Source organism: Coptis chinensis, chromosome 2, assembly GCF_015680905.1.
Source record: "Coptis chinensis isolate HL-2020 chromosome 2, ASM1568090v1, whole genome shotgun sequence".
NCBI lineage: Eukaryota > Viridiplantae > Streptophyta > Magnoliopsida > Ranunculales > Ranunculaceae > Coptis > Coptis chinensis.
In genome coordinates this window covers 56,817,712-56,868,960 of record NC_141457.1, presented here as the reverse complement: position 1 = coordinate 56,868,960, position 51,249 = coordinate 56,817,712, and the positions used below count along the sequence as shown (strand labels likewise).

At 38.0% G+C, this 51,249-nt stretch overlaps 1 protein-coding gene across 3 annotated transcripts; it reads left to right on the top strand.

Moving 5' to 3' along the window:
- Positions 1-726: 726 nt before the first annotated feature.
- Positions 727-32,282, top strand: LOC147516764 (uncharacterized). 3 transcript variants are annotated; one of them, XM_086589224.1, is made up of 24 exons: positions 727-866; positions 4,295-4,646; positions 5,491-5,645; positions 5,764-6,003; positions 6,188-6,297; positions 6,389-6,466; positions 6,551-6,657; positions 8,623-8,717; positions 8,807-8,922; positions 9,043-9,146; positions 10,117-10,194; positions 10,933-11,000; positions 11,442-11,531; positions 12,792-12,862; positions 18,796-18,876; positions 18,963-19,033; positions 24,603-24,699; positions 25,864-25,923; positions 26,774-26,828; positions 26,919-27,313; positions 27,414-29,441; positions 29,643-30,206; positions 30,639-30,697; positions 31,778-32,282. In XM_086589224.1, the coding sequence occupies exons 2-24, from the start codon at positions 4,318-4,320 to the stop codon at positions 31,974-31,976; spliced, it is 5,250 nt and encodes a 1,749-aa protein (XP_086445350.1). In that variant the 5' UTR covers positions 727-866; positions 4,295-4,317; the 3' UTR covers positions 31,977-32,282. The 3 variants fall into 3 exon arrangements, with proteins under 3 accessions (XP_086445350.1, XP_086445347.1, XP_086445348.1); XM_086589221.1 differs by having other exon boundaries at positions 10,933-11,011; positions 11,363-11,531; XM_086589222.1 differs by lacking the exon at positions 10,117-10,194 and having other exon boundaries at positions 10,933-11,011; positions 11,363-11,531.
- Positions 32,283-51,249: the final 18,967 nt, after the last annotated feature.

Below are 51,249 nucleotides of genomic sequence, written 5' to 3'. Positions count from 1 at the left end.
ATATCGCAATATATCTACAAATATCAATATTATTGTCGAAATATCACCGATATTTATAGTTGTAAATATCTCTAAGCATATAACGATATTTACTTATCTTTTGCTGAAATCTCGATATATATCACGATATATTGCGATATTTTGTATTATGGATTAGACTATTTATTTGATTTTCTCTAGTAAATGTAAGTTAATTCCACTAGGTAACTATTGTACCCATATATTTGAAAGCATGCGCCAGAAAATGTCTATATGAACTTCATAAAACTTTTATAAAACGTTTCCATGGGAATGAGTCCTGCATTTTCATAAAGTCATTTTCTTTTTCTTTATTATGGTTTTTTCATGTTGAAATTTGGGCCGGTTAAATTTATTTATAATAAAAGCCTAAAACGTACAAGTGAGTTCTCATCAAACTCTGGATGAGGATCGCAAAAAGTTTTACGAGCGTCCCATACTCCCAGGGTAAGGTTGACTATATCTGGACATTATTTACGGGCCCATATAATTGTGTGGACTGGACTCGGGCACCCAGTAGCCCACCGTATACAAACCCAGGGTGTAAAAAAATGAAAAATGAGATACTTCCAACTCCTTGAACCTATATAAACACACCCCGCTAGCAATTTTCTTTTTAGCATCTCTCTTTCTCTTTTTCTCTCTTCCAAATTTTCAAAATCTTCTTCTTCTTTTTCTCTCCACTATTTCATTCCCAAAAACCAAACTTCTCCTCCACTCCAATACCAAATTCAATTCGCTCTTCAGATCATCATCCCATATAATTACAAGTGATTGATTGTCAGAGGAAACACAGTGGTATAGAAATTATTTATTATTCTTGCTAACTGAATTGGAAAACTTAAGATGTAAGTTTTTTATTTCATTGTCTTGATATATATATTTCTAGTTTGTTATTGCATGTTGTTTTTGTTAATTTAATAATGTACTTTGTTTAAGCTGCATTATTTCGAATTGATTAAGATTATATTAAGGTTCTGTTGTCATAAGAGTATCACTGGACAGCAACTTAGGAATGTGGTAAGAGAAATGAAAAAGGAGTGGGAGACCTGCATTGGTTACTTTGTTGGACTATGTAGGAGATTGTTGTCAAGGGGGGTTGCATTAGTTATCGTACCACTGTATCTTTCCGATAGTTAAGAATACACTTATTGTCCACATTAATGTTTTATTCCAAACAAGTAGAACGCTATCGTTCCGAGTTGTATATGTCATTTTTGCATTATTATATTTCTCACAACATGCCATGTTTGAAATCTCTCTTTTCTTAAGGCTTTAAATTGCAAACGAGCTCCTTCTTCACTTTCTTGCACGTGGAATTATAAATTATCCGAGTTAAATTCATTTTGTCCTTGTTTGGTTTGTAATAGTTTCAGTTGGCTGTACTAAATTGTTATTATGATTTATGAGTGTTTGAGTCTTACACCCTATCAATTTTAAGATTAAGTATGCATGCTCAGTAAAAGTCTTGTTTCCACACATTTTTTTTAGATGATGTTATCCTTATTTATTTATTTTATGTTTCATTTTTCTTCTTCTTTCTTTGAGACTTATTGAAACTTGTCATTACTTTATTGTGACTTGTGACACCCTTGTCAAATCAAAGACTGCAAGTCAGTGTATTCAACACCTGGAGAAGATCGCGGAGCGATTATTGCAGTCTCAGCTGCGACTTACCTCTTTCCAATTCCTCCTAGATAGCTTGTTCAAATATGTCTTTGTTTTTTTCAAAGACTTCTATGTGAATGCATTTACTTAACTAGGAGCTCTTTATGGTTATACTTAAGCAGAAACTCCTGTTATGAGAATGAAAATACCCACATTCTGTTTGTATATCGAGTATTTTGTGTTTTACCTTTGTTAGAGTTCTAGAAGGACATCTCCCGAGTGGCAACTAGAGCCGAAGGCCGACACGAGTATTTAATAAATCTCCAGCATACGCTTTGAGATTGTGGTTGTCTTCATGATGTACAAGATCAAGATGTAAGAAATATGGAAGTCATGGTGCTAAATGGTTGATATCTCATTCTCCATACTTGCTATTTTTAAGTTAGAGATGCTTGATTCATGATAACCAAAGGTGTAGTGAACTTAATAGCACAAAAAGTGATAGGGGCAGGTGATCTGAAAAGGTGAAGGAACGAAAACATGTAACTATGGAATAAAAAAATGTAGAGAAGAGAGAAGAGAGCAAACTCAAGATTTTACGAGTAAAACCTCCCTAAAGATCTGAAAGTTCCACTATTAGAAGAACAATTTCTTGATGTGGGTGTTCATTTTTGTGGATGTTATTTTCCTTAACCTACTTTCAACACGAATTAAATCTTCACTTTTCCGATGAAGAAGACAAAGAAAAACAATTTTACAAATATTCTTGAACATCAGTTTGGCTACAGAAAAAAAACAAATTTTACTATTAAATGAGAGTCCCAAAGCCAACCATTCTGAAATTAATTTGGACCTCTTCTCCAAGCTGATATCATTCTGTCTCTTGGTGTCTCGAATTCAATCCGGCAGGACACCTCAATGGTGCAACTCACTTGTCATCCCGAAATCATTCCGCTTGTGAAGTTAGAAATGAAGCTGCAAGATGAAGCTAGAAATACCAAAAAGAAGTTTATTAAAAAGAAAAGAGAAATACCAAAAAGAAAAAAAAATGAAGTACAAAACATGGAGAAGGATTGTCCTTTATAAACGTTGTGTGGTGTTTAGAGGGATTAGAGCATGAAGAATATCCAGTGAGTTAGAAGACGTTGTTTAGATTGCTCAGTGAATGCAAATGGAAATGGGTATGGAGGGCTTATTAGGAACAGCAATGGAGAGACTGAGTTTGATCTATTGTGGTAGTACAAATGCTAGATCTGTTATACTGCAAGATTTTAATGGTATAGAAATTGCTATGGTAGCAGCAGCTGAGATGAACGTAAAAAAACTTATGGTGGAATCAGATTCCCAGAGAGCTGCACAAATTTTGCTGGGGGTAAGGATGACTGTCCTTGGTACTGCCTTCACATCCAAGTTTCTGTGAGAGCACTGATGATAAAATTTGAAAGCATAGAGTTCCCTCATGTTTTTGGAGGAGTAAGTAGAGCAGCTGACATACTTGCTAAGTTATGTATTTTGGGTGGAACTGTATTGTTGTTTAGCATGCCTCCACTTCAGGAAAGTCTTCATATAGTTAGAAGAGGATGCTAGAGGCAAATTGTACTTAAGGTTACCAAGTTAATATAGGTTGGAGTCTCCTAACTTCTAACTGTTTCAAAACAGAAAAAGAAAAGGGAAATAAGAAAAAAGAAGAAGAAGAAGAAGAAAAGGAACTGTGGGTACCCATTGGTGATATGCAAATTTTTCTTTTTCCTCCACATGCTACGAAATCACCTTTTTCTCTAGCACATAACTGAAAAAAAAAAATCCAAGACATGGCGAGAGAGAGCCTTTTTTTTTTTTTGGTTGGTAAGCCTGTTTTAAATGAGATCAGTAACTCTTTGATGCTGGCGGGGTTCGAGCCCCAGACCTCTGGTATCATCACTCAAAGGTTTTACCGACTTTGCTAGTCGGCACCTGCGAGAGAGAGCCTTTACCGGTGTTTACTTAAAAATCATCCAGGGCCCACCTTCTTTCATCTCGGAGTGAAGCACCTCATTGGCAGTTAAGCAACAATTATGTACTTGTATCTCCTTGACAGAGGTTTTTGGAAATGTGAAATAAGACCTAAGACTCATTTCAATATCATGGAGAGTTCTTTTCTGATTATTTCATACATGGAACCTAGTAAGCTAATGGGAAGATATTTGATAATGTTCTCCGGTCCATCCTTTTTGGGGTTGAGAGTAATTGTTTGTTTAGTACTTTAGTTGTATTGAGTGATAAACGTAGTATTGATTTGCCAATCTTTCAAACGCTTCTTTTGAATTTTTTTAACAACCTTCATTCTTCATAAAAGCCCAACATCTGTTGTAGAGTAATAAAATTTGTAGCTTGATATATAGATATCTCATATCTGGGATATGAATGTAATCTTCAAAAGCATATATACATGGCCTACGGACTTTAATATTCACATATAGTTTTATGGCTGGTGTGAAAGCTGCAATTTTCAATCTCTGCTTTGATACTTATTTGAAAATATTACTCGTTGATGTGGTGCTAACTGGAAATTAGTACATGCGTGGAAGTAGTTATGATTCGAACTGTTCAAAGCAGTCACATTCTTTTTACCTATTATCTTACGCCTTTCAAATAAAGATTGTGATTGGAGGCTGTTTCTGAGTTTCAGCTATATTTTGGAGTTGGGATCTTATGAAGTACATACCTCCCAGCAATCTGCCTCCATTCAGTATGACACCTCTAAAAGAGAAGGATGAAATTACAGATCCTGGAGCCACTGCTTCTTGTCCTGCTGAACCTGATATTGATATTGACCTCAGAGAAGTTTATTTCTTGATTATGCAGTTCCTATCAGATGGGCCGTGTCAGAGAACATGTGTGCAATTTTGGAGTGAACTTTTGGAATATCAACTTTTACCTCGAAGGTATCATGCTTGGTATTCAAGAAGTGGTGCAGAAAGTGGGGATGAAAAAAATAACGGCTTTTCCTTTCCACTGAGCTATAATCAATTGGTCGAGAGGTATATATTATGCTTAACTCCCATCTCTAGTTTCTTTGTGATTTTTGTATCTTAGTTTACCTAGTAGAAATACGATGATGATGGTTACTCTAGGTCTTTGTAGCATGATTTATGTTTATACTTCATCCATATTTGTTTATCATCTGATATTGGTGAGGTGATTCCTAAATCTTCATTTTCGTTATATGATTTCTGTCCTTGTACCAAATTACCAATCCAGAAGAAGAAAATTTTCATCAGACCTAATTCATTCCCTGTACGGCTGCACGTATTATGGATGTGGATCTTGGTCTGAATATATGCTTAATTGGTGTGGATATATTTAAGTTTACCGATAGATAAAGAAGGATATATGATTATATGGTAGTTGGTAGCTTAAGAGGGAATTCCGCATCGAAGTCATTTGTGTGTGTTGGAATAGTCATCGTTACGACGGCGAACAATTTCAATATAATAAATTGTGATTTGGAAAGTTTATCACCAAACAGATAAAAAAATGTCTCCAATTTGCAAATTATAAAAATATTGACTGTGTATTACACTCGGTGAAGCCTAAGGTACAAGTTTAAGATTTGCAGGAGCCATATAATTATTTTTCCTTTTAAGTGGTACCCATATATCTGATTGTTAGCAGAACTGATTTATTCTGATTCTGAGCCGCACAGTTTTTCCTTGGTGACAGAGTTCAGTATTGTTGTATATAATAGATTTTATGTGATTACCTCATATAGTTATATTAAAGTCAGATAAAATCGAGCCCGCTAGCTGATTCTAGTTAATATTTTGATGAATTTTCTATGAAAATTTACCAACTTGTACAGTGTATCTTGTGTTCTACTCTTAGGTATCCTCACATAGAAAAGAATCATTTGTTAAAGCTTCTGAAGCAATTGATACTCAGCTCAGTCTCACCATCGCGTGGTATGACTGGAGGATACATGCCAAATGCAGCTGATGTTCCTACCCTACTTGGATCTGATTCGTTTTCACTCCTAGAATGTATGTGACTTTTAGTTGTTTAACTTTTCTAGGATTCCATATTCTGTAGCATACATTCGTGTGATAATTGAATATGTTATTTGGCATGTAATTAACTTTCCAAGTTTCTGGTTTTCAGCTGAAAGGAAAAGAGAAGATACAGTACTTAAGCGTCCACCTGGTCACTTGCGTTGGCCGCATATGCAGGCTGATCAGGTGCATGGCTTAGGCCTGAGGGAATTAGGAGGTGGTTTTGCAAAACACCATCGTGCTCCATCCATTCGTGCTGCTTGTTATGCAGTAGCTAAACCTTCAACTATGGTCCAAAAGATACAACACATAAAGAAGCTAAGGGGACATAGGAATGCTGTCTATTGTGGTATGATTTTTTGACTCCATCATGAAGTCCAACACACTATGTTGTTAAACTAGAATAGGACATAACATGTTTACTAGAAATTGCCTTGACTTGGATTATAGAACACTACTCTCTCTCTACTAGATTTTTTTTAGCTGGAGATAGTTAATCTCATGCGGATCTTGTGGTTGTTTTACTCCTGTAGCCATATTTGATCAGTCAGGGAGACATGTAATTACTGGTTCAGATGATCGCCTTGTAAAAATTTGGTCGATGGAGACTGCATTTTGCTTAGCAAGCTGCCGTGGACATGAAGTGAGTAATTCTGGCCCATATCTTTTGCATGCCTTCAAAGGTTGTCTTTTTCGGTTTGTTGTTTCACTCATACCATTATATTCTACAAAAGGGCGACATTACGGACTTGGCTGTGAGTTCAAACAATTTTTTGGTGGCATCTGCCTCGAATGACTTTACTATTCGAGTGGTATGATTTTCTTTCTGGCTTAAATAATTAAACCACTTCTGTTTTGTACTGTGAAAAGTGATGATTCTTTCTTCTGTGCTACAGTGGCATTTGCCAGATGGAGCTCCAATTTCAGTTTTACGGGGACATATGGGATCTGTAACTGCCATTGCCTTTAGTCCCAGGCCTGGCTGTTCGCCACATCTTTTATCGTAATACCCATTCTTTGAGTAATTCTTTTATGATTGTCTGTTGCATCCACCAGTTGTGCATTGATAATACTAATAATTAAATGCCCGATTCATAGCACATGTCCTGATTGTTCTGATGATGTCCTCTATCTCTCTTGAGTGGACTTTTCTGGAAACTGTGTTGTACTGTTGTTGTTCAATTATGTTGTAACGCCCCACCACTCACCACATGTCGATATTGTCCCCACTTATGCCACCCAAAGGCCAAGGTCCAAAGCCTGCCCATACATGGTTGTGGGGTTTTAACTCAAAAGACCTTGACATTAGTAAGTGGGACGCAATCTAATATATCCAGAATCCAAGACGGCTTCCTATCAGATGAGGGTATTACGTATGTTCGTCTAACACAATTATGAAGAATTTTCTTCTTCCAACACTATTATGAAGAATTTTCTTTTACATGTCATTGTGTGTCTTTCTGTCAAATGCATTGTCAACCACTATGAAACTGAAGCTTATAAATTTTGCGTATTCAATTCTCTTTCAAAGATGTCTCGCAGAATTTATCTTCAATCCTTTTTTGAATGTAATTGAAAACTCTTTCGTTCTTTCAGGATGTTATACCTTCCTTGTCGTCTCTGCGTCAGTCATGGTTATATATTCGTCTCAATGTAATTTTGTCACATTTGCTATGAGCTGAGTTATAGCCCAATTCTTAATCAATGAGAAAGTTTGGTGTCCACTTATATACTTTAAACTGTATTAATTTGCGAATAAAATTTATAACTTGATAACCTGCATACTTGTGTAGTTGTGTCGCTTCCAATATTTTCTTTTATCCTTTTAGTAGTAATTTTACTTTATCTATTACTTATTTGCTAATATTAACGCTTTTTGATTCATAGAGAGGTTATGATGGTTTTCATATTAGTTATCTTATCTTACTTTTTATAAAATAAATGGGATGAGCTAGAGTGTCTTATGGTATGTCTCAAGGTGTGGTTTGCCCAGAATGCTCCTACATGCTAGATAAATATGCATCAGAGCAATGTCAGAGGCTATTTGGCCTTATTGTGATGACAATTCTAAATGTCGGCTTTACAAAGGGAAGCAACAATTTGTTTTAATGTGGTTACGTTTGTGCCACTTGGCAGATCTAATGTTTTAGTCCCACTCTTTGATTTACCAAAACTGGCTTTCCTCGCTCTAAATATTTGGACACAATACCATCAAAAGCAATGAAAACTGTGAATGCCCCCAACTTTTCTATCTGTGCATCTGATTGTAGGTTTGGTATCATCCAAAGGTCTCTGCCTCCATATTAGATGCTATAGCACGTGCAAAACTTTCATATGTCGAAGCACAATGATTTTGTTTTCTTCAAGGTCTTGACAAAAAATTTCAACTATACTTATGCTTAACTCAAACACGCATGGAGGCTTAAAAACACAGACATGCATGCGCACACACCCATCCATGAAGTTCAATTATCGAGTTAAAGCAGCTCTTAAATGGAGTACAATGTAACAGCCTAAGTAGAAGAGCTGCGTCTGTTTGATGAAATTGTTATTTTCATTTCTACTGCTACTGCTGTGGCTGTATGTGTGTGTGAACGCCTCCTTTGTGTATGAAGCTGATAATTTGGGTGGCACATCCTTGGATATGGATAGGTCACATCATGTTACATCAGTATATGTCTGTCCACATTATGGTGTATCTGTGTTTGTCTGAACTCTCATTTAGACATTTACATATGAAATTGGTTGTTTTTCCACACTTGTGTATGGATCTGCAGTTACAGTATACATATTTTCATTATGATGGAGTTATATACAGTACTGTGTATCTCTTGTCAAAATTCAAGTTCCCCAGGACAAGCTTTAAGACATCTTTCCAATTAACAGCCATCATCTACGGTAGAACCTATTCTTTACTTGATGATTTTGGCTTTGCGATTAATATTCTGCTGTCTGATTTCCCTTACAGATCATCAGATGATGGTACATGTCGCATTTGGGATGCTAGGCTCTCCCAGCCTAGTCTACGTATTTACCTTCCAAAGCCTTCAGATCCTATAGCTGGTTAGTTTATTTCCAGACACTGTCTTTGGACTAGTTAACTCTGCTTCGGGCAATAACAACTCACACTGAGAATTTGCAAATAATTACAGGGAAAAGCAATGGTCCCACCTCGAGTTCTGCTCCACTTAATCATCAGATATTGTGCTGCGCATATAATGCTAGTGGAACTGTTTTTGTCACTGGTAGCTCCGACACTTTTGCAAGGGTACAATTAGACACTTGTGCTGTAATTTGTCCTTATCTACAATCATTTCTGTGGTACAGGTTCAGAAATATGTATTGATTTTGCGAGCAACGTATGGTAAATGAAGTTGGTTTGTTGCAGGTTTGGAATGCTTGTAAATCCAGCAGTAATGACTCCGAGCAACACATTCATGAGATGGACGTGTTGTCTGGCCATGAAAATGACGTCAATTATGTGCAGTTCAGGTTAGTTTTCCTGATCGCCATAAGCTGGTGTGTAGGGGGATAGAACACAGGTTTCAACATGTCTGTACCAATTGATTATATTCGTTACTTGTTCACACCATTACTGAGTTTGCAATTTTTTTCAGAATATTTTGGTTTTCCAATCAGTCTAGACTCTAGATGCATTGTATTGGATATTTTGATGTATACTCGATATTTTGTGAAATCTGTATCTTAGTATTGAAAATGGAAAACTCGCCCAGTTTGAGAGCTCTTTCTATGGTTCACACTACCTTTTGTGTTAGAATGTGATGTGTTATTGAATGCAGAAGCAAATTTAATTCAACACCAATGAAAAATTAAGGCCAAGTTAAACCTTAATTTGATCGAAAAGGGTGGTTTTAGATATCCCTAATATCCACACACTCTAATCCAAAAATGAAAAATCAATATTCTCAATAATCAATCTCTTAATTTGTGTCCGTAGCCTTATTTGTACAAATCATTCCTTGGAGCACCGGGAATCCTAATTAGAAAGTAACTCAAACTAAACTCGATTACTGCAAAGCAGTGGGGAGTGAGTGGCGCTGCGGAGAGAGAGAGTTATTTATTGAGGGAAGGAGAAGAGGCGAAGAAGATGAGAGGGCGAGACAGACAGATAAACAGATGGTGGTCAAGTAACATTCTGGACTGCACCCCTCCCGAAAGGCCCAAGATCCGTTTGCTCCACTCACTCGACTAATCCTACGAATTAAACTAGGTTTCTGATATGCATTATTTCTTCAGATTGTGTTATGGAGTGTGCCAGTTTCTTTGTTATGTGGATGACGTGTATTCAATAATTTTTGTTAGTTTCCTAGATGCCACCAATCACCCCCCTCCCCATCACTTCTTCTAAATATTTCATTAAAATTTGAGTCTGATAACACCCCCCTCCCCCTCTTCCCTTGCATTTTTGCATGCTGATCCTTCTTGTTGCCTCGCTTTGCAGCGGTTGTGCTGTGGCGTCAAGATCTTCTACAATCGACAGTCTGAAAGAAGACGGTGCTTCAAAATTCAAAAATTCGTGGTCTGTCTGTAAGCTCTTAACTAAGTTGCTTGGGAACAATTGAGGGATCTCTGATGATTTTCTGGAGTCTTTTGCTAATATTGTTCTCATCACTTAATAGATATTCCAATCGTGGCTTGTTTAAATTCTAGATGGCCCTTTTTCACATACCACATCATCCATAAAGCTGATATAGGTATGTTCCTACGCCAGACATTAATCTTTATGGATGATGTGGTATGTATGAAAAGAAGGATTGTCTAATATGAAGATGGGCTTAGGATCAGCTGGACCATGGTCTTTTAAATTTAAACAATATGCTAATTTTGAGATTATTAGTCCCACGTTTGGAAGTTTAAGCCTTGCATAATAATATATAAGTTCCTAGGGCCGCTCTACTCATTGTCAATTGGTTTTGAGTTGGATGCTCCAAAGTTTAAGAATTCTAAATTGTTCTTGATTTTTCTTTTTTAAGTAATATTGTTGTTTAGTAGCTTTGTACCATGTGAAAAGGAAAACCAGATCTTGTTGTCTGACATTAGAATGATATATAAATCATACCTGGATAGCCTTGTAAATCTGATGCGTGAAACCTCTCAAAGTGTATCAACATGTTTCTTGCACATGGATTTTGTGTTTGACAAGTGATCTCATAGAAAATTGGGTGTATAGTGGCATAAGTGAGTAGCATCTGAAAATTTTCGACCTCAGTTCATATTAAATGAACTTAACAAATTTTCTTTGTTTGTATGTTTCCAGGTTTGCTCATGACAACATAGTTACATGTTCTCGTGATGGAAGTGCAATTATTTGGATTCCAAGATCACGTAGATCTCATGTAAACTCACCTATTTTCATGTGTTGTGGGTTTGATAGTTTTTTTTTTTTTTTTTAATCTTTTCTTGAGTGGGTGGCTATTAGGATTATTAGGGCTACTAGGGTCTAGGGTGTATTAAGGGTATGGGTCTGGGTCCTTGGAGATTAGTTTTCTGGTTAAAACTCTTTGGTATTGGTGTTATTTACATGATTATTAATCATTTATCTTTTATGACAAAAAAATGTTCTTTTCGAGATTGAACTTTATCATGCAGTTTCCACCAAGTAATTAAATTTTAATATTCTACTTATCATTCCTTTTGGGTAATTTAGTTGAACTAGATGGTCTTTCTTGGCCATTTGCTTGTTGTAGGTAAAAATTGGTCGCTGGACACGAGCATACCATCTCAAAGTACCTCCCCCACCAATGCCTCCTCAATCTTCCCGTGCAGGCCCTCGCCAAAGATTGCTTCCAGCCCCCCGTGGTGTTAATATGATTGTGTGGAGCCTAGATAACCGCTTTGTGCTGGCTGCCATAATGGGTATGTATTTACTGTTTCTCTTAATTTTATCTACATGGAAATTATTTTGGTCATACTATGAGATGTGAACTCATTCACTTTCTATCCTGCGTAATGAAATCCTTGAGATATGTTTTGACTTTTCATTTCTAGAAAGGAAAGTTTTGATTTATGGTCCTCATTTGATACAAGGAAAAGAAGAAGAGAAAATACGTTTCTAGATAATTAATATGGATATATACTATATAACTAACCGTATAAAGATTTCATGCTTGAGTTGTGTTCATGTGTGTTTGTTTACAACAATTTGTGCCTTTTGGTGCCATGAAGGATAAAATTGGAGGGATTTGAGTATCATAATTGTGAACACTGGGAAGGCTAACAGTCCACGATTACCTTATATCTGATAATGTGCGAAACATCTGTGGGCACTATAAGTTCCTGAATATACACAAGTCGCATGAGGAATAATTGGTTGCTAATCTAATCAGTACAGTGATCAGATTAAACTGTGAGGGTAGGAAGAGAGTCGAGGGAAATCCTAGTGTCTTCTTCGGATAGCGTTGCTATTTATATTTTGTAGTGAAAGATGCATCGGGAAATGACTGAGCTAGCGCCTAGTGCTAAGACAAGCTAGCTTGGTTTGAAATAATTTTCAGAGCCAAGGGAGTTGTGGGAGGTAATATAATTGCTTCGATTGCTTCCTTAAGTGACTTTCTACTAGATTTAGGTGTGTGCCACGTTAGGAAATCCTCACACTGCAAGGTGGTGCAATTTGCTTAAGGTTTAGCTGCTTGGCATCTGTGAATGGTAGGGCCTCTTACTCCCATACTAGTGCAATCCTAGATCCAGTAGACTAGGATTACTTGTTGATTAGCCTGTACTTTATAACAGCTGGAGTACTAATTGTAAAATCCAGTTTTGATGGTCTACTGAATAAAGAAAGTAAAGAAAAAACAAAAAGGCAGCATGTATGCCCCAAACAAATGTTTAAGATTCTTGCGGTTACTTTTTCACAAAACTCTGGAGATGTTGTAGACCCAAAGGTCTTTTTTTTTTTTTTTTTTTTTAATCTTTACTTTTTCCCTACTCAGCCACCAAATGTTTCTGTTACCCACTGAAAGAGTCTTCTTTAAAGGAGTGTTTTGGAGCAGAATTGGACTATGTGATTGTACATTTGTGCAAGAAAAGTAACATATATGCTGAACATCCTAATGATAAGAGCAGTTCTCTCTTTCACATTTCAACTCGTAATTCTTACTCTAAAAGGTCTTGATGCAGATCGGCGGATATGTGTTTGGAATGCGGTTGATGGCAGCTTAGTTCATTCTTTGACTGGTCATACTGAATCTGTAAGAGTTCTTACGTTCGAAATTTAATTGCTTGCAACCTTTTGAATGGCGTGGTCAGTGTTTGTGTAAATGGTAAACTTTTAAATTGGTAGGCTAGTTTTGATTTCACCAACTTAGTACTTCTCCTGGTTTTTTTGAGATGCTTAGATCTCAATAATATAGAGTCTGATGCAAGTTACGAAATGTTCAGGTATCGAGTTTTAGAGAATACTAGTGTTTTGTATGCCTTTTTTTACCCTATAGAAAACACATTTGAGATATGGTGATATCTTTCTCATAGTACCACTTTTGTGGCATCAGATATAAATCAGAAATTATTACAAATTAGTTTTTTTTTTTTTTTTTTTTTTTTTTTTTTTAAAATGGCAATATCTTTGAAGAAAACTATTACCAATGTTTCTTTGGATGGACTGAGACTAGAATCCGTGTTATGACGAATACCTTGACCAGTTTTGATTGGAAGGAAGAAGTGTCCCGTCTTTATGACGCAGATAGGATTGTTAGAGGTGATCTCAAGAATGCATGTATGTCTTCACTTCTTCGATGGAGCAAACATCTTGGAAGCAAAATTCAGGAGTTAAGAAATTTATGGAAGATTGAAGGAATACAAAAAACTGAAAAAAGTTTCACGAGCTAGCAAATACATGAACGAGAAGTATTGAAATATTGAATTGATATTACGACTTGTATAACGAAACACGTGGTTGACTTCTACGAAGAACTTTACGGAAGACGTATACTTGGAGATAGAAACTTGTGGAGGCAAATCACCTGGTACCAATTACTTCCCGTTTGAGTTTGTGGAAGATGTTAGAGAACTTTATAGGTGAAGATTTTTTAAGGTTGGAAAAGAACTCAATAATTGTAATTCTTTGAGTTAGTTCCATTTCTTCCGCACAATAAAAGAAGGCAAGCCTTCAGGATTCTAAGCCCATTACCCTCACTGGCGTTGCTTATAACTTTGTTGCTTTGCAATTGAAGATAGCCTTCCTCATTAACCTCACAGGAACAAAATGCATTTATCTGTGGATAACCGCATTACACAAAATTCTTACGGTGGGCAAGCTTTGTTGAAGAGGTGTGATCATTCCTAAAACAAATTATGTGGAGGAGGATATTGTGCACTTATTTCTCTCTGTAAGTTGGCTAAGGTGATACGGGACTCTTTTTCGGGCTCATTTTCAGCCACATTGGCGAAGACCCGGTGCCATGATGGAAGGCCTTAATCTATCTATTCCGGGATTTGGGTTGTTGGCAAGAAGAAGCTGGCTATTTGGCCACATCAAAATAACTTTTTTTGGTGCATGAAAGAAAGAAACAACCACATCTTCAATTCGGAGGAAGGATCTATAGATCTTTGGTGGGAATCAAGGAATTTTTTTTTCTCAAGGCTACAATTTTTTCCCTTTTTGTGGGCTACCAATCTTTGTAATTTTTTAGCGAGATGGGATACCCTTATTTTGTAAAACGGTATGCAGGTTACCTTTTTAAGGTTCTTGCTAATGGGGTAATGCACTAATTATGGAAGGCTTTGGCGTATCCCGTCTATGCACTTTTGCAACATCAATGGAATTTGTTTTAGCAACGAAAAAGTATAGTTTTAATTTGAGTTAGTCATGAAAAACTGAAAATTCGGAAGTGTTATAGAATCAGTCACATATTATGTTATTTCGATATGCTTATTATAAAGTTGATCGAGAAGATAAGAGATTGCAAGTTGGCTGCATGTTTTCTTTATTATACAGTATACTAATTTATTTAATAAAGTGTTTGTTTGGTAGCGTGAGAAACTTTCTTCAGGTTTTGTGGGGGGTTTTTTTTGGGGGAGGGGTGACTTAAGTTATCGAACTATCTCCAGCTATGTGTTTTGGGGAATATTTTCTTTTCTATGGAAAATGCCAAATCAATGTACTATATTTGTATTAACTTTTAGAAAGACAACTTAGAGTTGCATTCTTTTGTAGAAGAACTCCATCCCACATAGAGTTGCTTTCTTTTGTCGGGGTGCTTTCTTGGATAGGAATCAAACCATTAGCAATCTAAATCGGAAAGGCATGAATATTGACAATGTGTGCTTGTATTGCAAGGTAGTTGAGGAAGATGTGGATCACCTTCTTAATTGTCCAATCACTTTTGGGATTCTGCTCTATTCTTTGCACCTTTCAATGTTATTTGGGTGCCACCATCTAATATTAATGAGGCATTGGGGAAGCTCTCTAATAAAGACAAATGGTTAGCAGTTAACCTTCCAAATGCCATTGTATGGCCACTATGAAAGTGTTGAGATATTTAGTCCCACATGGGATGTGTATGTTTGTCCATGTGTTAGGCTCAAGTAATGCCACACGTGAGGGGAAGAAACATGAGAATATTTGAACAAAAAGAGAAGGGAACACATAAGCTAGTAGAGGAGATCAAGGAGCTTCTTTTTGATTGGGCTTGTGCTAAATCATTATATAAGGATGTACGATTTGTTGATTTCATTTGCAATTGGGATGGGATAGTGAGATGAGCGCACTTTCGTAAAGGGTATTGGGAGTGTAAAATTGGTCGAGTAGCTCCTAGTTACTTGGACCGAAAACATTATAATCTTTATCATCATTATTATATACAAAAAAAAAAAAAAAAAAAAAAAACAACCCTTATCGGCTTGACCTATACTATTAAGTAGCATGCCTCTTTTGACTTTTAAAGTTAGACATAAACCCTCAATGATGAACTAGGGGATGCCTTTTGGGGGATAAGAAATTCATGGAGATTATCCTCAGAGAAATTATAATGTGGATAAACAATTGGCAGAAGCAACTATTATAAAAATCCACACTTAACTAAAATTATCAACTTCTTCATGAACCCTAACAATCACACCTTTTCTAATCTCTCCAATAAGTCATTAACATCAACCCTGACCCAGACTTAATTACAATCTTTTATTTACATTGACACGGTAGGTGTATCCGTATCCGACACGGATTTGAAGTGTCTAAAACGGCGAAATATAAAAAATTGAGGTATATCACATATAATTTGTGTTTGATATGTGTCTGACACGGACACATGGATACTTATCTGACACGGATTTTTGAAATATGGCTTGTCCATGTTAACCATGTCCAGAAATAAAGGAATGTCACCTCGAAACTTTGTCTATGCACAAGCCCATGTATTTTACATTTTTACTCTTGTAACAACTTCCAGCCTAAAAATGAGCAAACCAATGCATCTCCCATCATAAGTTCAATAGCCATAATAAAAATATGTTGAGGGTTTTGAAAAATCACCATACACGTAGCAATGCAAAAACAAACCTATAAACTCACCAACATATGTCTTCAGCGATATGGTTTGAGCACAAGCCAATGCGGACAATACTCAAACTTGTAGATGGAACTTTCAAAGTGCAGGAGTAAGATGCAGTGTATCTCGAGTCTCAAAATCCTCTAAAACAGGATCAACATACTCAACAAAAAGATGCCCTTTGATATTCTGGAGTGACCCCACCATTGCATTATACCCATTGCTACAAATATCTCAAAATAAAGGGGAGTAGTCACACAACAATTATGATTCGTCCTCTATGTATTCATCAAAAATAAAAATAGGTGGAGAATCTAGAAAAATAACGTGTTCTTCCTCCGGATAATTATCAAAAATAGGAGGGGGTTCCAATCTATAGATTTCAAATTCATAACGCTTTCATTATGAATAAATAAGTCTTTTGAGATGTAAAAATGAGAAAAAGCTCTTGTAGTAAAAAGAAAAAAAGTTTATGTACCTGTGAACTTGATACGAGTAAAAAACTTCTATTTCTTAGAAAACCGCTTAGAGAGTATTCTATTTCAAATCCGACATTATCAGGGTTATTACCAACCTGCAACTTGTTACTGCATGCCGCGTTTGGTTGTTCATGAGGGTAGCCCTTTATAGGCATTGGAGTGGAAGCTGCATACATTGGTGCTGATGGTACAGTATCGGTTCCCCAACCCTTTTCCCAGTCTTGCTAAAAACAAGTGATTCATCTCCAGATCAATCGACATAATTTGTAGTCTACAAAACATAGAAAAAAAAATCGAATCTCATCTCTTGATTCTTGGTAATCTTAAATCTTTTCTTCTTACTAATGAAAGATTCATGCTCTAATACCAAATAATACGGATAAACAATTGGCAGAAGCAATATTTATCAAAATCCACAATTAAATAAAATTTAATTGAGAGCACTAGTTCTTCATAAATCTTAAAAGTCACTCCTTTGTTTCTATTCTCTCAAATAATTCAATAACATCAACTCTGACCTAAACCTAATACAAGCCCGTTACTTGTAATAGGGTATTTACCTTGACAACGAAGCAACCAATTAAAATACGCCATGCAGCAATAACTAATTAATTAAAGGGGAAGGATCAATATACCATGGTTTGTACCTCACCCTTTTACGAGATGAGTTAAGAGCTAAAAATTTGTGGATATGATCTACTAACCATGTAGAGCTACTCCACAAAAATTCAACTCATTTGGAAACCTCTAACCCAATTAAGTTTGAATTTTTTTTAACGGCCCAGAAACTTCGATTTTGCAATCATCTTTTGGCCTTGTTAAACACCACCAAATGAGTTTAAATTTTGTGGAGATGACAATCTTTCTAGTTTGTTGGGCGTATCCACAAAAAAACTAGGTTCTAGGCATATTGATCCCTCCCCTTAATTAAAATAAATAAACCAACTAAAATAGGGGAGGGGGGCTCTTAATGTGTGTGCACCCTTGGGCATGATTTTACTTTGACTCAATGTCCACACCAAATTAACTCATTTGAAATTGTCCAAACTTGAAAAAATATGGACCTTTCAAACTTGATAGGCCAGGATTGTCTAAATGAGCAAGGAGATATATCCACCAAAAATCATCCTCTAATTCATAGTATAGACCCACTTTTGGATTTGAAGGGGGGGGGGGGGGGATGTGATTTTGACCCTCAATTCAATTGCACTTTTTTTTTTAGGGTCGGGGTATTGACACCCACCCCACTTTATGGAATTGACACTCCTTTGACCAATTCAAAAGTACTGGTACCCCTTCATTAATCACATAAAAAAAATACTCACGGCAAGAAGTTGCCGCGAGATTGCACAATCCACGGCATCGGATTGTCGCGAGATCCCATATCCCACGGAAGGTTGTTGCTGTGGGTCCTTTTTTCTTTTAAATTTTTTTTAATAGCCACCGTAAAAAAAGTTAGTTGCCGCGAGATGGTTGTGTTCACTAAAATGGAGTCTTTGCTTATATTAATTATCAAAACTGTTCTTCATTAATTTGATCACAAGTTTTTCTTATAGCATATAAAAATATTTGCCGCGAGATAGCAAAATTATGCCTCGATTGTATTTTTTTTTTTTTTTTTTTTTTTTTTTTTTTTTATGGTTTTGGTGTTGTTCTTGGAGTGTATAAAGAAGCTCTAAAGAAGAAAATGAGGTATCCATATGTGGTGTGTGTTTAATACGCAAAATTTAAAGTGAAAAAAAACAAAAAACACAAAAAAAAAGTTCCGCGGCAACCCGATGCCGTGGATTGTGCGATATCGTGGCAACCCGATGCCGTAGAACTGTCGGGCATGTGGGGTGTAAAAGGACATAAGGAATAACTATTATTGTTTTACTTTTTGCCAAAGGGGTACCAATCCCATAAAGTGGGGTGCCAATACCGTGCTCCTTTTTTTAATCTTCTTATTTGAAATAAGATGTTTGCCTAATCGTCTATTGTTGTAAATTAGGTGAAATGATTGTCTACTTGTTTTGAAGTGACTCACAGCTTCATCCTTTAGTCGCTTTTTAAACGCTTGCATTGTTCTTATGTGATTGCTTCCTTGGAGAAACCTTTTCATGGTTTTTTTTTCACAAAGGAAAATTTTCTGACCATATTTCTTATTGACATTGCTAGAGTTATGTTTTGGATGTTCATCCATTCGACCCTCGAATAGCAATGAGTGCTGGGTATGATGGAAGAACCATAATTTGGGATGTAAGTTTCTGTTTTTCGAAGTTCTTGTATGCTTCTCTATTATTTTGCCTCTACATCTTTTGACTGGATGCATGTTTGGTTTCCAGATATGGGAGGGCACACCTATTAGGATATATGAAATTGGGCGATTCAAGTTGGTTGACGGGAAGTTTTCTCCGTAAGTTTTGCGTGCACTTTTTTACACTAGATTTTTCTAATACAATTATGTCCTTCGTAAATTTTCCACCACTATTTTGCGTACTCTCTTTATATTAGGAGAGTCAGTCTCTATGTAAAAGCATCTTAGTTGAATAAAGCCTAACATATTGTGGTGTCTAAGTGTTGAGGAATATTAACAGTAGTATGATATTGTATGGGTTTCAGGCGGCCTCACTTTGAGTAGGTAGCAACCGTAGTATGAGGAGTGAGGAGTGAGGAGAGTCGGTCTCTATGTAAAAGCATTTTAATTGAATAAAATTTAACCTATTCTTGATATCTACTAACATAAATCAAAGTGAAGTTTTGGAGTAGAAAAAGTACAATAAAGAGAGAGAGATTAGTCCAACATGAACTGTTCTTTCTTTAACTCATTATTTATTATGTCTTAACAAGTATATTTACATCCACAGGTGCACTACTTAACAAACCACACAATGCTACTCACACCCATTACTAAAAACACCCAAAATAATTAAAAATTAAAAACAGTACTCTTACACTCCCCCTCAAGCTGGAGCATAGAGATCAAACATGCCCATGCCCAGCTTGGCACACATCCGAGAAAAGAGATCTCAACAATGGCTTCGTAAGAATATCACCCAACTGGTCAGACGATTTGACATGCGGAGTGACAGCCTCTTTGCTCAGCACAAGATCCCGAATGAAGCGGCAATCAACCTCAATATGCTTTGTACGCTCATGAAAGACAGGGTTATTAATAAGAAAGATGGTGGCTTGATTATCACAAAACATTTGCATAGGGTTGGAAGAGCTAACACCCATTTCATCTCGCATGCGGTATGGGCCATAGCTCTATATTCCGCCTCAGCACTAGAACGAGCAACACCACTTTGTTTCTTACTTCGCCATGTCATGAGGTTCTCCCTAACAAAGGTACAATAGCCAGAGGTAGACTGCCTAACTACAGGACTACCTGCCCAACTACAAGACTACCTGCCCAATCAACATTAGAATACCCACGTATCTCAAGGGATGGTGAGGGTCGATAAAGGAGGCCCTTGCCAGGTGCACCTTTTAAGTATTGAAGAAGGCATAAACCGGCTGACAACACTAACAACAAAGGTAATATCTAGATGCGTTACGGTAAGATAAATCAACTTCCCAACAAGTCTTCTATAACGACTAATATCAAGAAAAGGATCACCATGTTCTGCATCAAGTTTCACAACAGAATCCATAGGAGTATCAACTGGTCGTGAGCCAAGTGTGCCTGTCTCGGAAAATAGATCCATCACATACTTCCGTTGACATAAACATATACCTTCTTTCGATCGTGCAACTTCAATACCAAGAAAATAACGAAGCCCAGATCCTTGGTATGAAATTGCTTTCCCAAGTAAACCTTAAGGTCTGCAATACCAACAACATCATTCCTAGATAAAATGATATCATCCACATACACAATAAGAACAATAATCCCAGCAGAAGAGCGTCAAGTAAAAACTGAATGGTCAGAGCTAGAGCGCTGAAATCCATATTGAATAACAACAAAACTAAACTCATCGAACCAAGCCCATGGGGACTGCTTGAGCCCATAGAGGGCTTTCTTCAAATGGCATACTTTATGTTCATTTGTTCATTACCAGATATAACAAACCCCGGTGGTTGATCCATATAAATCTCCTCATGCAAATCTCCATGTACAAAGGCATTTTTAATGTCCAACTGATACAAAGGCCAATCACGACTAATTGCTATTGCAATAAGTATTCTGATAGAGTTAAGTCGAGCAACAGGTGAAAACGTCTCCATGTAATCAACACCATAGGTTTGAGTAAAACCTTTCGCCACCAACCGCCGCATTGAGGCGCTCCACGGAACCATCTGGGTGATACTTAATGGTGAACACCCATCTACAACCAACTGTTTTCTTTCAAGAAGGAAGAAATGTGAGATCCCATGTCTGATTTGCATAAAGAGCACGCATTTCTTCTTCCATGGCTAGTTTCCATCCTGGAGATAGTAAGGCTTGCTGGTATGAACGAGGAATGGAAACAGTAGACAAGGACAAGGCAAAAGATCGCAAAGGAGGGGGTATTCTATGGAATGAAACAAAATTGTAAATAGGGTGTTCTTTACATAAATGTTTACCTTTACGAACTGCAATTGGCAAACTAGGACTAGCAGCAGAAGGAGGTGGAGTAGGTGTAGCAACCTTAGGTGAAGAAGGTGATTGTGTAGGAGCGGGTGCACAAGGTATCACTGATCTGCCCTCCAAGCGCCGATATATCTGCAAAGGTTTTTCAATAATAGGTGGAGGTTTAAAAAAAAAAGTGGAGTTGGGATGGTAGGAGATGTAGGACTAGAACGAGCAGGTGTTGGACTAGAGGGAGCAGGTGGAGCAACTTCAGTTGGAGAAAGTGATTGTGTCAGAGCTGGTGCACAAGGTATCACTGAACTGTCATTCGAGCGCCTATATACCTGCAAAGGTTTTTCAATAGTAGGTGGCGATTTAAGAGGAAGTGGAATAGGGATGGTAGGAGATGGATGTAAGGCAGACTCCCCCTCACAAGAAGCAACTAAATCTAGATCGAGTTGTTTTCCAGAAGGAGTGAAGAATGAAGTAGACTCGAAAAAAGTAACGTCTGCGCTCATATAATATCGACAAGTCTATGGACTATAGCACCTATATCTCTTCTGTGTACGAGAATATCCAACAAATACACATTTAATAGCACGGGGGACAACTTATCTCAACCAGGACCAAGAAGATTGACAAAAGACACAACCAAACACCCGAGGAGGGAGACTAAAGGAAGACACACCAGGATAAAGAATCGAAAAAGGAACTTGATTGTTTAAAATAGATGATGGCATGTGGTTAATTAAATGACAAGCTGTAAGAACATCTTCCGAAAACAGCTTAGGTACATGCATGTTAATCATAAGGGTACGAGTCACATCTAACATGTGGATTAATTTGTGCTCGGCAACACCATTCTGTTGAGAAGTTCCTGGACAAATTGTTTGATGGATTATACCATGGCAAGCACAAAAAGTTTACATACAAGTGTGAGTGTACTCAGTAGCATTATCAGAATGAAATATTTTAATACACTTACCAAATTGTGTAACAATTTCATTATAGAAAGTAGTGACAAGTTTAGGCAACTCAGAACGATCTTTCATTAAATATAACCAAGTCATTCAAGAGCAATCATCAACAAAAACCACAAAATACAAGAAATTACTCAAACTTTTAACTCTTGCAAACCCCAGATGTCTGTATGGACTATATTAAATACCCCTAACTACGCTTTTCTAAACGACAGGGAAAACTACTACGATGATGCTTGCCTAATTGGCAAGCTTCACATTCTAAAACACTTACAAGACTCAAACTTGGAATAACATGACGTAACTTAGCAATAGATGGATGACCCAATCAATAATGTCACTGAAGTGGGGATATTGTAGAACTTAAGGCCAACACAGAAACAGTAGTGCCAACATCCAAAAATATAGGCCATCTCTCTCATGCCCCGAACCAATCACCTTCTTCACCTGGAGGTCTTGAAATATACAAGAAGTAGGAGAGAAACTCACTACTGTAATGCCTTTGTAAGTTGGCTAATAGATAACAAATTAAAAGGAAATTGTGGAACATATAGAGCGGACGATAGAGACATGGATGTGGTAGGATTAACATCACCCTGCCCTAGCACTGGCCGCAAGGAACCATCAGCCAAGGTAATACTAGACTTGGCGGAATGAAAATGATGAAAGAGAGAATGTATACCAGACATGTGGGCACTAGCTCCCGAGTCAATGACCTAAGAGGTAGATGGGTGTTGGACAATGCACGCTGAATTACTTGAACTAGCCACAGTAGCTGTAGGTATAGAAGAAGATGCACGCATAGAACCAAACGTCTGGATGATTTGGAACTCCTCCCTCTGAGCCCTTTGTACCTCAACATCCGCACTGAAAGGTCGATATAAAATAAGTTTTCCCATAAACCCTTAAGAGTACTATAATATTTAGCTAATGGTCTACCAGCTTGTTTTGTGGCAAACATCTTCTCGAATATCTCGTAAATGCGTGAGATGTTTTTCTCTTGAAAATAAGAATCCTGGAGAGACAACCAGATCTTCTTTGAGCTATCAAGAAACTGAACATTGGACGCTACTTGTGGTTCCATACTATGCTATGCCACAACCAATTCATCACTATGGAGTCATCACTCAACCAATCCTCATAGTTACTATCTGTTTTAGGTGGGGGGGTCATCTTCTAAATACTTCGACTTTCTCTTGGCTCTCAAATACACCTTTACAGCATGTACCCGTGGTAGATAATTCTGGCCATTAAGTTTCATGGAGGTTATTTGCTTGGCCATGTCATCATTCACATGGTAGAAATTAGCTTTCTCACCATTATCGCTATCTGTCATAGACAAAGCTGCCTTACCAGTCTTCAATGTATCAGCCATTAAGTGAAACAAATTTCTGAACTTGCTACCAAAGCACCAAACACTAGAGTTTTCTCAAGCACTAGGAGTGCAGAAAAATCACAACACTTGCTAGGGACTTTTCTTAGATACCAATTGTGCAGGAAGAGAACCCAAATAACACTAGTCACAAAGAAAAGTTCCTCGCCACACAACACGCTTAGGAACACCACAGGAGTGCAGCTTCAAACAAGGTACACTTGCCTTTGACTATCAGCAGAAAATAGGAGAGTAAAGTACCACAACTTCAACAAGACGGCCCACCAAATATACATGTAAACATCAGCTCACACATACAAACAACTGCACACCTTCACAATCACCACAACACCCTAGATTTACATCTAGGGTTCACACACTAAAGATCAACCCTTTTTAGGTTTTCTTTACCACAAACTTTTGTCAAACAAGAAGACCAAAAAAAAGAAAAGAAAAGAAAAGAAAAGAATGGAAGAGAATAGGAGCTAGATCTGAACAGGAGTTAGATTTGCTCTGATATCAAGTGAAGTTTTAGAGTAGAAAAAGTACAAGAACGAGAAAGAGAGATCAGTCCAACATGAACTGTTCTTGCTCTAACCCATTATTTATTATGTTTTAACAAGTATATTTACACCCACAGGTACACCACTTAACAAACCACACAATGCTACTCACACCCATTACTAAAAACACCCAAAATAATAAAAATGATACTCTAACAATCAAGAACCCTAAAAATTTCTTTTATTTAATCTTCTCAAAATTCATAAAACATCAAGTCTATCTAATAAACCTAATTACAAGTTCTTATCTATACTTGTGGACAACAAAGCAAACCAATTGAAGTACGACATGTGGCAATAACTAATATAATAGACCAACTCAATAGGGGGGGCATGCTCACCCATGGGCTTGACCTAGACCATGACTCGATGTCCACATCACTATCAATCTTTAATATGCTATTGGTGTTGAGGTTGATTGCTTAAAAATTCATTCCTTCTATATAAATGTAGAACGACTTTATCTGTGTAGAAAGCAATATATATTGATGTCACAAGTTTTTTTTTTGGTATAGGGATGGTACATCGATTGTTCTTTCAGATGATGTTGGACAATTATATACTCTGAGCACAGGCCAAGGGGAGTCCCAAAAGGATGCCAAATATGACCAGGTATAATAAACCTGATTCAATTTGGTATGCACTCTAACTCGGGTAAGCAATAATTGAAATTGAGTGACAAAGTTTGGGGAGATTGATAGGAGGAGATGGGTTTGGGACAGTAAGGAGGAGTTCTTGGTCAAATCTTTCTACCATATTTTGGCCAAGAATTTTGTCTTGGAGCATCTTAGAGGTGATGAGGTGATTCTTAACTTTCCTTACAAGAAGATATGGAAGAACTCAATTCCATTTAAAGTTGTTTTCTTTTGTTGGCTTGCTTCTTGGAGAGAATAAAACCTTAGATGTCTTGACTAGAAAAGCTATGGAATATCAAAATATTTGCTCACTATGCAAAGAGGAAGAGGAGAGTATGGATCATATTCTTCTCACATGTACCATCTCAAAGAGGGTATGGGAGCTATTGTTTTCATCTTTCGACAAACCTTGGAGGTTACCGACTAATGCCAAGGAGGCACTTAGTAGGAAGGATATTTGTCAACAGCCAAGGCCACATGGTTAATGGAGCACCTCCTTAGTGCCATTATCTGGATCTTGCGGAAAGAAACAAAATGCAAGGGTTTTTGAGCAAGTGGAAAAGGATGCATACAAGGTTTTGGAATGGGCATCCACTAGTCCTTGCTTACAAGATTTTCTTTGTAATTGGGACACTCTTTCTTTTATTGTGAAATGGGTATTAATTGAGAAGGGATTGGTGGCTTGTAGTATCTTGCTATGAGAACCATTATTTGCAGTGGATTAGCTTTTTTTTACTGTAAGATGTAGAGAGAACTTGGACTTGAAATAAATTCCTATTTGAAATGTTTCTAAAATAATTAAGATTGCTGGAATTTATATAGTATAAAAGAGGATGAGAGCCAATAAAGTTCAAAGCTTAAGTGGTGATGTATAGATTTCCGCCACCAGCAATTTAATGCAATGGTCGGTGAGGAAAACCTCAGAAGGGATGTGCTAATGTTCACTGCCACTAACAATAGGATTGACATGGCCAGATCGAGTGATTGAGTAGGTTCACTTGTTGAACCTTGATAAAATATTTCTTAACTTCACTTTTTAAAATTAAATTTTATGTTTAGTTGGCGCATGAGTAGTATGCATATATCAGTTTTAACTTTGAGATTACCGTATGCTATAATCCCTTTTCATCTTTTGTGGCAGTTTTTCCTTGGAGATTACCGTCCCCTTATCCAAGATACACATGGAAATGTTCTGGATCAGGTTAGCTTCCTGTCCGTTATAGTTAGTGAACTCGATTGATTTTATCTTCTCTCTGTTTGTAGTTAGTACTACCCCAATGCTTGATCTGTGTTTTATGCTAAAGGTTATGTGTGAAAGATGCCAGAAATTGTAATTATTTTTTGGACCTCCTCTAGTATTAATTTGACTGACAATAAACCAATTAGCAGAAAAGACAAGCAACAAAGAAGGAAATGAAGCTGTCCTTACAAGCTTGTTGATATATATTGAGACATTCAGTACAATACTACTCCACTTGCCTCACCTCTCAATGCTGTACTTGATCACATTATAATGTTATATTGTTGATCCATTACTGAAGCGTGTCCTTACATTTATTGGAAAATGCCTGACATGTGTCTGAAATAAAGTACAGTGCTATATAATAAAATGTCATAATAGAAGTATCACTCTGTCAGGTACTGATAGAAGATATAGAAAATACTTTCTGCATGTATTGCCTGCCTCCGTTGTATGCGTAAAGCCATAAACTGCAAAAGTCGACATTGTGCAATAGGAAGCGTGTCCTTACCGCTATTGGAAAATGTCTGACATGTCTGAAGTACATACACTGTATAGAAGATTTAGAAAATACTTTCTTCATGTATTGCCTGCCTCTGTTGTATGTGTGAACTGCAAAAGTCAACACTGTGCAAGAGGACTTAAATAGAGTTTCACACCATCTATGGTCCTTTGTACATGTATCCATTTGTAGTGTCTGTCTGTCAATATGTAACTGAGTTTGTATTACATTGCGCCATGTGTGTCTGTTCTATATATACATATATATGTTTTTTTTTAAAGCGTGAAAGCTCTGCTACCTATACTGCAGGAGACTCAGCTTGTTCCATATCGAAGGAATATTCAAGATCTACTTTGCGATTCAAGTATGCACTTTAACGGACTTCCTTTTCAGAGACATTTGTGTGTTTCCTCCTGTAATCTTTAACAGTGATATGGTTGTTGGAAAATTTCAGGTATGATTCCCTATCCGGAACCTTACCAGAGCATGTACCAGAAGCGGCGTTTAGCTGCTCTGGGAATCGACTGGATACCATCATCTGTAAAACTTGCAATTGGCCCTGCTGATATTAGTGGCTTTCAAGAATACCAAATTTTGCCATTAATAGACCTGGACAGCATGATTGAGCCAATGCCACAATTTATAGACTGGGAACCGGAAATTGAAATCCAAAGCGATGATAACGACTCCGAGTACAATATTGCTGATGAACTCTCCAGTGAAGGGGAGCAAGGGTGTAATGGTAATGTTTTGTTTGATGACCCGGAGTGCAGTGCTGAAGAAAGTGACTTCGATTACAGTCAAAAAGATGGATTTCGCAGATCAAAACGGAAAAGGCACAGGGAAGATGTAAGCGTTTTTATTATTAATCTCATCCATATATGTTTTTCGTTCCTCTAGCTGTCTCCTTTTCATGGGTATATACTATTGTATTTCTTTGTACTGTCAGGTTGATTTCGCGTCTTCTTCTGGACGGCTTATCAAGAAGAGGAATTTGAACGAATGTGGTGCTTCTTTGCCTTTAACAACCAAAACTAGGAAATCTAGAAAGAAGAAAGCTACAATGAAGAAATCATCCAAGTCAAAGTCATTGCGGCCACAGAGGGCTGCAGCACGCAATGCACGTAATATGATTTCTCAGTTTTCTGGAGACTCTGAAGATGAAGATGAAGATGAAGATGAAGATGAGTCAGAATTTAATTCATCCGATAATGAATCATCTGTTTCGATTTTGAAAAATCAAAGCGAATCAGATATATCAATGCAGAATATGCAACATAAAACCGGAAGAGGTGTGGAGACATCTATTGACGACTGTGATGATATCTCTAAACCTCTGGAGCTCCCTGAGTCTCATTTAAACACTGGAAACAGAAAGAAATTAATCCTTAAATTGCCAATTCGTGATTCAAGCAAGTTTGTCGCTCTGGGGAAGTCAGGTGCCCAATTGGGCGAACAAGTCAGTTTACAAGATTCATTTGAAGCTCCTCTTGAAACCACGGTAATAAACAGGAAGCACCTAAGTTTCCAAGAACTCGCATCCTCTTCTGGTGGCAAGAATGATATAATACCATTTAAAGAATATGATGGAGCAAAAACAGGTGAGAAAGAACATCTGAGGCAGCAATCTGGAAATGTTCAAGCTCATTTGGAATTTGGTGAAGAACACAAGGATGACAAAATCAGATGGGGTGATGTCAAGGTACGCACATCCAAGCGTTTGATATTGGGAGATCCTAGCACTGTTGATGCAGGCCCTGATTCTACAGCTAGTATCAACTATTACAGTGGAATTCCTTATAGGTCTGTTGAAAACCTGAAAGTTCGGTGTGAGGATAGAGTGGAGTCTCCTGTTTCTTTAACAATAAAGCATGAAGTAATGGCTTATAAGGTTGAAGAACAGATGAGAGTTGGTACTTCGCTGGATATGGAGGATGCAAGAAATGAAGAACGAGTTTCTGAATGTATAAAGGAGTCTCTACTAACTGATCAGGTACTTGAGGATGACTACAGAGAGAGAAAAGGAGCATCTCTTGTCACTTCTGATTGGAACCTAACTAAGGGAAATAAAGACCAGCCTGGGCCCAGTGAATACATAGATCATGTACCGGCAATTGAAGTGGATGTTGTGGTAGCTAATCAGAAAATGCCATTAGTGTGTTCTTATAAGCATAACACTGAAGAAGTAAGGCCCCGAGTCACAAAATTAAGGTTCAAAACAAAATTGATTGGGGAGGTCTCAGGCAGTAGTTCTAAGGTGGATTCTGTTACTGCAGTAGAAAGTTGGAAGAGTTGGGAATCCAATTTAATTTCTCGGTGTTCCTCTGGGGAACACAATATAAATCTGGAATCGTCTGAAGAGAATGGAAGTCCCAGAAGAATCAGTGCAGATCTTGGAGAGCAGAATGGGCTACAAAAATCAGAGGTTAAGTTTTACAGAAGCTCCAGATTATCAAGTTTGCAAGATTCAAAGTTGACTGCAGATTCAAATAGTAAGACGTATGATGTTTTTGATAAATGGTCTAAGTTCTCTAAGGCTAAATATTATTCAGAAGTTGATGGTGACAATCATGATTCTAACCCAAGAATGGGATTTCTTGAAGCTTCAGTTGACGGACGTAGAACAAGATCAATGGGGATGAGAGATGATACAAGAGAGCAGTACATGGATAACAAGATATTCAAGGCGAGGGAAAGTCACGGATCTGTTGAGACATCAAATGACTTTGATAAATTTTCTTTGAATTCACGTGAGCAACGACTATGTGAACCATGGAGATCCAGTGCAGTGCCGAGTGTTGGCTTAAGGTCTGCTAGAACTAAAAGAGTCAATTATGGTGATAGTCATATAACCCCTCGAGATAAGAGGAAGCTGCCTCACTTAATGAAAAATGTGTCATGGTTAATGCTGTCAGAGCATGATGTGGGCTTACGATATATCCCTCAAAAAGGCGATAATGTAGTATATATACGACAGGTAATCACTTATAATTTCGGATGGCCTTCTCTCTCTCTCTCTCTCTCTCTCTCTCTCTCTCTCTCTGTTTATTTATTCTTTTTTAACCTTTTATTTTATTTTTTTTCTGTCTGTATGTGTGTATTCATTATCTATTGTTTGTTAGAGCTTAACGTGAAGGTTTCTTGCTCAAACGTTAGTTTGTGGTTCTCTATATGACAGGGACATCAACAATTTGGAGAGTGTCACAGCTCATCAGATATTTGGGCACCACTCTGGGAAAAACTAAGAGCGGTGGAATCATGTAAAGTTACAGGCCTCTCTTATTCTACGTATCCTGGATCTGGAGAGAGCTGCTGTAAAATCTCACTTGAATTTGTGGATCCTTCTTGTTGTTTGTCTGGAAAAACATTCAAACTTACACTGCCGGAACTGAACGATTTTCCAGATTTCCTTGTTGAAAGAACACTGTATGATTCATCCATTAAACGGAATTGGACGACTCGGGATAAATGTGTTGTTTGGTGGAAAAACGAACAGGGTGGTGGGAGTTGGTGGCCTGGTCGAATTGTATCTGTGAAGCCCAAGTCTGTAGAGTTTCCAGACTGTCCTTGGGAGAAATATTCTATCCGGTACAAGAATGATTCTGGTGAGGAGTTCAAACATTGTCCTTGGGAACTACTTGATCCTGATGCTAACTGGGAGCACCCTTGCATTGAAGAACAGAGCAGAGCTAAGCTAGTATCTTTAATTGCCAAACTAGAGCATTCTGGAGATAGAAGTCGGGTAATCATCCTACTCTTTTACATGCTTCTTATAGGGTTTTTCTTTATCAGTTTTAAGGTTTTCCGTGTTTGCAAGCAAAGTTCTTTTCAAGAAAAATGGTTCTCTTGGAAATTAAGTCACTAGCTAATTGATTTTCTAGCCAAGTGTAACCATTGTTTGAGTGTGGATGGTGAATATTATGAAAATTTCCTTTTCTGCGGCATTCTTGACAGTTGATTTGCCAGCTAAATGCCTCAGGTAATTAAGTTTCCACTTTGGTGGGAAATTAGGGATTTGTGAACCCAAACGGGTTTCTTCTTATTGGGCAACAAACACGCCTTACGTTTACAAACTTAATTATGAATATTTCAGATCTGCTATCGGTTTAATTTTAGAAAGAGATACTAAGAAAGCTGTCAATTATTCTGACAATACTGGTTATAAATATTTCAGGATCGCTATGGGATTAAAAAACTTACACAGATCTCGTGGAAGCAGGATTTTCTAAACAGGTATTTCTTTGTACATCTCATTATTTTTATGTTTTGATACTTGTTAGAAATCGGGAGTTCATGTGTAGGTATGACAATTATATGGATATACCGTGATACCATACTACAAACGTAATTTCACATGGTTTTGTGATTTTATAAGTTTTCATGCGTGATGTATTTATCGAAACTCCTTTTAGTAGCCCTTTTAAGGTGTAAGAAGGTAGGTGCTTGTCCAGTTGTCTTTAGAATTGAAACTATAGAAGGTAGGTGTTAGCCTTGATACACGAGAAACCCTGGATTTGTTTTACTTGTGCGTCCGCAGTCATGTGTCTCTCTTTTTTAACTAGTCTGATGTATTCAAAAGGTCGGTGATGTATTGCCAATATATTTTCATTTAGTGGTTGGGCCACTAGGATTTATGGATAGTTGCACTAAACGCAGGATCTTATAACTTAGGTTCACAGTTGACACAGAGATAGAAAAGGATGTTATTACGCACCAAAATGGCAAAATGACATACTATATCCTTGAGGGATGTTTGTCAGGGGGAGGAGGGAGGATGGTCTTCTTGGGTGATATCCAAATCAGCCCATTTAAATGTGACCTTGCGGAAAGCTGTGATCAACTTTAGGATTTATAACGGGTTAAAATTATTTACTTTTGCAACATTTTTTTGACAATGTTAAAAGTGATTCAAATGGGCTGATACTTTGTGAGGGTGATCTCCATAATAAGTGGATCAGTTAAAAATAAAAAATAAAATAAAAAGTAAATTCGGCCCTATATATATATTAGTGGGTACCCGGGCCATAGATTGTGGCCTAATTCTTTTCCAAATAGCATGTTGAGGACACTCTTCCTTTCCATGATGGGGAACTCATATCATCCATGCTTGGGAAATCACATCCCAAAAATCATTCCTCAGTTCATTGTGTATGATAGGAATGTCAAATTGGTGTCAACCCAGCCTCCCGAGGAGATTTGATAAAAAATGATGACATTTTAAAAACTGAGTAAGATATTTTTACTTTTTAAATTCATTTTTTAGACTTTTATCCAATAAGATGAAAAACTCCAGGTATGTGGAAAATTGTTCAGGTTTCCAGTTCCCCTATCTTTTGATGTGATCCATTCAAGGTTAGTAAACAAATACTACCGCAATTTGGAGTCTGTGGAGCATGACTTCATGGTGATGATATCAAATGCACGATCCTACATTGGAGAAAATGCAGAGTTCAGTATGAAAATGCAGAAACTATCCAAGTTGCTCGACGAGACAATGTCAACTTTGTTGTGACGTCGTCGACAGAACTGGAGATTTTGGGTTAAGTTTTGACGAGGCTTTTATATTGTTTGTTGTGGACATTCTTCAATTTTATTATTTATTTTTTCTTCTAATTATCACAGAAATCTTTGTTGCACCAAAAGTGATCCCGGGTTCTGGGTTTTTGATTGGGGACGGTGGAGCAAATATGTCAGAAGCTGGTTCTGTTGTAAAACCAACCGGCATGTATAGATAAACGAACACTGAAATTTCATGTACATTAGAACTGTCGTCATTAATATCAAAGGGGAAAAAAAGCAAAAGTCTTCATTTTTCTTATATCGTATGCTTGTCTCTTTTGGCATTCTTGAAAGGCTATTTTGGAAAAACTTGTTACTGTGGATTCTGTATGTCTTTGATTGTGATGTAATTAATACCAGCTGTTGTCTCAATGTGGTGGCTGTAAAACTTATATGCTAGTCGGCATAGTTACTATCAGTTTTGAGCTTATAGATGAGATTGCTCTGGAGGGTTGGTCGCAACTCTCAAGCTTAAGAGGGGAAGGGCACGCTGCCCTAGTGCTCTGTGACTGGTAGTTAGAGCAAGTCCAGTGCTTGTGTCACCTTTGCTTTATGCATTCTAAAGCCAATTGGAGCGAAATTGCATTTTACTATGGTGCTGTATTCGCTGGAAGATTTGGCAGGTGAAATTGACATAATTCCTAACGACAAAAATTAGGCTGTCCTTTCGGGACATTTTTTGCAAAGCCAAATTGCTTTCTTTTGATCATTTGCAGATATAAACGCACCCAAACACATCATACGAATCAACACACAGACGAGATTCATCTAGAAGTAACACCCCTTGCATCACTGAAAATATACATACAGTCAAGTCTCCCATCACTTTATATTACTTTGATTTAGAATTACAACCCAAAAAAGCATACTAACCTACAATAATAATAGGTAATAGATGTTCCAGGCAATTGGTTTGAAGACTTAAAATAAGAGCGGGGTGCGGTATTGTCACCCCGATAAATGGGACTAGCACCCATTTAACAAAAAGTAAAATAATAATGGTTATTTTTTATATGTTTTTTTACACCCCACATGCCCATAGTTTTACGGCAGATAGTTGCCGCGAGATCTCATATCCCACGGCAGGCAACTACTGCGAAATTGCACAATCCACGGCATCGGGTTGCTGCGAGATCGCATATCCTACGGCAGGCAGTTGCCGCGGCATATTTTTTTTGTGTTTTTTGTTTTTTTTTTTCAGTTCAAATTTTGCGTATTGAGCACACACAACATATAGATACCTCATTTTCTTCTTTAAAGTTTCTTTATACACTCCAAGAACAACACCAAAACCATGACAAAAAAAATATATAATCGAACCATAATTTTACTATCTCGCGGCAAATATTTTCATATGCTATAAGAAAATTTTGTAATCAAATTAATGAAGAAGAGTTTTGATAATTAACATAAGCAAAGACTCCATTTTAGTAAACAAAATCATCTCACGGTAACTAACTTTTTTTTATGGTGGCTATTAAAAAAAAAATTAAAAAAAAGACCCACGGCAGCCACCTTCCGTGGGATATGGGATCTCGCGGCAACCCGATGTTGTGCGATCCCGCGGCAAGTGCTTGCCGTTAGTGTTTTTTGTATACTTAATGGAGAGGTGTGATAAGCACCCAAAACTGTAATATTAAACCCCGAGAGACATAGCATTTTGATCGATTATGTGTTTAATAATCATGTAATAATTATATTTTCGTACTTTTGTAGGTTTCCGCAGTTAACATGAATATAATGATAAAACATGCATCGAAATACGGGAATACTGGAATATTTGAAGTTCCCCACTCAACCCCAGTGAAGCTCAACAAAGCCTGACTAGAGCCGAAGTTTCCAAAATAACAAAACCAGTGCAGAACGAGTCCACATATAAAGAAGCAGCAAACTTTCGAAGCTCACATCTGATAAATCTGGATGCCGACGTTGGCTAGTGAACTGCCAAAGCGACCAGGGCGACGAACTCTACGCAAAGACAGAAAGTTGTAAAAACGCCAAAATCAGTGCCGCCACTGGACACACTAAATGGACCCACTCTGCGGGGCCAAAAGGCATGACAAGTCAGCATAGGTATGTGGCAAGTGATGGTCACAATATGAAAGACACGTACCAATTCAATACCAATTAAATGTTTGAATTGAATTGGACTAAAAGACAAAATTTTGAATATTCAAAGTTTTGAACGTCTCAATTTGAGAAACGGACAAAACCCAATTAAATCCTTCACAAGGCTCTCCAGCCTATATATATAAGGGGGGGTCAGCATTTTTATGCTTTAGCTGCCGCTCAGTAGTTAGTTAACTTTAATTCCAGTACTTTAAATTCCATCATTTTTATTCCAGCAGCTTAAATACTGTAAGTCATTTTCTTCTTAATAAAAGTCATTTCTTTTCAAGTTTAATTCTTGTCCTGCATTTATTTATTTAATGTATATAGCAAGTTTAATTATTCCTTCAATGACCATGAGCTAATCCCCCCCCCCCCCCTCAGGGGGAGGGTTATGCTGCTCGTGTGAGAATCCGGATTGACTCTTTAATATTCATCTAGAATCACTACTTAGGAATTAGGTGTAGATTAGACATCCGGTCCCAAAATGACTGAGACTGTACAAATTTAGAGTGTTGATGCTCGTGCAAGCCTCTCGCGAGACCCAAAAATGTCGTCGCGACTCTGCAGTGTCGACGACTCTCCAATTTGTTCAGCTGATGTAGAATCGAGCCAGGAGCTGAAATGATATTCTAGAGATGAAATATTAGTTCAACTTCTTATGCTAGTGCAATGCGACTCAGAGATGTGCGTGTTTCGCTAGGGATCAATATTCGACGTCGTCTCGGGTTTGTCTATGAACTCGAGACGACTTAGAGCTGTAGTGATGTGGTAATATAAACTGTTAAAAAATGATTCTTGCATGAGTATGATTAACCCTCTCCCTGTTTCTCTATCTTTGTTTATTCACATTGAAATCATTGTTAATAATTTACATTATTTACAGTAACGTAAATTTAATTAAACCAACTAAAAAACCTAAAATCCTACTCACTAAAAGTTGTAATTCCAGTTGTGAACCTTGCCGAGCCCTAAGGTTTGGACGATCCCTTACTCAACCTATCCTACCAAACCCACGTGAGTAAGGTAACTTGACTAAACGAACGACTATACGGACTTTGGACTTTGGACTTTAGTCTTCGGACTTTGGACTGTGGACTTCGGACTTAAGTAAAAGTAATAAAAACCAAATAACGTGGATTATACATTTTATCAAATGGCGCCGCTGCCGGGGAAGGACTCTAGACATTTAATGTAATAATTGGAATACATCAAACATAAAACCCCTCCCCTACCCCCTCATCTTTTTGATTTCCATTTCTTTTGCAATACTAACGTATTATGTACCTATTTTCCCCAACTTTTTCTACTAACAGATATCTGTGAACCAAATCTTGTTTATTTTTATTAGCACAGTTTAAGTATTCCGTAGGAACTTGAAGTACTGAACTGACAAAAGAGTCTCGGACAAGACTATATTAGTAGCGCGCGAGACTAACCTGGAGTATCAACACTCTGGTTTTTAGGTGCAGGCCACTTTCCTTTTCAGTACTCTTTTGGACTCTTTAGTCCAGTTTATCCAGTAAGTTCACGAGCTCGGGAGTTAGTTTGATCATTGTATGAGGAATCGCGGGACGCCAGGTTTCAAATTCTTAAACTCCTCAAACTTTGTCGAGGATATTATTTGGTTGTTGCTATAACCTATTTTACATTGCATGTTTATGTGTTGGCATGAGAACTCTTTGCATATAAATGTGGTTCGTCATTACATCTTCACGTTAACACGATTAATATGATTCGAATATATTTGGATGTATGTGTAGTTTCAAACCACCTACTTATAATATTTTTGTATGTGTGTGTTACATCAATTCATGTACGCGGTATTCATTTGCATGAGTTCGTTATCGACATTCCCTTAGCTTACATATAGTTGCACTCATCGATAGCTATAGATGATTGCGTGCGTAGGACACATTTCTATTCATATATAAGTAATATAGATTTGCATGTGTAGACTTCCTGTGTAAAACTAGTATATATTAATTAGTTTCTATTTTGGCATCTATCATTTTTAATTGCATGTTTCGTAATCACGTCTCTATAATACATTAATTACGTAAACACAAAATACAAAAAAAATACAAAAATTAAAAAAAATAATAAAAAAATTAAAATTAAAATTTTTAAAAATAAAAATAAAAATAATTAAATAATAATTATTAAATCCTAATAATTAAAATTTCATCTTAATCATCTTAATAACACCCCGCATAATACACCATCATAAATCATCATCCTATTCCATCAGTGCCTAAGAAACTTGAAAAAGTTGAGGTTGCCTAATTAAGGAATGTGCTAGCACGAACAACCTCCCTCAATTCTATTAGGTGACCTAGCTGCTAGAATATTCACACGTTGTCGTAGCTTACCTGCTCAAGTTAGCAACAGCTCAGGAAGACGTGTTTCACCTCCCTCCTTCCTTAATTCTAAAAACTCCGGTCATAATTCGTTCCTTATGAGCCTTGAATTAAAATTTGTATTTGTATGAGATTACGGTCTGGTAAACATAAGGAATTGGAACTTACATATCGTCGTCGGAAATACCATAAACAACTGCTTATGCTTTCTCATAGACATAGTTCCTCCTCCGTAAACCAACCTCGTCAAACATCTCCGTTGCCATTATCTCCCTTAATTATGGCCCAGGAAAATCTCACAGTTGAGAAACCCCTTTCGAAATTCTATACTACCTTACAGGAAGGACCTACTTCCTACATTAAACTCGATGCGATTGTAGGTGATTTTCGCATTCCGCCAAACATTTTCGGTTTGTTACCTGTTTACCATGGTTTAGACCATGAAAAACCGTACAATCATCTTCGTCGGATGCAACAAGTAGTCACCACTTTCCGCCATTCGACTGTTACCAACGAACAAGTCTTGCTTAGGTTGTTTCCCTTCACCTTAGCTGGTAAAGCTTCAGTTTGGCTCACCGGACAAGCGCTGCAATCCATTGACACATGGGCCAAACTCGTACAAGCATTCATGATAGAATTCTATACTCAAAAGAAAACTACATAAATGCTTCAGAAGATTCAATTCTTTCGCTAACACCCCCAGGAATCCTTTTCGGAAGCATGGAGCAGATTTACTGATCTGTTTCTCGAATGTCCCCATCATCAACTCGACACCGCTGTATTAGTCTGTTCATTCTTTAATGGTCTCTCTGACCATCAAAAGGAAATATTAGATATTATGAACGGCGGTTGTTTCATGGACAAAGGTGCTACTGAAGCATACACTTTCCTTGAGAAACAGGCTTCACAAAGTACCCATTGGGGAAACACTGATTCTTCCAAATCTTCTAAAGACACTCCTACCAAGGTTACATCTATGTTCGAGGTCAAACCCGATCCAGAATTAAAAACTCTGATCGAGTCCCTAAACAAAAAGGTTGATGCTCTTTCGGTTCAAGTAAATGATTAGAAACCCAAATAGGTCATGGCTGCCAACGCTTCCCCATGTCCTCTTTGCTTAAGTCCTGAGCACGCCGATTCTTATTGTCCTTTGGTATACGAGTGTCTTCCCCAATCTTCTGAAGAGGCTTGTACTTTTAACATCCCTAATGCACCTTGGCGACAACATCCGAATTTGCAAATTTGGCTTAGGCACCCCCTGCCCAACAACAAGCTCTTCCGGGTGTCAACAACGCTTCTGTACGATCACCCGCAAACTACAATTTCTACCGTCAAGGAAATCCTCCGCAATTCCAGCAAGGGCAAGGTAATTTTCCCAACAACGCAAATATAGGGTACCAAAACAACCGCAATCTTGTTCCCACTAATCAAGGATATGGCTACCAAAATCAACCCGTAAACAATAACCGTGAACTTGTTCCTACTGCTCCATTGGTACAGTCCGCTGTCGATAAAATAGCTGAAACTTTTCTGACTTACATGAATCAACATAATCAAATCTTAGCATCTATCCAACAATCTCTTCAGTTATTAGCACAAGATAAAAGTCAAAAGGGCGTGTTCCCTGGCCAAGTAGTGCCAAACCCTAAGCCTACAAGCACTGCCTTTGAACTCAACAATGCACCAAGATCTAGTAATCCAAGCCAGGGTGAGGTAAATGCCATTACCACTCTTCATTCTGGCCGAACCATCGACAATAACATACGTATTCCAGACGAAGAATCGACGGAAGCCACGGCTGACGTCCTTCCATCTCCTACCTCGCAACCTATAACGGACGAAGTTGTTCCTTCCAAATCTACACCCACGTCCCTAGGGAAAGACGCCACTGATCATTATGCGTGATTCCGCCCAAAAGCTCCATTCTCTACCGGTTTGGCAAGAAACAAACGTGACGAACATTTCGATGAGATCCGTGAAACCTTCAAAATTTTGACCATAAACTTACCTTTTCTAGATGCGCTTAAGCATTTGCCCAAGCATGCCAAGTTTTTGAAGGACATGTGCACCACCAAACGATGTACGAATGTTCCTTAACAAGCGTTCCTCACTGAGCAGTTTCTCTCAGTTACTACTACCAATGGTGTGGTTAAATATACAAAGACCCAAGTCGACCAACTGTACCATGCACGTTGGGCGACAAGTATACCGCTACCGCACTTTTAGACCTAGGCGCCAGTGTTAACCTACTTCCCTACTACTTATTTAAGCAGTTAGGTCTTCATGAATTAAAACCTACCAATATAACTCTGCAACTCGCGGATTGCTCCATCAAGTACCCAAAGGGCATAGTAGAAAACGTCATAGTCAAGGTCCAAGATTTTTACTACCCCGTTGATTTTGTCATTCTAGATACCGAAGTAGCCTGTGATTCTATTCCTATCATCTTGGGACGTCCATTTCTTGCAACTGCTAACGCTCTCATAAATTGTTGGGACGGTTCAATGACGTTGTCTTTTGGGAACCTTTCTGTCGAACTCAACGTGTTCAGATTAATGAAACAATTTCCCGATCCTATAATGGAGAGTGAGATTATCTTGGTTGATAGTCTGGCACACGATTATTTCACAAACTCATTTCCTGAAGACGAGGTACACCAATTTCTTTCTTTTGATAATCCTGAGTTTGACGATGACTCGTACATTAAGGATGTCCACGCATTATTAGAGTCGGTACCACTATTTGACCCTACTACTGCGTTGCTAACTAATTCAGAAAAATCGGACTCGCTCTTTTCCATTGAAGAGATGACCCCTCACGAGTCCTTGATTCCCAATCCTCCAACTCCGGATTTAAAACTTCTACCCTCTGATTTGAAGTACGTGCATCTCAATCCCGATGGTAGTCACCCTATAATAATTTATGCTCACTTAACTACCGACGAAGAAGCACATTTGATTCGTGTCATTCGTGAACACTGCTCTGCTATCGGTTGGTCCTTAGATGATATCAAGGGAATATACCCTAGCGTATGCACGCATCGTATACATCTCGATGACGGCTCAAAGACATCGCGAGAACCACAACGTCGCCTTAACCCCGCCATGAAAGAGGTGGTAAGAGAGAAAGTTTTACGTTTACTTGATGCGGGTATCATATACCCTATTTCTGATAGTGACTGGGTTAGTCCTGTCCACGTTGTTCCTAAAAAGTCTGCCATTCAAGTTGTACAAAATGAAAATGGTGAATACATCTCCACTCGCATTCCATTAAAATGGAGAATTTGCATTGACTATCACAAACTTAATACCAGAACACATAAAGATCAGTTCCCTCTCCCATTCATTGACCAAATGCTAGAACGTTTAGCCGGTCATGCTTACTACTGTTTTCTTGATGGCTATTCCGGCTACTTCCAAATTGTCATCGATCCCGCCGATCAAGAAAATACAACTTTCACATGTCCCTTTGGAACCTTTGCATACAGACGAATGCTTTTTGGTCTTTGCAATGCCCCAGGCACCTTCCAACACAGCATGCTTCACATTTTCAGTGATATGGTGGAACGTTATATAGAAGTCTTCATGGACGACTTTTCTATTTATGGAAATTCCTTTGACGACTGCCTATCCAACTATTCTAAAGTGTTAACGTATTGCGAAGAGAAAAATCTGGTACTTAATTAGGAGAAGTGTCATTTCATGGTTACCAAAAGACTTGTTCTAGGTTATATCGTTTCGAAAGACGGGATAGAGGTTGATAAAGCTAAAATTGTTAAAATTGCTTCGCTACCTTTCCCCGTCACGTCAGTTACTGCGGATATCCGTGCCTTTTTAGGCCACGCTAGGTTTTACAGGCGATTCATTCAAGATTTTTCTAAAGTTGCTCGACCTTTAACCAATCTCCTGCTTAAAGATGCGGTATTCGACTTTAATTTCAATTGCAAACAAGCTTTTGAAACTCTAAAAACTGCCCTAACTATCGCTCCTATCATTCAACCCCTTGATTGGTCTCAACCATTCGAACTGATATGTGACGCTAGCGACTTTGCTATTGGCGTCGTACTAGGTCAACGACGTGATGACAAACCCATTGTCATTTACTATGCTAGTAAAACTCTTAATGACGTTCAACGTAATTACACAACAACTGAGAAAGAGTTCCTAGCTGTTGTCTATGCTTTGGATAAGTTTCGCCCTTACCTAGTTGGATCGTCCACCATCATATATACTGACCATGCCGCACTTCGGTACTTACTCGTGAAAAAAGACGCGAAACAACGATTGTTCCGCTAGATCCTTCTCTTGCAAGAATTCACCCTGGAAATCAAAGACAAGAAAGGAACCGAAAATGTCGTGGCCAACCATTTATCAAGGCTGGTTGGTGACATTGATAGTGATTCTAAAGCCATCTGTGATTTCTTTCCAAACGAATATTTGTACTCTATTTTCTCATCTCCATGGTATGCGGATATCGTTAACTACCTAGTTACTGAGGAAGTTCCTTCCTCTTGGTCACGTCCCGATCGTAAAAAGTTCTTATCCACTGTAAAATATTATTTCTGGGATGACCCATACCTCTTTAAGTATTGTTCCGACCAACTCATTCGTCGCTGCATTCCTGACTGGGAGCACACCGACTTATTATCCTTTTGCCATAAACAATCTTGCGGAGGTCATTTCAGTGGAAAGAAAACTGCGGCCAAAGTGTTACAATGTGGTTTTTACTGGCCTACCCTTTTTCGCGATACACACGAACATTGCATAGCCTGCATTCGTTGTCAGCACTTAGGTCGAATTACAAAACGCAATATGATGCCCCTAAATCCTATCTTGATTGTGAAAATTTTTTATGTTTGGGGCATTGATTTTATGGGACCCTTCCCTAATTCGCAAGGTTTTCTCTACATTCTAGTCGTTGTGGACTATGTGTCCAAATGGATTGAGGCACTTGCATGTCGCTCAAATGACCATGAGACTGTCGTGAAATTTGTAAAAGAAAATATTTTCTCTCATTTTGGTGTCCCCAAAGCTATCATCAGTGATGGGGGTACACATTTTTGTAATAAAATTTTTGGGTTTTTAATGAAGAAATATGGAGTTACTCACAAAGTTGCTACTCCATATCACCCACAAACAAGTGGCCAAGTGGAAGTCTCCAACAGAGAGATAAAGTCCATTCTGGAGAAAACTGTCAATCCATCAAGAAAATACTGGTCTCTCCGCTTATCGGATGCCTTGTGGGCATACCGAACAGCTTTTAAGACACCTATAGGGATATTTCCTTACCGCATTGTTTTTGGAAAACCTTGTCATCTGCCAATTGAACTTGAGCATCGTGCCCTTTAGGCCATCAAAAGCCTCAATTACAATATCAACGAGGCAGGCGAGAAGCGAAAACTGCAACTAAATGAGCTTGAGGAAATTCGGAGTGATGCTTATGATCTCTCGAAATCCTACAAAGCTAATATGAAAAGAGTGCACGACAAGCACATTTTACGTAAGGATTTTAAAATTGGCCAAAAGGTTTTACTGTACAACTCCAAATTACACATTTTTCCTGGTAAATTGAAAAAACGATGGTCTGGTCCTTTCATTGTGTCAGCTGTGACACATTATGGGGCAATCTCTTTGCTTAATCCACAAGATAACAGCAAATTTCAAGTCAATGGACAACGCCTAAAACATTACCACGAATGACGTTCCCCAGATGTTGAACAGACTCTTCTTCAGGATCCGGTCTACATAGACTAGATGTTTCGTTTGGTGTACTCAATCTTGTTTCTATAGAGGGTACGCCATTTTGGTAGCTGGGCTATCTTCTATTTTATGATCTCAAAAGTTCTTTGAAGTGTGTGGTTGCAAGCGCCGGGACCTTAGTCCACGGAAACTCTATTTCAGAACTGAGTATAAATGTCTTTTGCAACACGAGCAAACATGGCTGTCGGTAAACGATGGATACTTAAAATTTCACTTCCTTCCTTCCCTTCCCTTTTCTACTATCTGCCTCACGAGCTTCAGCTAATCATTTGGTGTAAGTCTCACTCATCATGAATAGGGAATGGTCATAGTACTTTTGCTCGTAAACGACGCGTGCGAAGAAAAAGGTGGTGTATGCATTGCCAAACACCCTTTTGTCAAGGTCTTGACTTCCTATCTGATACTAGCCAGTTTAAGGTATACTTTTGTCTGACACCAACTGTGCAGAATAATCTTCGCCACTGCGCCGTTTCTCCCACAGGTTGGGAATCATCTTGAGAATCTGATGATAAAAGACTCGCAAACGTCTTGAGAATCTGACAATAAAATACTCGATTCATCTTGAGGATCTGACGTTAAAAGACTTACCTTGTAGATATGTATATATTGTTGACAAATTCCTCATGCTTTAAGTTGTACACATAGAGATTTGTATTCAAACTCGGATGTTGCATACTTGGAACACAAATGAGAAATGGATTCCACCAGACCAACCCCTAGAATTGGTTACTTTGAGTTCCCTTTGGGGCAGTTTGAGGATAACCGTATGTAATAAGGGCAATATTATTAGACCGTAGAGCGCACGGTCCAGGATGGTACCGTCCTGCCCCTAACCTCATAATACATAGAGGTAAAGCCACAGTCTGGCTGGATTGGGTTCACTCCAGAGACGACATGACAGTTGCCTATGAATTTAGATGTTGACTTTTGTGGACATCCAGTGTTTTTCACGTAATCTCCCTTGTATATAAATAAAACACCCTCCTTTCTTTTCAAAACTCTTGTGACCTTTGAGAATGACTCATATAATTGGATAGCATTTTTTGTGCCGATCATTTCGATATCTCATTCATCCAATTCGGAGTCTGAACAAGTCGTGGGTGAGCATTTAGATTTTTTTAGGCTTAAATCGGGCTTTAGGCTTGATTTGGGCTTGGGAAATTTTTTTGGCCCAACCAAATCTCGAATTCTTGGGCCATTTAAACCCGACAAACCTGACCACACGCGTCACCATCACACACTTTGTCTTCCCCAATATCCGGATCTTGTCCCCTCTCGATTCAGTCTCGCACGAGACAGGCCCACGTTATATCCAGGTCTCGCGCGCGACTCCTACAGCTCTGATTCCAATTCCCTTCCGTCAGCAAGTCCCATTTCTCCCCTTCATCATAAATCAATAGCTAGCCTCTCCCTATGAGCAGTAATGGCCGGAAACAGGCGAATTTGTGTGGAGAAAAAATTTGGAAATTTATTCGAAAATGGGATGTTTGCTCCATTATTTGATAATGAAATTCACTCTAGAGGATGGGAGTACTTGTTATATGCTAATGGCGGGCTTTATTCTAAGGATTTGGTGATGAAATTTTACGACAATGGGAGCTTTAATGGCGATCATTTTTGGGTTACCGTCGAGGGTGTGCGCCACGAAGTCACACCCATTTTGATCTCCAGGATCACGGGCATTCCTCTGGTCGACCACTTGCTGACTCAGCAGCAGTCCGTGTACCCACGGACTTACGACCTAATGCTCGACACGCTAATCGAGGGAGAGTACAACATAGATGGGAAATGCACGTATCCCAACGCTCGGTGCAACGAAACCAGCTGGCTGTGACTTAATGGCTGGGACTGAACGTCATTGGCACCTCGAAGCCCTCGGACATCAACAAGACCTTCCTCCACCTTCTCTGGATCCTCTAGGAGCGCAAGGGTAACTTCTGCATAGTTACCTTTATTTTTGATATTATTACGCATGCCACTCTTAGGCCAGTCTCTCTTGTCGTTCTTGTAACGCAAGTTATGATTAATTTGGGTTTTTTGTCCGCCACCCCACTACTCCCTATACCACTATATGAGAATATGTTTGTCTTCAAGAAATGCATATTGACCCCTTGGGAACCCACAGCACCAATGGTTGTTGAGCACGCTAACGTAGGCCCATCTCACCCACCCTACTTTGATGAGACTGCTATGAGTAAGATGAGTCACCCTATAGATGCCTTACATGCTATGAACAGTGGCATGGATATGACCACTCGCCACGGGGAGCGGACAGACAGCATGGGCGAATTTCAGCAGGAAATGCGAGCTTCCATGAATGCATTTAAGGACCAAATGACTACTCACTAGAACAAGTTCCAGGGAATGTTCATGGCAAACCAGCATCAGTTTCAGGCCCAGGTGTTGGATACTCTGGGAGATATCCAGGAGCAGTTAGCCTCCACAGGAGCTCGTCCTGCACGACGTCGCAAGACTCCTGGTTTTTCTTCTGCAGCCCCCGAGGATTCTCAGTAGATAGTTTATTTTCACCATTCTTGTATATTATTTATGTCGGATATTTTATTTACATGGTTGTATTTTATTTTCGAACCTGGGACGTCTGTTAATTCCTATATTCTCCAAAATTTTTGCCTTGTCAAACAGTATATTAGCTATTATATTATATAGGTAGAAACATATATAATTATATTAGTAATAATAATATATATACATATATAAATATATACACATATATTTTAGACGCCACACTTAACAGGCAAATTTTACCGTAAACTAACGTTTTACTAAACGGTTAGAAAACGGTCATGAAAACGCACCAAAAACGGTCATGAAATCGCATCTAAAAACGGTAAGAAAACGGCTCAATTTTCTTCTATAAATAAGTTCAACGCATTCTTCACATTTCACTCCTTTCATCTTCTCCCCTCTCCACTTCTTATTCTAAAAATTGTTTTTTGATCGCTCCAAGTTTCAAGATTCATGGATGCACTAGAAAAGTTTGAGCAACAGCATATTGAATATGCTACTCAAGTCTTCATGCTCGGTTGTTTTATTATAGTAATGTTGTTAATGTGGCATATAGTTCTATCTAATATTTAGGTTTGTATTTTATTTCACATATTATTATGATGTGTTTCCACTCCTCTGTACGTTCTTACATCTTATTGTAATAATATATTTACATCTTCCTTTGCCTTCTACTTACGCTATTTCTTTGCCAAAAAAAAAAAAAAAAGGCACTCCTTGTAGTCACATGCCTCATTCTTCTCATCCACACTACATCTTTTGCACCATATTTTAGAAAATGCACGTGGTCTACCTACCCTATGACACCTTGATCCGTATTTTCTACATCTTTGGATTGGTGCCTATTTATAACAAGGATAGAAAATACTAACTTCCCTTTTTCCACTAAAAATTTTCTTTACCACTCCATCTTTAATGACCCTCACTCGAATTTTCGTACCTGAGCAAAATTTTATGGAAAATTTCCAAAATGTTCTTTTTCATCCATTTTTTTACACAAAAATTTTACGTCGAGGATGGTACCATCTTTTACATCATATGTAGGCATTTTTTTTCCAGAGAATTGGTCCTGTTGTTCTATTAACACGGTTATTTCCAAAATGGGCAATTCTTTGTCCGTGCAAACGGATGCGAGCGTGAATTGACTATGGAAATTATCTCCGAGGTACTTCAAATTCCCATTACAAACCAAAGGGTACACCTTCAGGATTCACCATTCGACAATATCAGGCATCTGATGTTTACAACTATCCTTCATGGTGAATACAACCGGAAAAACCATGTTACGTTGTTTATCAGCGATCCTTGCAAAAGAACCAATTATCTGTGATCCAATGGCTGGCTCATAATGTGCTCGGCACGTCTAAGACTTCCGAAATAACAAAACCCCTCTTCCATCTACTATGGGTCTTGCAGACTAACTGCAATAATTTTTGCATTATTAAATTTATCTGGAACGCTATCGCACGTGCCAGGAAAAAGGCAGCTCCTTTGCCTACCATTGTGACACTTATCATGATGCATTGGGGGTTTTCAAGTACTTCTCCTAATACACCTCTCAGAACAGCTAACATTCTTACCATTCACTCACTTTGTAGGAACGGTTTATGAAATCCCGACGTTGCAAAGAACCATGTCAGTACAGAAACTGAAGAAGCTTGTTCCACTGACAACATCTTCACTGAAAATGCATTAAGAAATGTATTTAATCCTATGGAAGGCCTTCGTTTGATTCAACAAGGACTGATGACATTATACAAACATCAGAACATTATCATCACCAGTCTCCTTGAAATTTCATGACCTGCGGACAATACAGGAAGAGGAACAAGCACAATTCTTGCACAGTCACAACCTGTTCTCGGCAAATCACACTCTCATAATGGAGAACCACGAGATTTTACCGCATTACTGAGTGAAATTATGCAACGAAGTGCATTTGCGGGATTGACGACATCGAAGATCTTATAAGTGGATTCCTTTCACAAAAGGATCCTTGCCGTTACTTGGGCCCATGATACAATTTAAATTTTGCAATTTTATGTTCTTTGTCATTTTCTTTTTAGTTTTTTAAATATAGTGAAATTTCCCTATGGTAATTTGTTTTTTCTTAATTATTCTCATCATATTCTAATATTTGTTTATCTTTGTCTAACAGGTAGCATCTTTCTTCACACATCTTCTACAATGGAAGCTCCAAAGATGATTCCAGAATAATCTTTCCATTCGTTGCTGAATTCTCCTGCATATGGACATCTTTTCATAGACTACATCACTTGAGTCGGTTGGAACTCTCTTATTCTACACCTGGAGCAGAAATACTCCCCAGGTTTGTCAACTTATTTTTACGATCATACGGAAGATCTACCTGCTGTACAGGGTTTCCCTTTGAATGGATTTACAATCCGTATTGGTAACACCCGACACTCTTTTTACGAGCCAACAATTGCTATGGCTCTAGACCTTCCTCCTTTTCAGCCAGACATCCCTATCCAATACATGGTAGAAAACAACTTTAATGACTATTCTTGGGAAAAATTTGCCGCCCGTTATGGCGATGGCCTTACCTGTGTCGATTGACGCGTCGAGGCGGGCCGATGACCCGGACTTTACTATTCCACTTGCCAGTATGACCATGAATATTGGAACTGCCATGTTATTTATTCTTTTGAACATCATGGGGGATTGACATTTTTCCACTACATCAAAGTCAGCTTGTAAGACGTTCCATGCACTAGCCCAACAACATACCGCCTTCGACATCACAGACCTAGTAATTGAGAACCTAAAGAGGGCTCGGTCTTTTCGGCAACACTATATCACCTTGCTAGTCACAACATGCAGGATAGTGAGGACGTACTTCCCACAGTTTGCGGCCACCTTTCAGGACTGGGTTAAGGTCGACTCTATGTGTCAAACCAACAAGATAATTCGTTCTTTGCGATTTCGGACATGGCGACGCCCTGCAAGGTATCTAAAGAAAGTGCGTTCCTTCCCTAATGATGATAAAATGATAGCTCATCTGGACACTGCAAAGAAGAGGAAGTGGAGCAAAGTCTGGAAAGCTATGATAGATTGGCGTGACGTAAAGGAATGACATTTCTACAGGGACAAAGCAAGGATGGACCATCTCCCAGTTCTTGGTTGGGGCAATGTGAGTTGATGCATGTACATATTTGTTTTATGTTTTGATGTGAGATAAATAAATAACCTAACAGTGTGCCAATCTAACAGTGTGCTTTCACTTTTATGATGTATAATATATAGTGTGTTACAATAAATTTCTGTGGAAGATGTCAGCTGATAAACGTAAAATGAATAGTTTACCTACGAAATGAACGATGACTTCAAAACGTAAGTAAACTAAACTTATTACTGATGCTATCTTGTTTATCAAAGAATTATTCTACTCTCAACCAATTGAGATATAGGGGAGTAGATAGAGTTCGTTCCACTCCTAGTGCTCTAGCATGGATGTTTTCTAATCTAACTAGTCGCTTTTAAGTCTACATGAGAGTTTTACTGAAGGGAATTATACTACGATGCAACTACCCACAAGATGCAACTAGTGGGTTATCGTAATACTAAGGGAATGCTACGTTGATTCTATGATAAGGAGTTAGAGGGGATTGATTCCACCATAACTCAACTTATCCACTAACTAATTTTAATCGTCAGTAATCCGAATTGAATCGCTTCGTGAAACAATTGGTTATTCCTAATCCCTAATTATACATGGCATTTCTACCAATTATAACTAGCATGTGAACAATTAAACCCATTCTCATGGTGAACTAATCATTTCTAGAGTGGAATAGAAAATACGATTTAATTCTACGATGTCGGACTCAAGCTTTCATCAAGGCTTCACAACCCTCTAATGGAGGTTTAGCCTTGAATCATTCATAATCATTTCCATTTATATTAAAACTAAACATAATATAAAGCATTGAAATTTATTTAATTAAACAATAATGAAATCTAATTTAATGACTAAATTGAACTAAGGACATGAATTGAAATTAGATCTAGAATTGGAATTGACAAAAATCGAAATGGATAAAGAATACTACTTTATTGATCTAATCAAATGAAGAACAAGATTCAAAGGTTTAATCTAATAAGGGATTTGAAACTAATTAAAGAAAACAATTAAATCTAGATCTAGAAGCTATTTTAATGGCTACTTTCTATTCTAAGCTATGAACCCTAATTCTCTACTAATTAATCTACCATTATCTATCTACCATTATCTATCTACTATTAACAAAGACTTAAGCTTTTCTTCTTATACATTCAGATCCAAAATTCGTGCATGGGCTTGGAGCGGGGTTTGGGCGGAGAATCGGCCCAAAACCCAATTTTCAAATTCAAAAGGCCTCTTCAGCTGCAGTTGACTTCCACAGACTTTTCGTCCACTTCTGCTCCTCTGATTGGGTCAAGGCTTGGACCATTACAAAGCTCTTTCCGAGGCGGTCGTTTTGACATAAGGTATGCCCAATTCGAGGTCCGAGTCCAAAGATACGGCCGGAAGTTCTACACGACTTTTGCTCTCTCAGATCTCGCTAAAAGTGGTACATTTCTCGCACATAATGGACTTTGAAGCCCGAAATGCATAAAACGCGAATCGGTGTTAACTCTTACTTATTATTCACATAATTGGTCTAACAGTATGATTATTAAGGGGTTAAAACTACAGTTTTGGGCTCTTATCATCAGCTATATTTTTGCTCAAAGCCTCTTAGGTATACTCTTTCTTCCTCTTAACACTTTGAGGACACAGCGTCCGACTGTTTGGGGGTGGTGAGAACCTTTCGCAAAAATTAAGCATGCATAGTTGTATATAGTTTACTTTATGTCTAAATAAACGTATTTAGTAACAAATTCTCATTTCCTTTTCTGTGATGAAAAATATTTAGAAATCTCACCCTAGCATCAGAATTAGGACTTGTTCTTAGAAACTTAATTTACTACGTATGCAATAGTTTTTACATCTTTTCATGAGCATTCATGCACTGACTATCTTTAAATGTACACAACAGTAAGTTTCTGGGACCCATGGTTAGACAACTTAGTTTCCATATCCTGTAAGAATCTAACCAAAAAGCCTTCAAATGTGTGATATGTGAGTAATGACACAGAGGAGTAGTTTTTCCGAATAGAGAAATTCACACGTCTACTTACTTGATCACTAGCCAAATCCTAGGTGAGAATTTAGGCCTTCTTTGGATCGATATAGCTAAAAATTCACACCTGTAAAAAAAATTACCGCTAGTCGCCCCACTAAACCTTTCATTAACCCTTTCTATTTCACCAAAAATTCATTAACCATCTATTAACCACACATAAATAAGCCTACCTAGATGATGAGTATGAGAAATAGGATGAAGTGCGGAAAAATGAAGAGAAAACCTTGTCACAAATCAAAATCAATTACCTGTTTCAGAAGAAAAGAAAAAGAAAAATAGAAATATGTTTCCAAAAATCAAAAGAAATATCAAAGTTAGAATTCCCCCTAAAATCAAATCAAAAGGGAATACAAAAGCTTGAAAAATCCAAGTATGGAAACCCATGTTAGAAGCAGGAAAGAAAATAAGGATTTCTCAAGTATAAATATCTCAAGACCTTATTCTCTCATACTTATCATTTTTTTTGAATTTTCTATTCCATTTTTCTTCTACACTACCTCCTAAGCCCCATAACACCTAATAAAGACCTCTAGCTCAATTAGGAGTAAGATAGTGTGATAATAAGTAGTAGTTGTGACTGCTTGACCTCGGCTCCTCTGATTGTCATTGAGTATGTGAGGAAACGTGTGCCCACTGCACACTAGAGATAGCAAAACTTGAGTGGAAAAATAAGAGAGAAATTGTGTTTCGACACATACACTGCGGAGAACCTACTTAAGGACGCTTATCCAAAGGATCGAAACGCCCCCTTTCGTACATTTCATTATAAGATCACTGCATGCATGCTCATACATAGATGTTTTGATTATTGTATGTACATTAACTTGAATTTCGAAAGAATTAAATCCTTGTTTCCCCCGCTAGTGAGATGTCTAGATACCTGAGATTAATTAAGGAAACATGCCTTTATTCTTGAGTCGTTGTAGTATAAATGAAGTTTGTGAGTATCTTCTCTAGAAAACTCTCACGAGGTTATAACTCGCCCACTAGGAATTCCTAGTGGTTCAAGGCTTTGTTGCATCTGGTCAATGCAACCGCGACTTTGCTAAATGAGATTTAGCTTAGACAACACATTTTTGACCACTTATCATTTTAATGTCTCTTCTTTGCTTCGAGGACAAGCAAAGTGCTGCTTTGGGGTTGGTGTGATAAGCATCCAAAACTGTAATATTAAACCCGAGGAGACATAGCATTTTGATCGATTATGTGTTTAATAATCATGTAATAATTATATTTTCGTACTTTTGCAGATTTCGCAGATTAACATGAATATAATGATAAAA

What these genes read in the sequence shown, in the direction of transcription:
- LOC147516764 (XM_086589221.1), top strand. Translation starts at nt 4,318, where the DNA reads ATGAAGTACATACCTCCCAGCAATCTGCCTCCATTCAGTATGACACCT. An exon ending in CAAGATCACGTAGATCTCAT is followed by an intron (nt 11,012 to 11,362) that starts GTAAACTCACCT and finishes TGCTTGTTGTAG; the next exon opens with GTAAAAATTGGTCGCTGGAC. An exon ending in GAAGAACCATAATTTGGGAT is followed by an intron (nt 18,877 to 18,962) that starts GTAAGTTTCTGT and finishes TTTGGTTTCCAG; the next exon opens with ATATGGGAGGGCACACCTAT.